Raw genomic sequence first — 72,089 nt, forward strand, 5'->3', positions numbered from 1 at the left:
CCCTTTAACCATTATATAGTGTCCTTCCTTATTCTTTATGATGGATTTAACTTTAAAGTCTATTTTGTCAGAAATTAATATTGTCACTCCTGCTCGTTTTTGGTTGTTTGCATGATATATTTTTTCCATCCTTTGAGTTTTAGTTTGTTTGTATCTCTAAGCCTAAGGTGTGTCTCTTGTAGGCAGCATACAGCTGGATTAGATTTTTTATCCATTCTGCCACTCTCTATCTCTTTATTGTTGCATTTAGTCCATTTACATTCAGCATAATTATAAAAAGGTTTGAGTTTAGTGCTCTCATTTTGATCCCTTTTTTGTGTGTTCCTGACAGTTTCATTTTTCCACTCACTTGTTTGTGCTGAGAATTTTTTCTTGTAAATTGTGTGCTCCTCTTTTTAATAGTAGTTGATTTTGTTTTTCCTGAGTCTTTATGTTTATCTTGATTTTTATTTTGAAGTATGGGATTGTTAATCTTCTTTGTGGTTACCTTAATATTCACCTCTATTTTTCTAAGTCTAAATCTAACTCATATCTCCCTATATCACCTTGATTTCCTCTCCATATGGAAGATCTATGCCTACTCTATTTAGTCCCTCTTTATTGATTATCGCCATCTTTAAATAATGACATCAGTGATTCCCTGTTTTGAGCATTTTTTTAATCTTCTTTTATTTTTGTGACTTCCCTATCTGGGTTGATATCAGGATAATCTGTTCTGTGCCCTTGTGTTGTGTCGATATCTGATATTACTGATTTTCTAACCAGAGAGTTCCCTTTAGTATTTCTTGCAGTTTTGGTTTGGTTTTTGTAAATTCTCTAAGCTTGTGTTTATCTGTAAGTGACTTAATTTTGCCTTCATATTTGAGAAAGAGTTTTGCTGGATATATGATTCTTGGCTGGCAATTTTTCTCCTGCAATGCTCTGAATATGTCATCCCATTGCCTTCTTGCCTGCATGGTTTCTGTCGAGCAGTCCAAACATTTTCTTATTGATTCTCCTTTGTAGGTGGCTTTTCTTTTATCCTTGGCTGCTCTTCAAATTTTCTCTTTATCTTTCATTTTAGCAAGTTTGATGATAATATGTCTTGGTGACTTTCTTTCAGGATCCTCCTTTATGGGCTTCGATGAACATCTTGGATAGATATCGTTTCATCTTTCATGATGCCAGGGAAGTTTTCTGCCAACAGATCTTCAACAATTCTCTCTGCGTTTTAATTTATCACTCCCCGTTCTGGAATTCAAATCACATACAAGTTATTCTTCTTGATAGATTCCCACATGATTCTTAGAGTTTCTTCATTTTTTTTTAATTCTTTTATCTGATTTTTCTTCAAATATATTGGGGCCAAGTGCCTTATCCTCCATCTCCCCAATTCTGCGTTCCAACTCCTCAATTCTGCTCCTCTGACTTGTGTTATGGACCTCCTAATGAGTTGTCTAATTCTGTAATTTTGTTAAGTCTTTTGAGTTTCTGAATGCTGTCTATGGATTCTTGCAACTTATTAAATTTTTCATTATGTTCTTGAATAATCTTTTTAATTTCTTCAACTGCTTTATCTGTGTGTTCCTTGGCTTTTTCTGTACATTGCCTGATTTCATTCCTGATGTCGTCCCTGATGTCTTGAAGCATTCTGTATATAAATCTTTTGTATTCTACATCTGGCAATTCCAGGAATACTTATTCATCTGGGAGAGACCTTGATTCTCTGTTTTAGGAGTTTGTAGAAGCAGTCGTCTGCTTCTTTATGTGATTTGATATTGACTACTGTCTCTGAGCCATCTATAAGATATTGTAATAAATTATTTTATGTTTGTTCACTGTGTCCTATTTTCTTGTTTGGTTTTGTTTCAGTATAACCCAGATAGGCTACTAGAATGTGCTAACTTGATTATTGGAGCCTTTGAAGCACTAATGTCCTGTTACCAGATGGTTAGAGCTGTTATCAGGTATATGAGATTAAGAGTCCATTCACTATTCTTGAATAGAATCAGCTCCGTTGTCCTGATATTCGGTCACTTAGTGTGTGGTTTAGGCTCTCACCTACTATCGAGAGTAGTCATGATGGTTATATGCACTGGTTCCTGGTAGCAGCACAAGGTCATACTCTGAGGAAAGCAGGGTGCTGACAGCCTTCCCCCAAGTGTCAGTGAGGGAGGAGTGTCTCTGTTCTCAGAGCACTCTGGTGAGTGGGCTCTGCAGCTATGCCTTAGACACCCAATGCTTGTACCTGTAAAGACTGGTAGGCACCATTATCCTCAGACCCTTTTTGCAAGTGGTTGGGGGGGTGGGTGGAGCCTCAGCCCTCAGGTCCCTGCTGTGGATAGCTGAGGTCTCCGTTTAATAGGTAGAGTGGTATCAGACCTCCAAAACCTGCCGCTCCACCGCACAGCTGGAACAATTACAGTCAGTCCTCTAACAGATTTTTGCCTTTGCATTATAATAGCCACCTGGTTCCATGTAGGAGTGAAAGCCAGTCTGTGGATGTTTATGTCTGTGCTGAATTCTCTCTGTATTTTCTGTTCTCCCTCCCTGTTCTTGTACTCCAATCACTCATAGGTTATTTCTCTTGATAGACTCCCACATGATTCTTAGGGTTGCTTCATTTTTTTTTAATTCTTTTATCTGATTTTTTGTCAAATATATTGGTGCAAATGTTTTAGCTTCAGTCTCACTAATTCTGGCTTCCACTTCCACAATTCTGCTCCTCTGACTTTCTATTGAGTTGTCTAATTCTGTAATTATTATTGTTAATGTTCTGAATTTCTGATTGTTGCCTCTCTATGGATTCTTGCACATTATTAAATTTTCCATTATGTTCTTGAATAACATTTTTAATTTCCTCGACTACTTTATCTGTGTGTTTCTTGGCTTGTTCTGTGTATTGCCTGATCTCCTTTCTGATCTTTTTCTGATGTCTTGAAGAGGTTTGTATATTAATCTTTTTTATTCTGCATCTGGTAATTCCAGGAAGGCACCTTAATCCAGAAGATCCCTTGATTCTTTGTTTTGAGAGTTTGTTGAAGCAATCGTGGTCTGCTTCTTTATGTGATTTGATATTGACTGTTGTCTCCAAGCCATCTATAAGTTATTGTATTAGTTTTTTTGTTTTGTTTTGTTTTCTTACTCTATCCTAGCTTCTTGCTTTGTTTAGTTTTGATATGCCCAGACAGGTTGCTTGAGTGAGCTACCTTGATTATTTTCAAATTTGAAGCTCTAACATCCTGTCACCAGGTGGCTAGAGCTGTTATCATGTATATGAGCCTAGGAGTCCACTCACTTTTCTTGTATGGGTTCAGCTCTGGTGTCCAGGTAGTTGGTCATCAAGTGCGTGGTACTGGCTCTGTCTTACAGTCTTAGAGGGGCAGAGGTGATTGCTGTGTGTACAATTATTTGGTTGCAACAGGGAGCCATGCTTCAACAAGGCAGCGTGCTAACAACCTTCCCCTGGGTGTCTGTAAGGAAAGCACGTCCCTGTTCCCTAGAGCACACAGGTGGGTGTGCTCTGTAGATGGACCATGGGCACCCAATACTTTTGGTTGTAAAGTCTGGGAGGTACCAGTTGTCCTTGCACCCCTGTCATGGGTGGCTGGGTGACCTGAGTGGAGCCACCAGTCCTTAGGCCCCTGATGTGGGTAGGTGAGGACCCTGTTTAATAGGCAAAATGGTATCAAACATCAAACACCCACCTCTTCACTGCAGAGGTGAAACAGTTGCAGTCTGCCAACAAGGGCCTAGTCCCCTGAAATAGGCCCACATAGGTCCATGCAGGGCGGTAAGACATTCAAAGCACATGGACTGCCTATGCCTGGACAAGGGCCGCTTCTGTCCTGAGCTCCCCAGGTTAGTGGAGTTGGCACATTATCTTTTCCCCCTATTGTGAATTTATTCCTTCTCCAAGGCTGGGAGAATCACTCAGGGCACTAAGTAGAACCAATCTCAGTCCCAGGGAAATCAACCACCATTGAAGCCAGCTTGGAGGTGAGGAGCATAGTAAAATGTACATAAGTACTTTGCTTTTGCTGAGAGCGCCGTTCCTCTTTGGTTACAGAGGTGTGAGTAGCCTGTGTGGCTGGCTGTTTTTCCCTGTGGAAACTGTGGCCGAACGCTACCACCAGCCCGCTGCAGTCGCTCCCAGGAATGGTACCTGAGGGTTACTGGAGATTCAGGTGTGGTAACTCCCCTCCACTTCTGAACCGTCATTCCCTCCCCCTGCAGCTCAGTCCATTTTCTAACTTTTCCTTTGATGTTCAGGGCTCCTAAGTTGTCATAAATGTAATTGTTTCACTCATTTTCTCAGTTCTTTTTCATAAGAGGGATCACCAGAAATGTCTGGCTACTCCGCCATCTTGGCCTCGCCTCCTCATGAGTGATTTTGATAGCAATATCTTCAAGATGTTCTTTAGTAACCCAAGGAGTTATGAGGAATACCTGTTCAGACATCACATGAATGAGAAATAAATTTTCATTTTGTTAAGCCACCAAGTTTTGGTAACTTATCTGTTAGAGCAGTTGTACTACCTTAATTAATACAGTCTTTTTTAAAAATCCAGAAGAACAGTAAATCTAGGAGCATGCTTTAACACATAAGAATAAAGTTGATTAAAATATAAAAAAAGAGTCAGGACAAAACATACCTATTGCAAGATATATCTAAATTCTAATGATACCAGCATGATCGTGGATTTCAGGAATACCTAAGACCATCCCCATGTTTGGTGATTCACTGGGAGAACTCACAAGACTCAGCATGTAGTCATACTCAAGACTAAGATTTACTACAGAGAAAGGACACAAAACAAAATCAGCAAAGAGTAAAGAGGCACAAGGAAACCAGGCACAAGCTTCCAAGAGTCCCATCCCAATGAAATCATGCAGGACTTGCTTAATTTCTCCAACATCATATCATGACAACACATGTGAAATGTCATGTACCAAGGAAACTCGTTGGAGACTCCAAGGTTTTTATTGGAGGCTGTTCACATAAGCATTTTTTGCCTAGCATGTACCAAAATTCCAAACTCCCTGAAGAAAAAAAGCAAGGTGTTCAGCAAAAACTGCATAGATTACACCAACAATTTAAGCACAGTGGGCCACACGTATCTGTTATGGAATGGTAGGAGCTATCCCAAAATACCATGCCAGATGCCAGGCAAGGGCCAAGCTTACAAGCAGGTCTTTATAAGGATAGTGGTCTCAATCTTGCTATGTTAAATTTTTCTTCACAAGAGGGTACTGTTTAAAAAAAGACTAGAGGAAGGTGAGAATATGCTAAAATATTTGTCTTTTTTGAAAGAAAATTAATAAACTTAAGAGATAGGGAAAACAAACATATATATGGTTTTAATAAAGCTGAAGCAGAAAACAATAACTGTAAAATTTTCAAAACCAACAGAAAATAATTCGATTTATTTAGAAAAAAATAGTTGACAGATTAAAAAGAAAGTTCTGTAAATAGAAAACATAAAAGCTGGAGTAGACATTAATTTCAGAGAAAGCAGATTCAGAGCAATGAAAATTATCAGGCATAAAAAGGAGAATTACATAATATTAAAGGGGTCAGTTCTAGAAGATATAATAATTCTTAATGTGTATGTGTATAACAAGGGAGCATCCAAACACGTAAGGCAAAACCTGACAAAACTTTTAGAAGAAATAGATAAATCCACTATTATAGTTGAAGATTTCAACACTCCCGTAACAGTAATTGACAGATCCAGCAGCCAGAAAATTAGTAAGAATATAGTTGAACAGAATAGCAACATCAATTTTCTGGATCTAATTGACATTTATAGAACACTTCATCTAATAACAGCAGAACACATGATCATCTGAAACTCACATGAGACATTCACCAAGATAGACCACATTTTGGGCTGTAAAAAACACCTTAGCCAATTTAAAAGAATAGAAATCATACAAAGTATGATCCCAAGCCTTAATGGAATTAAACTAGAAATCAATAACAGGAAAATCTCAAAATATTTGGAGATTAAACAATACCCCACTAAATAACACATGAATCAAAAAAGTCTCAACAATATTTTTTAAATATTTTTAACTAAATGAAAATTCAACTTATCACACCTGTGGGATGCAACAAAAGCAATGCTTACCTTAGGAAACTCGAAAAAGAAGAAATTAAATCCAAAGTAAGCAGAACCATAAAAAAAAGAAAACTAAACCTAGAGAAGACATCAGTGATGTTGAAAAGGGAAATTAAGAGAGAAAGTCAATGAAACCAAAAGCTGGTTCTTTGAAAAGATTAATAAAATTGTTAAACGTTTAACCATGCTAGCCAAAAAAAGAGAGAGACACAAATTACTAATATTAGAATTGAAAGAGGAACGATGACAGCTGATCCCATGGACATTAAGAGGATAGTAAAAGAATGCTGTGAACAACTTTATGACCACTAATTCGATAACTTAGATGAAAAGGACCAATTCCTTGAAAGACACAACCTACCAAAACTCCCACAAGAAAAAATAGATCATGTGAATAGGCCCATGTCTATTAAAGAAATTGAATCAATAATTAATAACCTTACAAATCAGAAGGCACCAAGCCCAGATACACATTTGAAGAATTAACATCAATCTTTTTCAAACTCACCCAAAAAAAAACAGAATAGGAGGAAACAATTTCCAACTCATTTTATGAGGCCAGCATAAGCCTGATACTAAAACCAGCCAAAGACATTACTAGAAAGGAAACCAACAGACCAATATCACTTAAGAACATAGATACAATAATCCTTAAAAAACTACTAACAAATCTAATGCAAGAATGTATAAAAAGAATTATACACCATAACACAGAACAATGGAAAACTGCCTGGTTAAATGTCAGGAAAGGTGTGCATCAGGGTTGTATCCTTTTACCATACCTATTCAATCTGTATGCTGAGCAAATAACCCAAGAAGCTGGACTTCATGAAGACTGGGGCATCAGGATTGGAGGAAGACTCATTAACAACCTACGTTATGCAGATGATGCAAGCTTGCTTGGTAAAGGTGAAAAGGACTTGAAGCACTTACTGATGAAGATCAAAGATCACAGCCTTCAGTATGGATCGCACCTCAACATAAAGAAAACAAAAAACCTCACAAGTGAACCAATAAGCAACATCATGATAAATGGAGAAAAGACTGATTTTGTCAAGGATTTCAATTTACTTGGATTCACAATCAACACCCATGGAAGCAGCCATCAAGAAATCAAAAGATGCATTGCACGGTGCAAATCTGCTATAAAGGACCTCTTTAAACCATTGAAAAGCTAAGATGTCACCTTGAAGACTAAGGTGCGCCTGACCCACGGTATTTTCAATTGCATCATATGCATGCAAAAGCTGGACAGTGAATAAGGAAGACTGAAGAAGACTTGACACCTTTGAATTGTGTTGGTGAAGAATATTGGCTGCCAAAAGAACGAACAAATCTGTCTTGGAAGATATACAACTAGAACATTGCTTAGAAGTGAGGATCGTGAGACTGCGTTTTACATACTTTGGATATGTTGTCAGGAGGGATCAGTCCCTGGAGAAGTATATCAAGTTTGGTAAAGTACAAGGTCAGTGGAAAAGAGGATGACCCTCAATGAGATGGAATGACACAGTGACTGCAACAATGAGCTCAAGCATAACAAGGATATTAAGGATGGCGCAGGACTGGGCGGTGTTTCATTCTCTGGTACATAGGGTCGCTATGAGTCACAACCAACTCGATGGCACCTAACAACAACAACAACAAGAGATTTATCCCAGGTATGCAACGCTGGTTCAGCATTGATGAATCAATTAACGTAATTCATTATATTGACAGGTTAAAAAAGAAAAAATCATAAGATTATATCAATAGATGTGTAAAAAGCATTTGACAAAACCCAGCACCCATTCATGACTAAAAGAAAAAACTCTCAGCAAACTAGGAATAGAGAGGAATTTCTTTAACTTGACAATACTTAATGGTGAGAAACCAGATGCTCCCCCCCAAGACTGGAAATAAGACAAGGATACCCGATCTCCATTTGTATTTAACATCTTACTGGGCATCCTAACTAATACAATTAGACAGAAAAGGGAATAAAAGTTATGCAGATTGGGAAAGAGGAAATAAAACTGTCTTTGTTCACAATTACGTGATGGTCTTTGTAGAACATTCCAGAGAATTGACAAAAATAAATGAAGTCCTGATACAAGCTAAAACATGGATGAACCTTGAAATTAATATGCTAACTAAAATAAGTCCGACACAAAAGGACAAATATTGTGTGATCCGACTCACATGAAATATCTAGAATTGGGAAATATACAGAGACCAATATTTATTAGTGGTTACCAGGGGTCAGAGGGACAAGGAAAAAGAGAGTCACTGCCTAAGGGACACTGAGTTCCATTGAAGGGTGATGGAAAAATTTGGAAATTGATAGTGGTTATGGTCACACAATATAATGAATGTAATTAATATCCCCAATATCTGCATGTAAAAAATGTTGAAATGGTATAAGTTTTGTTATATATATTTGTACCACAATTAAAAAAAAACCTTCTGGAACTAACAAGCAATTACAGTAAGGCAGCAGGATATAAGGTTAATATACAAAAGTCAATTGCTTTCCTATATACCACAATGAACAACTGTAATTTAAAATTAAAAACACAACACCATTCACATTAACCCTCCAAATATGAATATTTAGGTATAAATCTAAAAAAAACATGCACAATATTGATACAAAGAAAACTACAAAACACCAAAGGAGGAAATAAAAAATCTAAATAAATGAAGAGATATTCCATGATGATAGATAAATCTTACTATAATTAAGATGTCACTTCTTCCCAATTTAATCTATAGATTCAACACACTTCCATTCAAAATCACAGCAAGTTATTTTGTAGATACTCACAAACTGATTCTAAAGTCTATATGGAGAGACTAAAGACCTTAGAATAGCCAACGTAATACTGAAGCAAAACAGACTTGGAGGACTGACACTACCTGACATTAAAACTTACTATAAAGCTACACTGATCAAGACAGCCTGGTATTGCAAAGCAAAAGACAGATAGATGATTGGAAAAGGATAGAGAGCCCAGAAGTACACCTATAACAAATATAGTCAACTGATCTTTGAAAAACTATCAAAGGCAATTTAATGGAGAAAGGATAGTTTTCCAATAAATGGTGCCGGAACAAATGGATATTCATGTGCAAAAAAACTGAATCTAGACACAGAGTTTACCTCTTTCACAAAAATTAACTCAAAATGGATTATAGACCTAAATGTAAGTCACAAAACTGTACAAGTTCTAGAAGATAACATAGGAGAAAATCTAGGTGACCTTGGGTTTGACGTTTACTTTTTAGATGTTAGGAGAAACGATGTGCAGGAGCAAGAACACATATTGAAACTCTGTACCTGCTGCACGATTTATCTCTAAGCCTAATAAACCCACTAAACCAAACCAAACCCACTGCCATTGAGTCGATTCCAACTCATACAGGCCCTATAGGACAAAGTAGAACTGCCCCATAGTTTCCAAGGAGAGCCTGGCAAAATCAAACTGCCAACCTCTTGGTTAGTAATCATAGCACTTACCCACTATGCCACCATAAGCCTAATACTGCTCTAAAATATAAAATCTATTGAAAATATCCCTAAAATGAGGTGGCAGTGGAGGCGGGGCCAACATGCTGGAGTAGTCAGACACTTCTGGTGATCCCTCTTACAAAAAAGACCCCAAAAAATAAGTGAAATGATTATGACAAGCTAGGAGCCCTGAACATCAAAGGCAAAGTTAGAAAATGGACTGAGCAGCAGGGGGAGAGAGAAATGGTTCATAAGCGGAGAGGAGGTGCCAGACCTGAACCTCCAGGAACCCTCAGGCACCATTCCAAGGACAGCCTGCAGTGGGCTGGCGGCAGCATTCAGGGCGCGTTTACTCAGGGAGAGGTAGCCACCTGCACAGCCTACTGACAACTTTTGAGCCAGAGAATGGCACTCTCGGCAAAAGCTAAGCACGTGCATATATTTTAACGCGCCCCCACCCCCCAAGTCGGCATCAGAGGCTGTCGATTTCCCTGGGCCTGAGATAGGGTCTGCTGAGCACTCTGAGCCATTCTCCTGGTCTTGGAGAAGGAATAAATTCATAACTGGTGGAAAAGATAATCTGCCAGCTCCACTAACATGGGGAGCTTAGGATAGAAGTGGCTCCTGTCCAGGAATAAACGACCCATGGACTCAGAATACCTTTCCACCCTGTATGGACCTGTGTGGGCCCATTTCACCAAGAGAATAGGCCCTTGTTGGCAGACAGTAACAGTTTCAGATGTGTGGAGGAAAGGTGGGCATTTGATGTTTCACACTGCTTTGCTATAAAACAGGGTCCTCACCTACACACATTAGGGGTCTAAGGACTGGTGGCTCCACCCACATCACCAAGCCATCCATGACAGGGGTCCAAGGAAAACTGGTACTCCAAGTCCTTACAACCAAAAGCATTGGGTGCCCATGGCCGGTCTGCAGAACCCACCCACCTCTGCCCTCTAGGAAACAGGAACATGCTATCCTCACAGACACTCAGGGGACGGCTGTCAGGCCCCTGCCTTGTGGACAGCATGACCCCCTGCTGCAACCAGATACCTGTACCTATAGCAATCACCTCTGTACCTCTAAGACTGTAGGACAGAGCCTGTACCACACACTTGATGACCAACTACCTGGACACCAGAGCTGAATCCATACAAGAAAAGTGAATGGACTCCTAGGTTCGTATACCTGAAAAGAGCTCTAGCCATTTGGTTAAAGGATGTTAGAGCTTCAAATTTGAAAATAATCAAGGTAGCTCACTCAAGCAACCTAACTGGGCATATCAAAACAAAACAAAGCAAGAAGCTAAGATACAGTAACCAAACACAAAATTAACTAATACAATAACTTATAGATGGCTTGGAGACAATAGTCAGTATCAAATCACATAAAGAAGCAGACCATAATAGCTTCAACAAGCTCTCAAAACAAAGAATCAAGGATCTTCTGGATGAAGGTGCCTTCCAGTAATTACCAGATACACAATACAAAAGATTAATATACAGAACTCTTCAAGACATCAGGAACAAGATCAAGAAAAACAGGCAATACGCAGAATAAGCTGAGGAAAAAGCAGTTGAAGAAATTTAAAAAGGTATTCAAGAACATAATGAAAAATTTAATAAGCTTAAGAATCCACAGAGAGACATCAGTCAGGAATTCAGAAGATTAACAATAAAATTACAGAATTAGACAACTCATTAGAAAGTCAGAGGAGCAGAATTGTGGAAGTGGAAGCCAGAATTAGTGAGACTGAAGATAAAACATTGGCACCAATATATCTGACAAAAAATCAGTTAAAAGAATTTTAAAAAATGATGAAATATTGCATGATCTCACTTATATAAAAAGACAAGAAAGGCAAATGTATAGAGACCAAAGTTTATTAGTGGTTACCAAGGTGGGAGGGAGAAGGAAAAGCTGGTGTTATTGCTTATGGAGTACTGAGTTTCAGCTTAAGGTGATGGAAAAATTGCATTGTTTTTCTGGAAATGCCCTAATTGCACCTTCATATTTGAGAGACAGTTTTACTAGATATATAATTCTTGGTTGGCAATTTTTTTTCCTTCAATTTTTTACATAAGTCATCCCATTGCCTTCTTGCCTTCATGGTTTCTGCGGAGTAGTCCGAGCTTATTCTTATTGGGTCTCCTTTGTGGGTGACTTTTCGTTTATCCCTAGCTGCTCTTAAAATTCTCTCTTTATCTTTGGTTTTGGCACATTTGATTATAACATGTTTTGGTATGAGTTGGAATCGACTCGACGGCACTGGGTTATGGGTTGGTGACTTTCTTTTAAAATGTACCTTATGTGTAGTTTGATGAGCATCTTGGATAGATATCTTCTCATCTTTCATATCAGGGAAATTTTTTGCCAACAAATCTTCAACAATTCTCTCTGTATTTTCTGTTATCCCTCCCTGTTCTGGTACTCCAATCACTCGTAGGTTATTTCTCTTGATAGAGTCCCACATGATTCTTAAGGTTTCTTCATTCTTTTTAATTCTTTTATCTGATTTTTCTTCGACTATATTAGTGCCTAGTGCTTTATCTTCAAGTGCAGAAATTCTGCCTTCCACTTGCTCAATTCTGCTCCTCTGACTTACTATTGAGTTGTCTACTTCTGTAATTTTATTGTTAATCTTCTGAATTTCTGATTGCTGTCTATGGCTTTTTCCAGCTTATTAAATTTTTCATTATGTTCCTGAATAATCTTTCTAATTTCTTCAATTGTTTTATCTGTGTGTTCCTTGGCTTGTTCTGCATATTGCCTCATTTCCTTCCTGATGTCTGGACAGGTTCCATATATTGATCTTTTGTATTCTCCCTCTGGTAATCCCAGGAATGCACTTTAACCTAGAAGATCCCTTGATTCTTTGTTTTGAGAGCTTGTAGAGGTAATCATGGTCTGTTTCTTTATGTGACTTGATATTGACTATTATCTCTGAGCCATCTATAAGTTATTGCATTAATTTATGCCTGCTTACTTCTTGTCATACCTTCTTGCTTTGTTTTGTTTTGATATACCCAGATGGGTTGCTTGAGTGAGCTAGGTTGATTATTTTCACCTTTGGAGCTCTGATGTCCTGTCCCCAGATGGCTAGAGCTGTTATCAGGTATATCTCAGTCTAGGAGTCCATTCCGTTTTCTTGTATGAATTCAGCTTAGGTATCCAGGTAGCTGATCATCAAGTGTGTGCTACAGGCTCTGTCTTACAGTCTGATAGGGGCAGGGGTGATTGGTGTAGGTACCAGTATCTGGTTGCAGCAGGGGTTCACACTCTGGACAAGGCAAGGGGCTGAGAACTGTCCCCACATGTCTCTGAGGAAAGCATGTCCCTGTTCCCTTATGTGTGTAGGCGGGTGGGTTCTGCAGATGGATCATGAGCACCCAATGTTTTTGGTTGTAAGGACTTAGAGGTACCAGTTATCCTCGGACTCCTGTTGCAGATGGCTAGGTGACCTGAGTAGAGCCTCCAGTCCTTACGCCCTGGATGTGGGTAGGTGAGGACCCTGTTTAATAGACAAAGCAATGTCAAACATCAAACACCCACTTCGCCGCCGCACAGCTGAAACGGTTGAAGTCTGCCAACAAGGGCCTATTCTCCTGAAATAGGCCCACACAGGTCCATGCTGAGGTAAAACGTACTCAAAGTCCATGGACCGTTTATGCCTGGACAGGAGCCTCTTCTGTCCTGAGCTCCCCCAGTTAGTGGAGCTGGCAAATTATCTTCTCCCCTAATTGCAAAATTTATTCCTTCTCCAAGGCTGGGAAGATGGCTCTAGGCGCTCGACAGGACCTAGCTCAGGCCCAGGGAAGTCAGCCACTGAAACCAGCTTGGGAGCGGGGGGCGGGGGGAGGATGTGGTAAAATATATGCAAGCCCTTAGCTTTTGCCAAGAGTGCAGTTCTTCTCTGGTTCTGGAGGTGTGAGTAGCCTGTGTGGCTGCCTGCTTCTCCCTGTGGAAACTGTGGTACCAGCCCACCGCCGCCACTCCCAGGAATGGTGCCTGAGGGCTCCCTGCGATTCAGGTCCAGTAATTCCTTTCTGCTTCTGAACCCTCTCCTCCTCCGCCTGCCCATCAGTTCATTTTCTAAGCTTGCCTTTGATGCTCAGGGCTCCTAGCTTGTCATAAATATATTTGTTTCGCTTGTTTTTTCGGATCTTTGTTGTAAAGAGGGCTCGTCAGAAGTGTCTGTGTACTACACCATCTTGGCTCCACCTGTTATTTGTCTTTTTGTTGTTAAGTTGTAGAGGTTTTATAATTTGGTTACGAGATTTTTATTGAATGTATGGTTTATTAAGATATCCTCTCAGTCGGTAGCCTGTCTTTTAGCTTTTTTTGAAGTCTTTTGAAGAACAAAAAAAATTTTAATTTCTTGCTTTCCCATTTATTTGCTTTATCTTTTGTTGTTTGTGTTTTTGTTATTATAATAACTAATCCATTGGAAAAAGCCCAAAAGTATTGCCCCTGCATTTACTTCTAAGAATTTTATGGTTATAGTTTGCACTTTTAGGTCCTTAATCCATTTTTAATTTTTTTTTGTTTGTGGTGTAAGGATGGATCCTGTTTCATTTTTCTACATATAGAAATCCGATTTTCACAACACCATTTATTGTGGAAACTCTTCTTATCTCATTAAATGGACTTAACACCCATGTGATAAATCAGTTGGCCATAGATGTGTTTCTTTCTGGACTTTTAATTCTATTCCATTTTTCTACGTGTTGATTGTTATACCAGTACTAGGCTATTTTCATTACTGAAGCTATATAATATGTTTTAAATCAGGAGGTTAACATTGGTGAAGGGTAAGATGGTACACTGTACTGGGGAAGCCAGCACAACTTGTCCAAGGCAAGATCATGGAAGCTCCAAAGACTCATCTAAACTCCCTGAGGGACCAAATTACTGGGCTAGGGGCTGTGGGGACCATGCTCTTGGGGAACATCTAGATCAGTTGGCATAACATAGTTTATAAAGAAAATGTTCTACATTCTACTTTGGTGAGTAGTGTCTGGAATCTGAAAAACTTGTGAGTGGCCATCTAAGATACTCCACTGGCCTCACCCCTTCTGGAGCAAGGGAGAATGAAGAAAACCAAAGACACAGGGAAAGATTAGTCCAAAGGACTAATGTACCACAACTACCTCAGCCTCCACTATACTGAGTCCAGCACAACTAGATGGTGCCAGGCTTCACTACTGACTGCTCTGACAGGGATCACAATACAGGGTCCTGGACAGAGCTAGAAAAACTATAGAACAAAATTCTAACTCACACACACAAAAAAGGGCCAGACTTACTGGTGTGACACAGACTAGAGAAACCCCAAGAGAACAGCCCCTGGAAACCCTTTTATCTCAGTTATGAAGTCACTCCTGAGGTTCACCCTTCGGCCAAAGTTTAGGTGGGCCCATGAAACAAAATGAGAGTAAAGAGGCACATCAGCCCAAGGTCAAAGACTAGAAGGCAGGAGGGGACAAGAAAGCTGGTAATGGGGAACCCAGGTTCGAGAAGGGGAGATTGTTCACATGTCGTGGGGTTGGTAACCAGTGTCAGAAAACAATATGTATACTAATTGTTTAATAAGAACCTAGTTTGGTCTGTAAATCATCTGAAGCACAATAAATAAATAAATAAAATTAGGAAGTGTGAGCCCTCCTACTTTGGTCTCTTTCAACATTTCTTTAGGTAGTATTCTGGGCCTTTTTTAATATATATTTATTGTGATTTAAGTGAAAGTTTACAAATCAAGTCAGTCTCTCATGCAGACTTATACACAACTTGCTGCATACTCCCAGCTGCTCTCCGCCTAATGAGACAGCCCGCTTCCTCCCTCCACTCTTTTCGTGTCCATTTCGCCAGCTTCTATCCCCATCTACCCTCTCATCTCCCCTCCAGGCAGGAGATGCCAACAGTCTCAAGTGTCCACCTGATCCAAGAAGCTCACTCCTCACCAGCATCCCTCTCCATCCCATTGTGCAGTCCAATCCCTGTCTGAAGAGTTGGCTTCGGGAATGGTTCCTGTCCTGGGGCAACAGAAGGCCTGGGGGCCATGACCACTGGGGTCCTTCTAGTCTCAGTCAGACCATTAAGTCTGGTCTTTCTACAAGAATTTGGTATCTGCATCCCACTGCTCTCCTCCTCCCTCAGGGGTAGTATTCGGGGCCTCTTGCCATTGTGTATATAATTGAGGATTATTACGCTGGTGCTGTAGTGGTTAAGTGCTACGGCTGCTAACCAAAGGGTCAGCAGTTCACATCTGCCAGGCGCTCCTTGGAAACTCTATAGGGCGGTTCTACTCTGTCCTATAGGGTCGCTATGAGTCGGAATTGACTTGATGGCACTGGGTTTGGTTTTTTTTTTTCCTTTGGTTTTGTAAAGAAGGCTGTTGGAATTTTCACTGGGGTTGCATTAAATCTATAGATTGCTTTGGGTACTATTTACATCTTTTTTTTAAAGAATTTTTTTTGTGCTTTAAGTGAAAGTTTACAAATCAAGTCAGTCTCTCACACAAAAACCCATATACACCTTGCTACACACTCCCAATTACTTTCCCCCTAATGAGACAGTCTGCTCTCTCCCTCCACTCTCTCTTTTCGTGTCCATTTCGCCAGCTTCTAACCCCCTCCACCCTCTCATCTCCCCTCCAGGCAGGAGATGCCAACATAGTCTCAAGTGTCCACCTGATGCAAGAAGCTCACTCCTCACCAGCATCCCTCTCCAACCCATTGTCCAGTCCAATCCATGTCTGAAGAGTTGGCTTTGGGAATGGTTCCTGTCCTGGGCAAACAGAAGGTCTGGGGGCCATGACCACTGGGGTCCTTCCGATCTCAGTCAGACCATTAAGTCTGGTCTTATGAAAATTTGGGGTTTGCATCCCACTGCTCTCCTGCTCCCTCAGGGGATCTCTGTTGTGTTCCCTGTCAGGGCTGTCATCGGTTGTAGCAGGGCACCATCTAGTTCTTCTGGTCTCAAGATGATGTAGTCGCTGGTTCATGTGGCCCTTTCTGTCTCTTGGGCTCGTAATCACTTTGTGTCCTTGGTGTTCTTCATTCTCCTTTGATCCAGGTGGGTTGAGACCAATTAATGCATCTTAGATGGTTGCTTGCTAGCGTTTAAGGCCCCAGACGTCACTCTTCAAAGTGGGATGCAGAATGTTTTCTTAATAGGTTTTATTATGCTAATTGACTTAGATGTCCCCTGAAACCATGGTCCCCAGACCCCTGCCCCTGCTACGCTGGCTTTCGAAGCATTCAGTTTATTCAGGAAACTTCTTTGCTTTTGGATTAGTCCAATTGTGTTGACCTTCCCTGTATTGTGTGCTGTCTTTCCCTTCACCTAAAGTAATTTTTATCTACTACCTAATTAGTGAAAGCCCTTCTCCCACCCTCCCTTCCTCCCTCCCCGCTCTCGTAACCACAAAAAAATGTTTTCTTCTCAGTTTAAACTATTTCTGAAGTTCTTATAATAGTGGTCTTATACAATATTTGTCCTTTTGCAACTGACTAATTTCACTCAGCATAATGCCTTCCAGGTTCCTCCACGTTATGAAATCTTACACAGATTCCTCACTGTTCTTTATCAATGCGTAGTATTCCATTGTGTGAATATGCCTTAATTTATTTATCCATTCATCTATTGATGGGCACTTTGGTTGCTTCCATCTTTTTGCTGTTGTAAACAGTGCTGCAATAAATATGGGAGTGCATATATCTCTTCGTGTAAATGCTCTTATTTCTCTAGGATATATTCCAAGGAGTGGGATTCCTGGATAGTATGGTAGTTCTATTTCTAGCTTTTTAAGGAAGCGCCACATCGATTTCTAAAGTCGTCGTACGATTTGACATTCCCATCAGCAGTGTATAAGTGTTCCAATCTCTCCACAGCCTCTCCAACATTTATTCTTTTGTGTTTTTTGGAATAATGCCAGCCTTGTTGGAGATGAAATCTCATTGTAGTTTTGATCTGCATTTCTCCAATGGCTAATGATCGTGAACATTTCCTCATATATCTGTTAGCTACCGGAATGTCTTCTTTAGTGAAGTGTCTATTCATATCTTTTGCCCATTTTTTAATTGGGTTATTTGTCTTTTTGCAGTTGAGTTTTTGCCATATCATGTAGATTTTAGAGATCAGGTGCTGATCAGAAATGTCATAGCTAAAAACTTTTTCCCAGTCTGTAGGTAGTCTTTTTACTGTTTTGGTGAAGTCTTTGGATGAGCATAGGTGTTTGATTTTTAGGAGCTCCCAGCTTTTTTTTTTTTCCCCCAGTTATCTAGTTTTTCTTATACATTGTTAATAATGTTTTGTATACTGTTTATGCCATGTATTAGGGCTCCTAACATCCCAATTTTTTCTACCATGATCTTTATCGTTTTAGATTTTATATTTATTCTTTGATCCATTTTGAGTTAGTTTTTGTGCATGGAGTGAGGTATGCATCTTGTTTCATTTTTTTGCAGGTGGATATCCTGTTATGTCAGTATCATTTGTTGAAAAGACTCTTTTCCACATTTAACTGTTTTGGGACCTTTGTCAAATACCAACTGTTTATATGTGGATGGATTTATGTCTGGATTCTCAATTCTGTTCCATTGGTCCATGTATCTGTTGTTGTACCAGTACCAAGCTGTTTTGACTACTGTGGCAGTATAATAGGTTCTAAAATCAGGTAGAGTAAGGCCTCCCACTTTGTTCTTCTTTTTCAGTAACGCCTTATTTATCCGGGGCCTCTTTCCCTTCTGTATGAAATTGGTGATTTGTTTCTCCATCTCATTAAAGAATGTCGTTGGGGTTTGGATTGGAATTGCATTAAATGTATAGATTGCTTTTGGTAGAATAGACATTTTTATACTGTTAAGTCTTCCTATCCACGATCAAGGTATGTTCTTCCACTTATGTAAGTCTCTTTTAGTTTCTTGCAGAAGAGTACTGTAGTTTTCTTTGTATAATTCCTTTACATCTCTGGTAATATTTATTCCTAAGTATTTTATCTTCTTGGGGGCTACTGTAAATGGCGTTGATTTGGTTATTTCCTCTTCGATGTTCTTTTTGTTGCTGTAGAGGACTTCAACTGATTTTTTGTGTGTTTATCTTGTATCCGATACTCTGCTGAACTCTTCTATTAGTTTCAGTAGTTTTCTGGAGGATTCCTTAGGGTTTTCTGTGTATAAGATCATGTCATCTGCAAATAGAGATACTTTTGCTTCTTCTTTGCCAATCTGGATGCCCTTTATTTCTTTATCTAGCCTAATTGCTCTGGCTAGGACTTCCAGCACAATGTTGAATAAGAGTGGTGATAAAGGGCATCCTTGTCTGGTTCCCAATGTCAATGGGAATGTTTTCAGACTCTCTCCATTCAGGGTGATGTTGGCTTTGTAAAAATGCCCTTTATTATGTTGAGGAATTTTCCCTTTATTCCTATTTTGCTGAGAGTTTTTATCATGAATGGGTTTTGAACTTTGTCAAATGCTTTTTCTGCATCAATTGATAAAATCATGTGATTCTTGTCTTTTGTTTTATTTATGTGGTGGATTACATTAATTGTTTTTCTAAGGTTGAACCATCCCTGCATACCTGGTTTGAATCCCACTTGGTCATGGTGAATTATTTTTTTGACATGTTGTTGAGTTCTATGGGCTAGAATTTTGTTGAGGATTTTTGCATCTACATTCATAAGGGATATAGGTCTATAATTTTCTCTTCTTGTGGTTTCTTTACCTGTTTTTGGTATCAGGGATATGGTGGCTTCAAAGAGTATTTACATCTTAACAGTATTGTCTCCCAATCTAATAACATGAACTACCTTTATTTATGTCTTTTTTAATCACTTCTGGTAGTGTTTTATAATTTTCATTGCATAAGTCCTTCACGTCCCTGGTTAAATTTTTTCTAGGTATTTTATTCTCTTGGGTTTTTTTTATTTTATTCTCTTACTTGGTATTGTAAATGGAATCATTTCCCTGGTTTTCCTTTTGGAATTCTCATTGCTGGTGTATAGAAACACCTGTGATTTTTGTTTGTTGACCTTATACCTTGAATATTTGTTAAATTCCTCTATTAACTCCAGAGTTTTCTTGCAGATTTATTGCAATTATATATGTATGTGTGTATATATATATTTATAGGATTATGTCATCTGGGAGTAGAGATAATTTTACTTCTTTTCTGATCTGGATAATTTTATTTCTTATTCTGGTCTGATTGCTCTGGCTAGGACTTCTAATACATATTGAATAGAAGCGGTAAAACCAGGCACCATTTTCTTGTTCCTGATTTCAAGGGAAAAACTCTCAGGTTTTTTCCACTAAGTATAATGTTGGCTGTTGGCTTTTCATATATCCCCTTAATTATATTAAGGAATTTCTCTCCTATTCCAAACTTCTTTAGGGTTTTCATGGAAAAGGGTGTTGGATTTAATGAAATGCTTTTTCTTCATCCTTGGAGATGCTCATGTGGTTCTTTTCCTTTGTTCTATTGATATGGTGTATTACATTGATTGATTTTCTAATGTTGGACCACCTTACATTTCTGGAATAAATCCCACTTACTCATGGTGTATGATTCTTTGAATATGCTGTTGAATTCTGTTCCCTAGTATCCGGTTGAGGATTTTGTCATCTATATTCCTAAGAGATATTGGCCTGTAGTTATTGTTTGTTTGTTTTTTATTGTGGTGTCTTTGTCTCCTTTTGATATCAGGATTATGTTTCATTCTTAGAATGAATTAGGGGGTATTTCTTCCTTCTCTCTCTTTTGGAATCATTTCAACAATACTGGTGTCAATTCTTCTCTAAACTTTTGGTAGCATTCCCCAGTGAAGCCATCTGTTGGAGCATTTTTTAATTGTATTTTAGATGAAGGTTTACAGAGCAAACTAGCTCCTCATTAAACAATTGATGTACATGTTGTTTGTTGACATTGGTTGCCAATCCCAAGACATATCAACACTCTCCTCATCTTGGTCTTAGGCTCCTCATTACCAGCTTTCCTGTCCCCTCCTGCCTTCTCGTCCTTTCCCCTGGGCTGTTGTCTCCACTTAGTCTCATCTTGTTTTATGGGCCTACTAATCTTTGGCTGAAGGGTGAACCTCAGGAGTGACTTCATTACTAAGCTAAAAGAGTGTTTGGGGGCCATATCCTCAGGGTTTCTCCAGTCTCTTTCAGACCAATGTGTGTGTGAGAGTTAGAATTTTGTGCTACATTTTTCTCCAACTCTGACTGGGACCCTTTATTGTCAGAGTAGTCAGTGGTGGTAGCCTGGCACCATCTAGTTGTGCTGGACTCAGTCTGGTAGAGGCTGTGGTAGTTGTGATACATAAGTCCTTTGGACTCATCTTTCCCTTGTGTCTTTGGTTTTCTTCATTCTCCCTTGCTCCAGAAGGGGTGAGACCAGTGGAGTATGGCTGCTCACAAGCTTTTAAGACCCCAGACGCTACTCACCAAAGTAGAATGCAGAATATTTTCTTTATAAACTATGTTATGCCAACTGATCTAGATGTTCCCCAAGACCATGGTCCCCACAACCCTCAGGCCAGTAGTTTGGTTCCTCAGGGAATTTGGATGTGTCTATGGAGTTTCCATAACCTTGCCTTGGACAAGTTACGTTGGCTTCTCCAGTATTGTGCACTGTCTTTCCCTTAACCAAAGTTGCCACTTATCTATGGTCTATTCAGTGTTTTTCCCTCCCCACCCCTTCTTTCCATTGTAATCATCAAAGATTGTTTCTTTTTGTGTGTAAATCTTTTCATGAGTTTTTATAGTAATGGTTTCATACAATATTTGTCCTTTTATGATTGACTTATTTTACTCAAAATAATGCCTTCCAGATTCATCTATGTTGTGAGATATTTCACAGATTCGTCATTGTTCTTTATCAGTGTGTAGTATTCCACTGTGTCTATGCACTCTAGTTTGTTTATCCATTCACCTGTTTATGGGCATCTAGTTGGTTTCCATCTTTTTGCTATTGTGAAGAATGCTGCAATGAACATGGGTGTGCATATGTCTATTCTTGCGGTGGCTCTTATCCTCTAGGACATATTCCTAGGAGTGGGATTGCTGGATCATATGATATTTCTATTTCTAGCTTTTTAAGGAAGTGCCATATCGTTTTCCAAAATGGTTGTACCATTCTTCATTTACACCAGCAGTGCATAAGATTTCCAGTTTCCCCACTGTTTCCCCAACATTTGTTATTTTCTGTTGTTTTTTTTTTAATTCACGCCAGCAACGTTGGGGTGAGATGGTATCGCATTGTGTTTTTGATTTGCATTTCTCAAATGGCTAGTGGTCAGGAGCATTTCTTCATGTGTCTCTTAGCTGCTTGAATGTTTTCTTTGGTGAAGAGTTTGTTCACATCCTTTGCCCATTTTTTAGTTGCATTGTCTTTTTGTTGTAGAGGTCTCAGATTTTCCCGTAGATTTTAGAGATTAGATCTTTGTTGGGCTTGTCATAGCCAAATTTTTTTTCCCAGTCTGTAGGTTCTCATTTTTCTCTTTTGGTGAAGTCTTTTGATGAACATAAGTGTTTGATTTTTAGATAGCCTATCTTCTGGTGTTTGTATATTGTTAGTTATGGTTTGTATCCTGTTAACGCAATGTATTAAGGCCCCTAGCATTGACCCTATTTTTCTCCTATGATCTTTATATTTTTTGGTTTTATATTTAGGTATTTGATCCATTTTGAATTAGTTTTTGTGTATGATGCGAGGTATGGTTCCTGTTTCATTCTTTTGCAGATGGACATATAGCTTTGCCAGCACAATTTGTTGAAAAGACTGTCTTTTCCCCATTTGATGGACTTTGGGTCTTTGTTGAAGATCAGATGACCATAGGTGGATGGATTTACATCTGGGTTCTCAATTCTCTTCCATTGGTCAATGTTATCTGTCACTGTACCAGTACCACGCTGTTTTGACTACTGTAGCAATATTGTTGGCTCTGAGATCAGGTAGTGTGAGTCCTCCTGCTTAATTCTTCTTCAGTACTGCTTTATTTATCAGGGGCCTCTTCTGTTCCATATAGAGTTAATAATTAGCTTTTTCATCTCTTTAAAGAATGTTGTTGATATTTGGATCAGGATTGTATTGCATTTGTAGATTGTTTTGGGTAGAAGTGACATTTCCAAAACTTTACGTTTACCTATCCATGAGTGTGGTATGTTTTTCCATTTATGTAGATCTCTTTTGGTTTCTTGCAGTAGTGTTTCGTAGTTTCTTTGTATAGGTCTTTTACATCCCTGGTTAGATTTATTCCTGAGTATTTTATTTTTTAGGGTTTTTTTTTTATTATAAATGGTATTGTTTTCCTGATTTCCTTTTTGTCGTTCTCTTTATTGGTGAATAGGAATCCAACTGATTTTTTATGTTTATCTTATATCCTAATACTCTGCTGAATCTTGCTCTTAGTTCCAGTAGTTTTCTTGTAGAGTCTTTTGGGTTTTCCTAGTATCATATCATCTGCAAATAGGGACAGTTTTACTTCTTCTGTACCAATTTGGGTGCTCTTTATTTCTTTTCCTTGCCTTATTGCTCTAGCGAGAAATTCCAACACAATGCTAAACAGAAGTAGTGATAAAGGACATCCTTGTCTTGTTCCTGTTCTCAAGGGGAATGTTTTCAGCCTCTCTCCATTAAGAATGATGTTGGCTGTTGGTTTTGAATAGAAACCCTTTATTATTTTGAGGAATTTCCATTCTATACGTATTTTATTGAGAGTTTTTATCAGGAATGGGTATTGGACTTTGTCAAATGCCTTTTCCGTGTTGATTGAGATAATCATGTGATTCATTTCTTTTGTTTTATTTATGTGATGGATTACATTGATTGATTTTCTAACTTTGAACCATCTTTACATAACTAGTGTGAATTCCACTTGGTTATGGTGTATTTCTTTTTTGACATGATGCTGAATCCTATTGGCTTGAATTTTGCTGAGAATGTTTGCATCTATATTCATGAGAGGTATTGGTCTGTAATTTCCTTTTCTTGTGGTGTCTTTTCTGGTTTTGGTATCACGCTTATACTGGGTTCAGAGAATGAATTCAGAAGTATCTCTTCCTTTTCTATGTTCTGAAATAGTTGAGTAGTACTGGTGAAAGCTCTTCTCTGAATGCTTGTAGAATTCTCCAGTGAAGCCATCTGGGCCAGGGCTTTTTTTGTTGTTGTTATTGGGATTTTTTTTTTCATTACTTTTCAATCTCTTCTCTTGTTATGAGTCTGTTCAGATTTTCAACTTCAGTGTGTGTTAGTTTGGGTAGGTAGCGTGTTTCTAGAAATGTGTCCATTTCCTCTAGGTTTTCAAATTTGTTGGGGTATAGTTTTCATAGCACTCTCTTATGGTCCTTTTTATTTCAGTTGGGTCTGTTGTAATGTTCCCCATTTCATTTCTTATTTTGGTTATTTGCCTCTTCTCTTGTTTTTCATTTGTCAGTTTGGCAAATAGTTGGTTTGTTTTGTCGATCCTTTCAAAGAACCTTCTTTTGGTTTTGCTGATTCTATTGTTTTTCTATTCTCTATTTCATCTTTTTCTACTCTGATCTTTATTAATTTCTTTCTTCTGGTGGCTGTGGGCTTCTTTTGCTGTTCTCTATTTATTTGTTCTAGTTGTGCAGCTAATTTTTTTGTCCTTTTCTTCTTTTTTGATGTGTGTGTCTATTGCTATAAATTGACCTCTGAGCACTGCTCTGTCCCAAAAGTTTTGGTAGGATGCATTTTCATTCTTATTTGATTCTAGGAATTTTTTGATTCCATTTTGATTTCTTCTGTTACCCAGTGGTTTTTAAGCAGGGTGTTATTCAGTTCCCATGTATTTGATTTTTTTTTCCTTGCTCTGCCTGTTACTAATTTCTTCTTTTATGGTGTTGTGATCAGATAAGATACTTTGTATTATCTCAGTGTTTTGGATGTTGTTTAGGGTTGCTTTGTGGCCTAAGATGTGGTCTATTCAGGAGAACATTACATGTGCATTGGAAAAGAATGTGTACTTTGCTGCTGTTGGGTGGAGTGTTCTATATATGTCTATGAGATCAAGTTGGTTGTTCGTGGGTCTTAAATCTTCTGTACCTTTGTTGAGTTTCTTTCTAGATGTTCTGTCCTGTATCGAGAGTGGCGAGTTGAAGACTCCTACTATTATTGTGGAACTGTCAGTTTCTCTTTTCAGTGCTGTTAGAGTTTGTTTTATGTATTTTGGAGCACTTTCATTGGATTTGTTTGTTCTTCTTACTTTCCTATGCTGATTTCCTTTTGCTTGTGGACTTTTTGTTGATTTCATTTTTGTACATTTTGTGTTTACTGAGACTTTGTGTTTCTGTTCTTTATTTTGATGAGTATGTTTGTTAACTCTCTTTGTGGTTACCGTGAAATTTACCCCTATCTTCCTAACTCTGAACCAGTTTTTTAGCACTTGGTATCACCTTGATTTCCTCTCCATTTGAAAGTTCTATACCTACACCGTTTATTCCCTCTTTTATTGTTCTGATGTTGTCGTTAAATACAGGTTAACCTCTGTGGTTCCCTGTTGTAAATCTTTTAGTTTTGCTTTATCCTTGGGAGTTCATTACCTAGGTTGGTATCTGTCAGATGCATTTTTGCATCCTAGGTTCAGGTTGTTGTCTGATGTTGTTGGTTCTCTAACTGAAGGACTCTGTTTAATAGTTCTTTTAAGTTTGGTTTGGTTTTTACATATTCCGTTAATTTCCGTTTATCTGGAAATGCCCCAATTTTGCCATCATATTTGAGTGAGTTCTGCAGGATATACTATTCTTCTTGCCTGCATGGTTTCTGCGGAGTAATCAGTTTAGTCTTATTGTTTCCCCTCTATTTGTGACTTCTGGTTTTTCTCGAGCTGCTCTCAGGATTCTTTCTTTGTCTTTGGTTTTAGCGAGTGTGATTGTGATATGGCTTGGTGATTTTCTTTTGGGGTCTACCCTACAGGGGGTTCATTGAGCTTCTTGGATGGTCAGATTTTCACCTTTCATGATGTTAGGGAAGTTGTCTGTCAGCAATAATTCACTGATCATCTCTGTTTTTTCCATTTTATCCCCCTGTTCTGGAACTCTGATCACTTGCGAATTTTTGCTTTTGATTGTATCCCACATTCTTCTGAGGGTTTCTTCATTTTTTCTTCATTCTTTTCTCTGATTTTTCCTCAAACAGTATGGTATCCAAGGATTTGTCTTCAATTTCACCGATCCTGTCTTCCATTGTTTCAAACTTGTTCCCCAAACCTTCTATGACACTAACCCTTTCGCAAATCTTTTTGTTTATCTTTTATGTTTCTAATTGCTGTTTTCGTATGATTTCTAGTTCTGTGTTTATTTTGGCATTTTGTTCCTTATTATTTTCCTGAATTCTTCCATTTTTTGTCTGTCTTTTCCATAATTTAGTCTACGTTTTCCTTATTTTTGTCTGCTTTTCCCGTCATCTCTTGCATAGCCCTGAATATTAGAGTTTTGAATTCCTTATCAGGTAGTTCCAGTGCCTTTTCTTTCACCAAAAGGTCATCTGGTGTTTTATTTTGGACTCCTACTGGAACCATCCTGTCCTGTTTTCTTATATGTTTTTAATATTGTCTGCTGTCTTCAGGACATTCACTAATTATTTTCTTTATTTGTTGGTTGTAGATTTGTTTGTTTTGTCCTGCTTTTTTATTTGGTTATGTCTGAGCAAGTGGGCTGGAGATTCTTTGTTGTTTCCTCATCTGTGGGCATGACACTTCTCACCACCTTGTCCAATGGGCAGGGCCAGTCACTCAGCTATGGTGCAGCATGGCAAGTCCAGTGGAGGGAGAGGTGGGAATGTTTCTTTTGTGGTACATACTGGGGTTGAAAGGAGGGGCCGGGGGCAGGGCAGGGCAGGGTCCAGTGGTTCACACCTGTGCCCCTCAGGTGTGCAGTGCTCTAAGCAGGAGGGAATGGGAGAATGTGATGTGTGGAGCTAAATGGGTTTGAGAAAGAAGAAAGAGAGAGAGAAGCCAAACAAAACAAAACAAACAAAAATGTGTTGTGGGAGCCTGCCTTTGGAGTTGCACAGATCTGGGGAATCTGTATACCAATGGCTTTCCAGCCATGCAGTGTGGCACAGCCCATCAAGAAGGGGCAGAGTTGGCACAAGTGGTTAGGTGGGCAGGAGAAATGAAAGGAAGGAAGGGAGAGAGATAAGAAAAATGGAAAAAATTGGGAGGGTTTTGGTCACTGATTCAATCTCTTCACTTGTTATGGGTCTGTTGAGACTTTCCTATTTCTTCTTGAGTGAGCTTAGGCAGGTTGTGTGCTTCCAAGAATTTGTCCACTTTCTTTGGGTTGTCCAGCTTGTTACCATACAGTTGTTCATAATATTCTGTCATAATTCTCTTTAGTTCTGTTAGTTCAGTTGAGAAGTCCCCTCTTTGATTCCTTACTTTGGTTATTTGCACCTTTTCTCTTTTTTTCTTTGTCATTCTACCTGAAGGTTTGTCAGTTTTGTTGATCTTTTCAAAGAACCAACTTCTGGTTTTATTGATTCTCTCTATTGTTTTTCTGTTTTTGATTTTATTTCTTTCTGCTCTGATCTTTGGTGTTTCCTTTCATCTGGTAGGTTTAGTCTTAGTTTGCTTTTTTTCCTAGCTCCTGGAGTTGTAGAGTGAGGCTGATGATTTGATGTCTTTCCTCTTTTTTTCATATAAACATTTATTACTCTAAGTTTTCTTCTGTGTACTGCCTTCGCTGCATCCCATGAGTCTTGGTATGTTGTGCTTTCACTTTCATTTGACTGCAAGAAATTTTGATTTCCCTTTTGATTTCTTCCTTGAACCATTTGTAGTTTAATAGCGTGTTGTTTAATTTCCATATGTTTATGCATTTTCCAGGTTTTTTAAAATTGATTTCTAGCTTCACTTGTTGTGGTCACAGAACATACTTGTTTGATTTTAATCTTTTAAATTTATCAAGAGTTGCTTTGTGACCGAACACATGGTCTATCCCAGAGAGCGAGACATGAGCACTGTTGTAGGATGTATATTGTGCTGTTGTTGATGTGGTGTTCTATACAAGTCTTTTAAGTCTAGTTGGTTTATCATGTCATTCAGATCCTCCGATTCCTTGTTGATCCTCTTTCTAGATGTTCTGTACAATATTGAAAGCATTTTATTGAAGTCTCCAACTATTATCGTAGCACTGTCTATTTTTCCCTTCAATATTATCAGTGTTTGCTTTATGTATTTAGGTGCTCCAAAGTTGGGTGCATATATAGTTATGACTGTAAATTTTCTTGATGAATTGACCCTTCTGTCTCTATATAATGTCCATCTTTATCTCTTCTAATAGATTTTGTCTGAAAGTCTATTTTGCCTCATATATTAAGATTGCTACACCAGCAATCTTTGGTTATTATTGCAGGGAATATTTTTTCTTCCTTTTACTTTCACCCTCTTTGTGTCCTTGGAGTTAAGGTGTGTGTCTTGTGAACAGCATATGTTTGGATCATTTTTTAAAATCCATTCTGCCACTCTCTGCCTTTGGATTGAAGCATTTAGTCCATTTACATTCACTGTGATTACCATTAAGAAATAACTTACTTCTGCCATTTTTTTATTTTTTTGTGTGTCTTAAGTGCTTTTGTGTTTTGTTGGTTTATTTTAATCAGCCACTTTGGTTCTCTTCTCTTTTGCTTTTGTGTATGTTTTTAGATATTTTCTTGTGGTTACCATGAATATTACGTTTAACAGCTTGTATTTATAACATCCTAGTGTAAGTCGGTACAAACTTAAGTAATATACAAGAAACTCTATGACTATACCATTCCTCCCTGTTTTTGTTGTTGTGTTACTTAATTATGTCTTTATATTTCATATGCCTGATAACATAATTTCATGCTTGCTTTTTATATGTTATTAAAAAACATGAAGCACAAAACAATTAGAATTATCAAGCATGAGGACCTTATTACCAGCCCTTATACTTGTTCATGCAGTTCCTTTTTTTGTGATCTTTTTATGTATAGCTTTGAATTATTTTCTAATGTCTTTTGACTTACATCTACAGAACTTCCATTAGCATTTTTTGTAGGGCTAGTGTGGTGGATATGAATTCTCTTACCTTCTGTTTGTCTGGCAATGTTTTAATTTCACTCTATTCCTGAAGGACAGTTTAGTTGGGTATAGTATTGTGGTTGACATTTTTTTCAGAACTTTAATTATATCATTCCATTGCCTTCTGGTGTATTTAAAGTGATGATATCAGATGAATCTTGGGTGAAAGAGACAATACTAGAAAGATGTTTACCTGTGTTTTGTTGACAACTCAAATGCCTTCATCAGTGTGGATTATAACAAATTATGGATAACATTGTGAAGAATGGAAATTTCAGAATATTTAATTGTGCTCATGTGGAAACTGTACATAGAACAAGAGACAGTCATTTGAACAGAACAAGTAGATGCAGCATGGTTTAAAATTAGAAAAGGTGTGTGTGTCAGGGTTGTATCTTTTCACAATACTTATTCCATCTCTATGCTGAGTGTATTAGTTATGTAGTGTTGCTGTAATAGAAATAACACAAATGGATGGCTTTAACATAGAGAAATTTATTCTCTCCTAGTCTAGGAGGCTAGAAGTCTATATTCACTGTGCTAACTCCAGGGGATGGCTCTCTCTCTTTGTCGTCTCTGAGGGAAGGTCCTTGTCATCAGTCTTCCCCGATCTAGGGGCTTCTCAGCACAGGAACCCCAGGTCCAAAGGATGCACTCTGCTCCCAGCTCTATTTTCTTGGTGGTATGAGGTCCCCCTGTCTCTCTACTTGATTATTTCTTCCATATCTCAAAAGAGATTGACTTAAGACACTACCTACTTGTCTTAGTTATCTAGCACTGCTATAACAGAAATGCTACAAGTGGATGCCTTTAGCAAACGGAAATTTATTTCTTCAGAGTAAAGTAGGCTAAAAGTCCAAATTCAGGACATCAGCTCTGGGGGAAAGCTTTCTCTCTATGCCGGCCTTCTCATCAATCCTCCTCTGGACTAGGAGCTTGTCCATGCAGGGATCCTAGGTCCAAAAGATATGCTCTGCTCCTGGCACTGCTTTCTTGGTGGTATGAGGTCCCCCACCTTTCTGCTTGCTTCTCTCTTTTATATCTCAAGAGATTGCCTCAAGACACAACCCAATCTTGTAGATTGAGTCCTGCCTCACTAACACAACTACTGCCCATCCTCCTGCATTAACATCATAGAGGTAGGATTTACAACATAAAGGAAAATCGCACAACACTGGGAATCATAGCTCAGTCAAATTTATAAACACACTTTTTGGGGGACATAATCCAATCCATGACACTACCTTTGTAGATTGTGTCCTGACTCATTAACGTAACTGCTGCTAATTGCACCTCATTAACATCACGGAGGTAGAATTTACAATACATAGGAAAATCACATCAGCTGAGAAAATGGTGGAAAATCACACAATACTGGGGAATCATGGCCTAGCCAAGTTGACACACATTTTTTTGAGGACACAATTCAATCCATAACACTGAGCAAGTAATCCAAGAAGTTGAACTCTATGCAGAAGAACATGTCATCAAGGTTGGAGGAGACTTATTAACAACCTGCAATATGCTGAAAGTGAAGACGACCTGAAGCACTTATTGATGAAAGGTCAAAGACTACAGCCTTCAGTATAAATTGCACCTCAACATAAAATAACCAAAATCCTCGTAACAGAACCAATAAGCAACATCATGGTAAAGGTAGAAAATAATTAAGTTGTCAAGGATTTCAGTTTTTCTTGGATTCACAATTAATACCCATGGATGCAGAAGTAAAGAAATGAAATGATGTATTGCTTTGGGCAAATCTGTGGCAAAAGACTTCTTTGTAGTGTTGAAAAGCAAAAATGTCATGCTGAGGACTAAGGTGAGCCTGATCCAAGCCACGTATTTTCAGTTTCTTCGTATGCATGTGAAATGTGAATAATGAATAAGGAAGACTAAAGAAGAATGGATGCATTTGAATTACTGCGTTGGTGAAGAATATCGAATATACCCTGGGCTGCCGGAAGAATGAACAAATCCGTCTTGAAAGAAGTACAGCCAAAATGCTCCTTTATCTCCCATACTTTGGACATGTTATCAGGAGGGACTAGTCCCTGTAGAAGGACATCATGCTTGGTAAAGAAGAAGGTCAACAAAAATGAGAAGACCCTCAATCAGATAGATTGACACAGTGGCTACAACAATGGGCTCAAACATAGCAACAATTGTGAGAATGGCACATAGGGTCTCTATGAATCAGAAGAGACTCAGTGGCATCTAACAACAACAACGTTGTCTTCTAGCCTCCCATGCTTCTGAAGAGAAATTAGCACGTTTCCTTATTTAGGATCCTTTGTATGTGATTGCTTTTCGCTCACTGCTTTTGGGAATTTCTCTTTGTATTTACTTTTTGAGAGTCTAACTATGATGTCTTGGTGTAGATCTCTTTGAGTTTATCTTGCTTGGGGTTCTTTGAGGGTCTTGGATTTGTACGTTCATGCCCTTTTTCATATTGGGGAACGATTCTGTCATTATTTCTTCAAATATTCTTTCTGTCCTTTTCTCTCTCATCTTTTTCTGGATTTCCCATGATACATATATTAGACTCCTTGCTGTGCCATAAAACCAAAAAAAGAAAAAATAAACCCATTGCTTTTGAGCCAATTCAGACTCATAGCAACCCTACAGGACAGAGTAGAACAGCCCTATAGAGTTTCCAAGAAGCTCCTGGTGGATATGAACTGTCAACCTTTTGGTTAGCAGCCATAGCTCTTAACCACTACACCTTCAGGGTTTCCTGTGCCATAGTTCTATTAAACTGTGCTCAGCTTTCTTAAACCTCCGTTCTTGATGCTCTTCAGTCTCTGTAATTTTGACTATCTTATCCTACAGGGTCGCTATGAGTCGGAATCGACTTGACGGCAGTGGGTTTTATCCTCAGATTTGCTGATTCTTTCTTCTCCCTGATTTTAAATCTGTTGGTAAGTCTTTCTATTGTGTTTCTCATCTCAGTTTTTGTCCCTTTCAGTTGCAATGTCTCTTTTTGTAGATCCTCATTTTGTCCTTGTATGGTTTTCTTTATTTCTTTTAGCTGTCTGTGTTTCCTTTAAGTCTTCAAACGTTGTTGTATTTGGTCTTCACTAGATGTACTTTCACTCCCTTCTGTCATGTTCATTTGGGTGGGCCATTATTTCTCTACTCTTTGTGTGTATTTTGAATATTATTTTTTTGGAGGTTGATATTTTTGAGTGTGTTAACTTTTTCAATTCTCCCCAGCATTGTTGATTCCATACTACTTTCTGCAAAAAACTCTTAGGCAGGCAGAGTCTTCGGCCTTTGCTTACCATTTCCTCTCCCTCTTGTGATAGCTCCTTCTCCCTCCCTGGCTTTATTAGGATTCTCCATTTTCAACTTTCCATTTCTCCCAGACACACCAGCGATCACACTGTGGTCAATCTGTCCACCAACTGGGACTGCCAATCAGGCGAGATATTGTGCACTAATCAATCTATCCACCAGGTGGTGCAGTCCTCTCTCTCTCTCTCTCTCTCTCTCTCTCTCTCTCTCTCTTTCTGGTTTAACTACCTTCCCTTCTCTATTTCTGCAACCAGATTTTCCGTCAGAAAACCCACAGTCAAAGACGCCACTTCAGGGCTGGGTGTTGCCCTTTGGTTTTGCCCAAGGCTTCCTTTGCTGCTCTATGGGGGCTGTTATATCTGAGTTGGCATCAGGGGAATCACAGGCAGACTTTCATCTGTCTGTTTCATGTGCTGGGGGTCTGGTGATCCCCTGAAGGACCTCTGAAAGACCTGTCTTGATGGTTTTAGAGCCCCAGTGGCCCTTGGTGGTTGGGGGAGCAGTCTCCACTTGTGACCTACCTCCTGGCTCCACTGTAGGAAATCTTCCATAGGAGTTCATATCAGCACATCAGCTGACAGTTACTGGGTGTGGAAGGCATTATCACCCTTGAACAACCTCCCAGGGAGGTCTGCCTCCTGGCTATCAGAGCCCCCCAAATAGTATGTTGGCTGTGGTTGTAGACTCTGCTCAGGATGCCTGCTTGCTAGCACACAGCAGCCTCAGTAAACAGTCCTCAGTGACAACTAGAAGGGGGAACACACAGACCCAAACTAACCCCCAGGGAGATCTGTCCTGTTGGTTTCAGAGACCTGACCAGGGAAGCAGGTAGAGTACTGACTATGGCAGCAGTCTCCACTACCTTTTATTCACAGCAGGCTTGTGGATGACAGTGTCTGGGTGAAAAGGGGTTGTCATGTTCCTGATGGAGCCCCAGGGGGGTCTGCTTTGTTGCTATCAGAGCTCCCCCATTGTATATTGGCTGTGGGTGTAGCCTCCACTCAAGATACCAGCTTCCTAGCATGTAGCAGTCTCAGTGAACAGTTCTCAGCATTGACCAGAAGGATAAGCAGAATGACCCAAACTAACTCCCTGGGAGGTCTGTTCTGTTGATTTCAGAGACCTGAGGTATGGGATACACAGGGAGGCAGGTAGAGTGATGAATCTGGTAGCAGGCTCCAGTGTAGGGACCTTCTATATCAAGGCATAGTAAGCTTGCAGCTGACAGTGTCTGGGTAAGGCAAGTGCTGGCACACTTCAAACAGACCCACAGGTAGGTCTTTCAGTTTGTTGTACTGTGGGAGCTTGTGTGTTGCTGTGATGCTGGAAGCTATGCCACTGGTATTCAGATACCAGCAGGGTCACCCATGGCTTATAGGTTTCAGCTGAGCTTCCAGACTAAGGCAGACTAGGAAGAAGGACCTGGAGGTCTACTTCTGAAATGATTAGCCAGTGAAAATATTATGACTAGCAGTGGAACATTGTCTGATATAGTGCCAGAAGATGAGCCCCTCAGGTTGGAAAAAAAAAATTTTTTTTTGTTGGAAGGCACTCAAAAGATGACTGGGGAAGAGCTGCCCCCTCAAATTAGAGTCGACCTTAAGACGTGGATAGAGTCAAGCTTTCGGGGCCTTTATTTCCTGATGTGGCATGACTCAAAATGAGAAGAAACAGCTGCAAATATCCATTAATAATTGGAACATGGAATGTACAAATTATGAATCTAGGAAAACTGAAAATCATCAAAAATGAAAGGGAACACATAAAGATTGATATCCTAGGCATTAGTAAGCTGAAATGGACTGGTGTTGGTCATTTTGAATCAGAGAGTCATATGGTCTACTATCCCAGGAATGATAACTTGAAGAGGAATGTCATTGCATTCATTGTCAAAAAGAAAATTTCAAGATCTATCCTGAAGTACAAAGCTGTCAGTGATAGGATAATATCCATATGCCTAGAAGGAAGACCAGTTAATATGACTATTATTCAAATTTACACACCAACCACTAAGGCCAAAGATGAAGAAATTGAAGTTTTTAACAACTTCTGCAGTCTGAAATTGATCAAACATGCAATCAGGTCGCACTGATAATTACTGGTGATTGGAATGGGAAAGTTGGAAACAAAAAAGAAAGATCAGTAGTTGGAAAATGTGTCCTTGGTGACAGAAATGATGCCAGAGATTGCATGATTGAATTTTGCAAGACCAATGACTTCTTCATTGCAAATATCTTTTTCAGCAACATACACAGTGACTAAGCACGTGGACTTCACCAGATGGAATTTACAGGAATCAAGTCAACTACACATGTGGAAAGAGAAATTGGGAAAGCTCAATACCATCAGTCAGAACAAGGCCAGGGCCAACTGCAGATCAGACCATCAATTGCTTATATGCAAGTTCAAGTTGAAACTGAAAACAGAAAAAGTCGGCAACAGCCAAAGTATGAACTTGAGTATATCCCACCTGAATTTAGAGACTATCTCAAGAATAGATTTGACATGTTGAACACTAATGACCAAAGACCGGATGAGTTGTAGAATGACATGAAGGACATCATGCATGAAGAAAGCAAGAGGTCATTAAAAAAAAAAGGAGAAAAACAAAATAGCTAAATGTATGTCAGAAGAGACTCTGAAACTCGTGCTTGAAAATTGAGCCACTAAAGTGAAAGGAAAAAAATGATGAAGTAAAAGAGCAGAACAGAAGATTTCAAAGGGCAGCTGCAGAAGACAAAGTAAAATATTATGATCACATGTGCAAAGACCTGGAGATAGAAAACCAAAAGGGAAGAAACACGCTCGGCATTTCTCAAGTTGAAAGAACTGAAGAAAAAATTTCAAGCCTTGGGTTGCAATACTGAAGGATTCTACAGGGAAAATATTAAACGATGCAGGAAGCATCAAAAGAAGATGGAAGGAATACAGAGAGTCACTATACCAAAAAGAATTGGTCGACGTTCAACCATTTCAGGAGGTAACACTTGATTAAGAACCACTAGTATTGAAGGAAGAAGTCCAAGCTGCATTGAAGGCATTGGCAAAAAACAAGTCTCCAAGAATTGACAGAATACCAGTTGAGATGTTTCAACAAATGGATGCAAAGCTGGAACTGCCCACCCATCTATGCCAAGAAATTTGGAAGAGAGCTAGCTGGCCAACTGACCGGAAGAGATCCATGTTTATGCCTATTCCCAAGAACGGTGATCCAACCAAAGGCGGAAATTATCAAACAGTATCCTTAATACCACATGCAAGCAAAATTTTGCTGAAGATCATTCAAAAGCAACTGCAGCAGTGTATTGACAGGGAACTGCAAGAATGTTAAGCCAGATTTAGAAGGGGTTGTGGAACCCGGGATATTATTGCTGATGTCAGATGGATCCCAGCTGAAAGCAGAGAACAACAGAAGGATGTTTACCTGTGTTTTACTGACTATGCTAAGGCATTCGATTGTGTGGATCATAACAAGTTATGGATAACATTGCAAAGAATGGGAATTTCAGAACACTTAATTGTGCTCATGAGGAATCTGTACACAGACCAAAAGGCAGTCGTTTGAACAGAATAAGGGGATACTGCATGGTTTAAAGTCAGGAAAGGTATTTGTCAGGGTTGTATCCTTCCACCATATCTATTCAATCTGTATGCTGAACAAATAACCCAAGAAGCTGGAAACTGTATGAAGAAGAACGGGGCGTCAAGATTAGAGGAAGACTCATTAATAACCTGCATTATGCAGAAGACACAACCTTGCTTGCTGAAAGTGAAGAGGACTTCAAACACTTACTGATGAAGGTCAAAGACCACAGCTTTCAGTATGGGTTACACAAAAATCCTCACGACTGGACCAATAAGGAACATCATGATAAACAGAGAAAAGGCTGAGGTTGTTAAGAATTTCATTTTACTTGAATCCACAATCAACACTCATGGAAGGAGCAGTCAAGAAATCAAAAGACACATTGCATTGGACAAATGTGCTGCAAAAGACCTCTTTAAAGTGCTGAGCAGCAAAAATGTCACCTTGAAGACTGAGATACTCCTGACCCAAGCTATGGTGTTTTCAATCTTGTCATATGCATGTGACACCTTTGAATTGTGGTGTTGGAGAAGAATATTGAATATACCATGGACTGCCAAAAGAACGAACAAATCTGTCTTGGAAGAAGTACAGCCAGAATGCTCATTAGAAGAAAGGATGGCGAGACTACTTCTCACATACTTTGGACATGTTGCTGGAACGGATCAGTCCCTGTAGAAGGACGTTATGCTTGGTAAAGTAAAGGATCAGCGAAAAAGAGGAAAACCCTCAACGAGATGGATTAACACAGTGGCTACAACAATGGGCTCAAGCATAGTAACAATTGTGATGGCACAGGACCGGGCTGTATTTCGTTCTATTGTACATAGGGTTGCTATGAGTCGGAACCAACTCAACGGCACCTAACAACAAAATAACAGGAAGGTCTGCCTTATTGATTTTAGATCAGAAGCTTGGGGTTCTGTCTCTTTTAACTGGCAGAGGTTGTGGTGGTTAGGAAAGCAAGTCCTTTTGTTGGGTCTGTTTTTCCTGTTCTGGGTGGCTGGGGGGGGGCAAGGATTTTCCTACTGTATGTGACTCATTGATTCATTAATTCTTGCTTGTCTGCAGTTCTCTGCTTTTGTCCTTTGCTTTCTGATTTAGGGTACCTCAAAGCTGAGCACCATTTCCTTGTATTTCTTGTTATATTTGTGGGGAAGGGTCAGAAAGATGGTCTGTCTATAAAGGCTTTTTCCCAGAATCCTCTACACTTCATTTTATGAAGTCAGTATTAACCTGATACCAAAATCTGACAATGAGAGAACACACACACACACACAGAAAAACACACAAAGGGAATTACAAACTGATCTTTTATGACACTTGATGAAAAAATTCTCTATGATTATTAGCACATTACTTTCGTCACAATTCATAAAGGATAGTACACCATGACGAATGGGGATTTATTCCATGTATAAAAATTCAGTCAGTATTTGAAAATCATCAAAATAACCCATCATATCAAAAGCTAAAAGGAAAAAATGTGATTACATCACTTGACAAAACACATTTGACAAACTCCAACACCAATTCATGATTTAAAAAAAGAGTACATTAGTAATAGAGAATATCCAAACCTCATAAAATACATCTACAAAAAACAAACATAAAATCCACAGCTAACATCACAGTTAATGATGAACGATTTAATTCCTTCACTCTAAGCTCAGAGATAAGCCATGATGTTCACCTTCAGCACTCTTACTCAACATTCTACTGGAATTTCTAACCACTGCAGTTAGGCAAGTAAAAGAAATAAAAGGAAAACAGATTACAAAAGAAGACATAAAACTGTGGCTATCTGCATATGACATGATTGTCTACATAGAAATGCCAAATGAATAATAGTAAAAAAAAAAAAAACCCTCAATAATTGATATGTGAGTTCAGTACAGTCACAGAATGCAAGATAAACACACAAAAATCAATTGAATTCGTACGTACTGAAAAAATACAGTCTAAAGCAAACTAAAAAGTGCAACATTTACAATTTTTCCAAAGAAAATTACTTTCATATAGATCTAACAAAACGTGTACATATATGATGAAAATTACAAAATGGTGATGAAAAAATCAAAGAAGACCTAAATACATGCAAAAATATACCATGTTCATGGATTGGAAATCTCAACAGAAATATGTCCATTCTCTTTAATCTATAAGTTTAATGTAATTTCTATCAGAATCCTTGCAACCTTTTCTGTTTTTTGTAAACACGTTCAAGTTTTTCTAAAATTTATATGGAAAGGAAAATGCCATTTAATAACCAAACAATTTTGAAAAGAATACAGTGAGGGAAATTACCCTTCCTGATACTAAGGTTTACTATATCACAACAGTGTGGTACTGGCAGAGAGACAGACATACAGATCAATTGAAAAGAATAAAAACTTCAGGAATAGGTCCACACAAATAATGTCAAATTAATTTTTTTTCCAGATTTTTTTTATTGAGCTTCAAGTGAACATTTCCAAATCAAGTCAGTCTGTCACTTATAAGTTTATATACACCTTACTCCATACTCCCACTTGCTTTCCCCCTAATGAGTCAGCCCTTCCAGTCTCTTTCGTGACAATTTTGCCAGCTTCCAACCCTCTCTACCCTCCCATCCCCCCTCCAGACAGGAGATGCCAACACTGTCTCAAGTGTCCACCTGATACAAATAGCTCACTCTTCATCAGCATCTCTCTCCTACCCATTGTTCAGTCCGTTCCATGTCTGATGAGTTGTCTTTGGGAATGGTTCCCGTCCTGGACCAACAGAAGGTTTGGGGACCATAACCACCGGGATTCCTCTAGTCTCAGTCAGACCATTAAGTCTGGTCTTTTTATGAGAATTTGGGGTCTGCATCCCACTGATCTGCTCTCTCAGGGGTTCTCTGTTGTGTATGTCAAATTAATTTTTGACAACAGATGAAAAGTAATTCAATACAGTCATGTCAACCTTTTCAACAAGTGATGTGTATTCGTAGACAGAAAAATGAAATTTGATCTATCCTTCACACCTTATAGAAAACATAGCTCAAAACAGATCATGAACTTAATGTAAAACTTCTAGAGAAAAATCTAAGAGAACATCTTTGAGATCTAGGGCTAGATAAAGAGTTCTTAGAATTACACCAAAAACATGATGCATCAAAGAAAAAGATGACAAAGTGGACATCACCAAAATTAAAGACTTTTGCTCTGTGAAAGGCCCAGTTAAGAAGATGAAAGGCAAATAACAGGCTTGGAAAATTGCAAATTGCATACTTAAAAAGGAATTGTATCTAGAATATATAATATACTCTCAAAACTCATCATTAAAAAATCAAAGAATCTGATTATAAAATGGGCAAACGATATACACATTTCACTGAAGACAATAAAACGGATGGCAAATAAGCACATTAAAAAGATGTTCAACATCATTAGCCACTAGAGAAATGTGTATTAAAACCATGATAAGATATCACTGTACACCTATATAATGGCTAAGATAAAAAAAATAGTGACAATACCATATATTGATGAGGATGCAGATGAACTGGATCACTCATATATTGCTGGTGGTAATGTAAACTGGCACTACCATATGGAAAAAATTTGCTGATTACTTTTAAAATTAAAAATGGAATTATCTGATGACTCATCAGTTGAGTTCTTGGGCATTTATCCTAGGGAAATGAAAACTTATTTTCATGTAGGGACCTGTACATAAAAGTTCGTATAAGCTTTAGTCATAATAGCTCCAAAATGGAAATTACCAAAGCATCCTTCAATGGGTAAATCATTAAACAAACTTGGTACATCCATACAATGCAAGAAAAGGGAATGAACTGTTCATAAATGCAACAACTTGGATTGACCTCAGAGAAATCATGCTGAATATATAAATACAAAAATCTCATAAGAATGCATGATTCCTTTTATATAATATTTGTTAAATAATGTAATTATAAAGATGGAGATCCGATTAGTGGATACTAGAGATTAGAGATGAGGGAGAGGTACTGGGTGTGGCTATAAAGAGGTGGTATGAGGAAATTTTGTGGTGATGGTACAGCTAGATATCTTTTTTTTTTTATTGTGCTTCAAGTGAACATTTACAAATCAAGTCAGTCTCTCATACAAAAATTTATATACGCCTTGCTATATACTCCTAATTGCTCTCCCCCTAATGAGACACCCCGCTCCTTCCCTCCACTCTCTCTTTTCATGTCTATTACGCCAGCTTCTAACCCCTCTGCCCTCTCATCTCCCCTCCAGATAGAAGATGCCAACACAGTCTCAAGTGTGTACTTGATCCAAGAAGCTCATTCTTCACCAGAATCTTTTTCTATCCCATTGTGTACAGCTAAATATCTTGATTGTGTTGGTGGTTACAAAAAACTACATGCCATGGATTTAATTGTGTCCCCTCAAAATATGTGTCAACTTGGTTAGGTCATGATTCCCAGTATTATGTGGTTGTCCTCTATTTTGTGATTGTAATTTTATCATAAAGAGGATTAGGGTGGGATTGTAACATCCTTACTAAGGTAATGGGAGTTTCCCTGGAGTGTGGCCTGCACCACCTTTTATCTTACAAAAGATAAAAGGAAAGGGAAGCAAGTAGAGAGTGGGGACCTCGTGCCAACCAGAAACAGGAGAATAGCGAGTTCTTTAAACCCGGGGTTCCTGTGCTGAGAAGTTCCTCAGCCAGGGGAAGATTGATGACAAGGACCTTCCTCCAGAGCCAACAGAGAGAGAGAGCCTTCCCCTGGAGCTGACGCCCTGAATATGGACTTGTAGCCTACTATACTGTGAGAGAATAAATTTCTCTTTGTTAAAGCCATTCACTTGTGGTATTTCTGTTACAGCAGCACTAGATAACTAAGACACTACACATGTAATAAAATCACACGCATAAATGAATGCATGTGTAATTGATGAAATATGATTAAGCTCTATGGATTGTACCAAAGTCGATTTTATGGTTTTTATACTAAACCAGTGCCACAGAGTCGATTCCGACTCATAGCGACCCTATATGGTTTTTATACTATACTGTATATATTCAATACTTTAACATTGGTGGAGGTGGAATGAAGAGTACACAGAACCTCCCTGTATATTTCCTGTGAATCTATAATTATTTCAAAATAAAACATTAAAGTTTTTTTTTAAAAATCACATGAATTGAAAGTGGGATGGAAACCCAGGTCTTTCTGACTCCAGCATCTGTTCTAAACCAATCCTACTCTAAATGTGGTCCATGAGTTGCTGCAGGTCCACACACTGTTAGTAAGGACAGAAATTTAGAGTACATGTTCAGAAGCATTTATAGAAATTTGACAAAATATTGTGTCCAATAAATCTAACAAAACATTTCAGCTTGAATTAAATGCCGCAAAAGAAATAGTGTCTTCAGGTTATAGCCAGTTAAGGTACATAAGATATAAGGTAGAAGAAATGGTCCCAGATTTTGTTGATTATAGATTTCCAAAAGGAACAAAAGGAAGGTTTGAGATGCAGTGGAGTGACATAAATTGGTTTATCGAAATGAAGCACGGAGTAGTATAGGAATGAAATTACTGCTGGGATAAAGGGTGTATAAATAGACCGTGACAAGGATAACAGGGATTTGGAAGGTGGTTGTTAGTTACCAATTTTGACTCATGGTGACCCCATGTGTGCAGAGTAGAACTGCTTCTTAGGGTTTTCAAGTCTTTTGGAAGCCTTTGGGAGTACCTTTTGGAAGTAGATCATCAGGACTGTCTTTCAAGGTGCCTCTGGGTGGGTTTGAGCCACCAACCTTTTGACTAGTAGTAGAGTGCTTAACCATTTGCACCACCCAGGGACTCCTGGATAACAGGAATTTGAGACAAAGTGGGCTTAGCTATGATGAGAATTCTCAGAGAATTTTCACAGATATTTCTTGATAATTGTGTTTGTTCTCAGGTCTCTCAAGAGTAAAACAGCCTGGATTGATAAAACAGTAAAGGCTTACTTAAATGACCTTCCCTTATTGCTTGGTGCCCGTAGCTCAAGGGTTACCACTTGTGTGTTGTTTGCGCCCGTGTTTGTGTCAGCTTCACTTGTTGTTGTATTTAATTAAATATTACATAAGTACAATAAAATATCAATACAAAAATAGAGTGTTTTTTAATGAAAACTAATATGAATACTTTGGAAATGTTCAATAAAGGTGATTACCTTAAAAATTGCTGTTAAATAACCCAATTAAATAATAGGCACAAGATTTAAAGAGACATTTTGTCAAAAAAAGATACAAATGGCTGATGAATACATGAAAAGGTGTTCAATATCATTAGCTATCAAGGAAAGGCAAGTTAAAACCACAATGGGATACCATTTCACACTGCTAAATCTGTGCTTTGCCCATCAGACTTGCTGGAGTCGGGAAGTCTGGGAAGCTGGATGATTCCAACAGGATACCCCTATCTGAAATTCCTATTTCCTTTGATCTCATTGGTATGCACAAACATTTTTGCTGGCACACACATTTTGATTAACCTATTCACTTATATATTTTAGTTTACACGTTAAACAGGCACTTTTGAATAGATAAGATGCACTTTGCACATGCTGCACTCTGCATGACCTAATGGTACGTCTAAATATATCAAAAAATGCTTTGTTTTGCTTTTTTTTTTTCCTTCTCTGTCTTTTGTTTTTGCTATAACCTTTGAACTTGCCTTTGGGGGAGCACTTCCTGGTTTCACTGGGACCATGCTGCCCGATTCATGAATCTTTCTGAAACTAAATAAACATTTTAAATTTAATTTTACCTTTGTCAGAAATTTTTTAAACGTTAATTTGGTGATAAAGATGGGGTCCAAAGGAGACCCCTGTGGGCTCCAAGATGAAAACTAGCCCAGGCGTAGTACCCACAGAGCTGTTTGGGCTTTCTGGCTCTGTCACCACTACCAAAGGCTAAAAGGTGCATGCCACTTGGATATTGAGGTCCATGCTGGGTTTTTTTTTGGTGTTGAAACTCTCCAGTTTCATTGTGTTTCACTCTTGTGTTTGTTTTACTTCATGTGTCTTTTTTGTGTAAGGGGATTCCCATCTTGGTTAAAGTCCAGGACCAAAAAAGGGAGACTAGTTTGGTGTATGAAGCCCCAAAAAGAGGATTTAGGGGATTAGTTTGGTGAGCAAACTAAGGAATGGGTTTCTTGTTGTCTAAAGAACAGGAGTCAGGAGCACCTCTGGTAGGGACACAATATATGAGAATGAGTGGGGCTCATTCTCTTTAAAAAAAAAATTTAGATAAGATTATTTATGAGGGGCAAATTAGAAAACAAAAACAAAAATGCTGTCCTAAAACTAAACAACCTCAACGGAAAGTTTATTTTAATTGGTATTCAGAAGCAACAAACAAATTTAATGATTCTAAGAAAACCACCTTAGAAAACTCTGCAGAAAGCAAATATAAAAAAAATAATTAAAACATTAACAGTTAAGGATTCAACATCACTTGCCGAGCCACACCCTCCCAACCTCTTATCTGAAGCATCTGTTGTTCATGAGCTTCTTCATTACGTTAAAAATGAGGAGGGGGGAAAGCTTAACAAGAAATCTGTTGGAACACGTATTTGGTGTTAAAAGTACTTGTCTGTTTTTTTGGCTTTTTTTCTTTTAATTTCAAAGGAAACCATTCATGTAAATTAAAAGTCACAGGAAGCAAGGAACAATGAGAAATTTTGTTAAGATTTTGTAGGAGTTTGACAAGAAAAATAAATAAATAAAAAGAGCAGTGTAGAAAAAGGCATGAGAAAAGGGGAAAAACTGAGGGCTGGGGAAGATGGTTTAGATAAGTTGTGGTCAAGGAGAAAAGTGTATTTGTTTACAAACTAGTTAAAAATTATGTCATTTTGAGACATTAAGCACAGTTAAGACTGATTTTCTAGTGGATAAAATATTAAAACATAGTCAAAATAAGGGTAAAAATAAATTTAAAAAGTGGTCAGTGAACTCTAGAGCTGGCAGTAATATTAATTAAAATCCAGCCTAATTACAAATTCTCTGTTTAAAAGACTACTTAACTGTAAATAAGAGGCAACCAGAAAAAAAGAAAGTATACAAATAAGTGAACATGTAACAGTTTTTTAAGTAGAAATATTTACTTTAACAAAAGTACATGTTCCTACTAACCCAAAAGTAGGAGCATGTACTTTTGTTGTTCCTACTAACTGCCCTAAAATAATGCCTGTGCAATAAAAGCTTTCCTTAAATCAAGTTAGATAACCTCATTTTACGTAGTTCGATTATGTGAAAAAAATGAAAAAGTTACGGTGTTGCAACAGACAAGCAGCTGAGAAGCCAGATGGTCCATAGAATAAACTAGGACAGGTGTTATGGGGGCAGAGAAAAATGTCCAGTTGAACCTGCAGGGATAGGAGAAGTGGAGGAGAAGGTCATTTTTAAAGTTCAGAAAGAGCTGGAGATAGAAAAGGCAAAGTGAGGTTTGAGATATAAAGGGGGTTATTAGAAATGGGGAGAAGCTGGCAAGAGACACTTGTACAGATAAACATAACAAAACAAACAAAACAGAACAGAACCCCAAGAGAATCAGGGAGAAAATAAAAAGGGGGGGGAGGGTGTCTGTGTATGTAGCTGAAGTATTGAGTGGCCAGAGAAACGCTCAATGTAAGTGAGGGAAGGAGGAGGTGCAGCTAAATCAAAGGTCAAAAAAGAGAGTCAATGTAAGAAGATATGAGAATCAAGGAAAGAGCCATGAAAGTGGCTGGAGGAATTTTGGACGAGGTTGGAAAAAGCAGAGTGGAATGCAAATCTGAGGGTGTTCTGAAATTGTAAGATTTTGTGGCATATGAGGATCTGGACCTAGATTCTGCCTCAGAAAATGAAAGAGATGACTGAGATGTGATATCAGAGGCTGGTGAGGTTAGCCTTACTGTAGCAGCTTCAGAAATTCTATTCCATTAAAGTCAATGGTGGCCATGGGTAATGGAATCATAGGAAACATAAAACAGCAGTCACAAAAATAGGATGTAAAATATTTAAAATATCTTTTAATGAATTGCCCCATTCTGTTGTGCCAAAATATGGACACATTCTAAGCTTTCTTGTTGATGCTTGTATATTTTTAAGAGTATGTTCACCTAAAAGGGCTTCTTAGAAAATCAAGATCTGTTATTTACCTAAAAGCACTAAAAAACTAAATCGTAATAAAAGTTGTACCTTTTTTGCACTGCCTTATAATATTGTGAGACTTCTTAAAATAGTGTTTTGGAGGAGTTGTCAAAGCTCATTCTCCCAGTTAATTGACATAAAGCACTTTTCGAAGCTCAACATTTAGAAACACGGGTCTACCTAACAGTTCCCCTGTAAGTTTGTTTTAATTCAATATGTAGATGTTTAGTCATTGTGCTTTTTTTGTTTGTTTTGTTTTGTTTTGTGATCAGGTCAGGATTGACATCATCCACTTCTTACAACAACTAGCCTTCCAGGGTCATAAGGCCTGCAAAGAGAAATTACAATTCTGTCTTCCTCAGGTACATTACTTAAGGCATGATCTCAGTGCCCAGGGAATTTTTAACTACTGTTCAGCTGAAAGTAATTCCCAAAACCAAACACTGAAAGGCAATTAAGGTGATTTTTAGGAATTACAAAATATTTCAGACTATGGGTGCTAACATTCTTTTTTAACTATCACTTTATGTGAGTTTCTTGAGACCTAAGCACCTGAACCTTTAGTTTGGCAACAGGAACAAAACAAAACACCCTTTTTCAATTTAAAGCATGTTTAACAAAACCCACCAGTTTTAGGGTTTCCAGATTCTGACAGACCTTTGACATTGTCTTGCAGTAAGCGGGGGAGACAAGTACTGGGAGTTTTGAAGCAGGAGCAAGAAGATAGACAAGGGCCAATTGCTTGTTGTGGCTTGCATTGGACCTGGTGGCTTGAGCTTTGCACTTGTTTGAGGGCTGGCTGAAGCTTCAGCAGAACTGCATGTTTTGACTTGGGCTTGTCAGATAGTCACCGGGAAAAGTGTCAATATATGTACAGTCTCTATTGCTCTGAAGTAATACACAATTTTGAGATACGAAAACAAAGAGTATTTTTTACTTCAAATGATGAAACTATTAAAAATAGATCATAGACTTCCAGCCAACACAGCGCCATAGACAGAAACACCATGCCATCCCTCCACAGCAAAGACCCGAGAAACTAGGTAAAACAGAGACAAACGTCATTCCTGGAACCCGAAGTGTCAAATGAAGAGATAAAGAACTCAGCCATACACCGAATGGAATAAGGAACTGACAGAGGACAAAAAGCAAAGAGAGATACGTGTGGAGGTCCCTTATTAGCTAAGGCAGCATGGATTCGCCATCTCAGGCTCCTGTCGGGGATCGGTGGACAGGGAGCATGGGAAAGCAGCTTCATGGAGCTCTCAGCAGGAGACAGCACCCAATAGCCAGATATACATGCTTTCCCACCCCCCATCCACTCCCTGCTGCTCTACCTCTGAGCTTGCTGGCTGGTTGTGGTGGCTCAACTGGCCAAGAAGTGCAGTGTCTGTGCCTTTTGGATTCACCCCACCCACATTCCAGATAAGCGAATAGGGAGTACAGGAAAGCAGCTTCATGAAGTTCCCAGCAGGAGACAAAGCACCCAGTAACGAGCAATAAACACTTTCCTGACCTCCCCTCCCCACTCCACTTCCATCTCCTGTGCTTCCCACCAGCCAGAGCCTCTTGGCCAGGAGGCAACTGCTTCCGCCCCAGGCCACTTGGATTCACCCCGCCCACAGTGGCAGGGGTCCCTGAGCTGTTATTGCTTATTTCCATTTCTTTTGATTTCTTCTGTGCCTCTAACACCTCCCCCTCCTTTCTCTTGAACACCTGGCTCCGTGAGCCATCTTTGCTTCTTCTTGAAAGGCTGTGAATCCCTGCTCGATGGGGAAACCAGTCCACTGCCTGGGGCTTCTTTTTTTTTCTGCTTGTTTTGTTTTGCTTTGCTTTTTTCTGTTTTGTTTGTTTTCTTTCTCTTTTTGCACTTGGGAGCCCGTTCTAGCCAGGCTGCACTGCACCACCTAGGAGAAACTCTCGCAATCTGCACAGCCATTTAGGTGGGATCCCTGGGAACATTTCTTTTTTCTCTTTCTCTTTTTACCTTTCTGTCTTTCATCATTCCTCAGTTATCGTCTGTCTGTACTTACCTTCTTTTCCTGTCTCCTGAATACCTGGTGCTGTGTGAACAACTATACCCCCTCTAGCCAGGCTATACTGTGCAGCCTGGGAGCCACTTACCCAGTCTTCGTGGCTGTGCTAGTGGGAACACTGGAGGCTTTTCTTTTTTTCCTTTCTTTTCCAAATTTTTATCTGGTTATTTTTTTCAATTTCCTTTTTCTCTTCTGTTATGCTTTTCTCCATTTCTTGATTTCTCATCTCTCTACTCCAACAGTAAGCTCCCTTAGCACTCTTTTTTTCCCTTTGTTTGTTTGTTTTTGGCTCCTGTCTCTCTCTCCATTTTCTCATACCCATATTAGCCCCACACATCACAACCTCACACCTCTTTCCTGACTACCTGCACAGTGTGCTTAGCATCACACACCCGAACAGCACAGGCACGGCCTACTGGAACCTACCTGGCACTGATTCCTGGCCTTTCCTGTTGGCCCCAGTATGTGCCACAAACAACACATCCCAGCCCCTCCCCTTAAGCTGGACCAGCCCTGCTGCACCATAGCTGAATGATTGGCCTTGACCATTGGACAAGGTATTGAAAAGCATCACTACTACAGACGAGTAAACAACAAACAGCGCACAGCCTGCATGCTCAGACATAACCAAATAAACCAAAAAAGCAGGATGAAACAAATTATAATAAAGAAATGAAGAAACCAGCTACTGAATGTCCTGAAGAAAGCAGACACTATCAAAACATTATATATACATAAAAGGACAGGATGGATCCAGAAGGGATCCAAAATAAAACACCAGATGAATTTCCCGTAGAAGAAAAGGCACAAAAACTATCTGCACGGGATTCAAGTCTCTAATATTAAGAGCTATCCAACAGGTGGACCAAAAACCAGACAAAAATGGGGAAGAAATAGACAAGTTTATGGAAAAGGTAGACAAATTCATGGAAAATAGAGATTAAAAAATGGAAAAATTCAGAAAAATAACACAGGAACAAAGTGCCAAAATAAATTCACAACTAGAAATCTTACAGAAACAATTAGAAATCCAAAAGATAAACAACAAGATTTCAGAAATGAACAGTATCATAGAAGGGCTGAGGAGCAGGTTTGAAATGATGGAAGACAGGATCAGTGATATCAAACACAAACACTTGGATACAACTCTGTTTGAGAAAAAATCAGAAAAAAGGAACAAAGGAAAATGAGGAAACCCTGAGAATTATGAGGGATAAAATCAAAAGCAAAAATTTGCCAGTGATCAGAGTTCCAGAACAGGGAAAGAAAACAAAAAGACAAAGAGGAACACTGAAGAATTGCTGAAAGACTACTTCCCTAATACCATTAATGATGAAAAGCTAACCACCAAGAAGCTCAATGAACCCTATATAAGATCGATCCCAAAAGAAAATCACCAAGGCATATCATAATCACACTCGCTAAAACCAAAGACAAAGTCCTGAGAGCAGCTCAAGAAAAACAAAAGTCATTATACACAGGAGAAAAAACAAGACTAAGCTCTGATTATTCAGCAGAAACCATGCAGGCAAGAAGGCAATGGGATGACATATACAGAGCACTGAACGAGAAAAACTGCCAGCCAAGGATCATATATCCAGCAAAACTCTCTCTCAAATATGAAGGCGAAACTAAGATATTTACAGATAAACACAAGCTTAGAGAATTTGCAAAAACCAAACCAAAGCTACAAGAAATACTAAAGGAAATTGTTTGGTCAGAAAACCAATAATATCAGATACCAGCACAACACAAGGTCACAGAACAGAACATCCTGATATCAACTCAAATAGGGAAATCACAAAAACAAATTAAGATTAATTAAAAAAAAAAAAAGCTCAAAACAGGGAATCATTGAAGTCAATGTGTAAAAGATCACATTAATCAAAAAGAGGGATTAAATACAGGTGGCATAGAACTGCCATAAGGAGAGGGATACAAGGCGATATAGGACAATACAAGTTAGGTTTTTACTTAGAAAAATAGGGGTAAATATTAAGGTAACCACAAAGAGGTATAACAACTCCATAACTCAAAATAAAAACCAAGAAAAACATAATGACTCAGCAAACATAAAGTCAAATACTATGAAAATGAGGAACACACAATTTACAAAGAAAAAATTCTCAGCACAAAAAAGTAAGTGGAAAAATGAAATTGTCAACAACACACATAAAAAGGCATCAAAATGACAGTACTAAACACATACTTATCTATAACTACGCTGAATGGAAATGGACTAAACGCATCAATATAGAGACAGAGAGTCTCAGACTGGATAAAAAAAACACGATCCATCTATATGCTGCCTACAAGAGACACATCTTAGACTTAAAGACACAAACAAACTAAAACTCAAAGGATGGAAAAATATATATCAAACAAACAACAAGAAAAAAAGAAGAGGAGTAGCAATATTAATTTCTGACAAAAGAGACTTTAAAGTTAAATCTACCACAAAGGATAAAGAAGGACACTACATAATGATAAAAGGGACAATAGTCCAAGAAGATATAACCATATTAAATATTTATGCACCCAATGACAGGCCTGCAAGATACATAAAACAAATTTCAACAGAACTGAAAAGTCAGATAGACACCTCCACAATTATAGTAGGAGACTTCAATGCACCACTTTCGGAGAAGGACAGGACATCCAGTAAGAAGCTCAATAGAGACACGGAAGACCTAATTGCTACAATCAACCAACTTGACCTCATTGACTTGTACAGAACTCTCCATCCAACTGCTGCAAAGTATACTTTTTTTTTCTACCGCACATGGAACATTCTCTAGAATAGACCACATATTCGGTCACAAAACAAATCTTTGCAGAATCCGAAACATCGCAATATTACAAAGCATCTTCTCAGACCACAAGGCCATAAAAGTGGAAATCAATAACAGAAAAATTAGGGAAAAGAAATCCAATACTTGGAAACTGAACAATAACCTGCTGAAAAAAGACTGGATTATAGAAGACATTAAGGAGGGAATAAAGAAATTCATAGAATGCAACAAGAATGAAAATACTTCCTATCAAAACCTCTGGGACACAGCATAAACAGTGCTCAGAGGCCAATTTATATCAATAAATGCACACATACAAAAAGAAGAAAGAGCCAAAATCACAGAACTGTCCCTACAACTTGAACAAATAGAAAGTGAGCAACAAAAGAATCCATCAGGCACCAGAAGAAAACAAATAATAAAAATTAGGGCTGAACTAAATGAATTAGAGAACAGAAAAACAATTGAAAGAATTAACAAAGCCAAAAGCTGGTTCTTTGAAAAAATTAACAAAATTGATAAACCATTGGCTAGACTGACTAAAAAAATACAGGAAAGGAAACAAATTACCCGAATAAGAAACGAGAAGGACCACATCACAACAGAACCAAATGAAATTAAAAGAATCATTTCAGATTACTACGAAAAATTGTACTCTAACAAATTTGAAAACCTAGAAGAAATGGATGAATTCTTGGAAAAACACTACCTACCTAAACTAACACATTCAGAAGTAGAAGAATTAAATAGACCCATAACAAAAAAAGAGATTGAAATGGTAATCAAAAAACTTCCAACAAAAAAAAAGCCCTGGCCCGGACGGCTTCACTGCAGAGTTCTACCAAACTTTCAGAGAAGAGTTAACACCACTACTACTGAAGGTATTTCAAAGCATAGAAAATGACGGAATACTACCCAACTCATTCTATGAGGCCACTATCTCCCTGATACCAAAACCAGGTAAACACATTACAAAAAAAGAAAATTATAGGCCTATATCCCTCATGAACATAGATGCAAAAATCCTCAACCAAATTCTAGACAATAGAATTCAACAACACATCAAAAAAATAATTCACCATGATCAAGTGGGATTTATACCAGGTATGCAAGGCTGGTTTAATATCAGAAAAACCATTAATGTAATCCATCACATAAATAAAACAAAAGATAAAAACCACATGATCTTATCAATTGATGCAGAAAAGGCATTTGACAAAGTCCAACACCCATTTATGATAAAAACTCTTACCAAAATAGGAATTGAAGGAAAATTCCTCAACATAATAAAGGGCATCTACGCAAAGCCAACAGCCAATATCACTCTAAATGGAGAGAACCTGAAAGCATTTCCCTTGAGAACGGGAACCAGACAAGGATGCCCTTTATCACCACTCTTATTCCACATTGTACTTGAAGTCCTAGCCAGGGCAATTAGGCTAGACAAAGAAATAAAGAGTATCCAGATTGGCAAGGAGGAAGTAAAGCTATCACTATTTGCAGATGACATGATCGTATACATGGAAAACCCTAAGGAATCCTCCAGAAAACTACTGAAACTAATAGAAGAGTTTGGCAGAGTCTCAGGTTATAAAATAAACATACAAAAATCACTTGGATTCCTCTACATCAACAAAAAGAACACCGAAGAGGAAATAACCAAATCAATACCATTCACAGTAGCCCCCCAGAAGATAAAATACTTAGGAATAAGTCTTACCAAAGATGTAAAAGACCTATACAAAGAAAACTATAAAACTCTGCTACAAGAAATTCAAAAGGACATACTTAAGTGGAAAAACATACCCTGCTCATGGACAGGAAGACTTAACATAGTAAAAATGTCTATTCTACCAAAAGCCATCTATGCATATAACGCACTTCCAATCCAAATACCAATGTCATATTTTAAGGGAATAGAGAAACAAATCACTAATTTCATATGGAAGGGAAAGAACCCCCGGATAAGCAAAGCATTACTGAAAAAGAAGAAGAAAGTGGGAGGCCTCACTCTACCTGATTTCAGAGCCTATTAAAGAGCTACAGTAGTCAAAACAGCCTGGTACTGGTACAACAACAGGCACATAGACTAATGGAACGGAATTGAGAACCCAGATATAAATCCATCCATGTATGAGCAGCTGATATTTGACAAAGGCCCAGTGTCAGTAAATTGGGGAAAAGATATTCTTTTTAACAAATGGTGCTAGCATAACTGGATATCCATTTGCAAAAGAATGAAACAGGACCCATACCTCACACCATGCACAAAAACTAGCTCCAAGTGGATCAAAGACCTAAACATAAAGACTAAAACGATAAAGATCATGGAAGAAAAAATAGGGACAACCCTAGGAGCCCTAATACAGGGCATAAACAGAATACAAAACATTACCAAAAATGATGAAGAGAAACCGGATAACTGGGAGCTCCTAAAAATCAAACACCTATGCTCATCTAAAGACTTCACCAAAAGAGTAAAAAGACCACCTACAGACTGGGAAAGAATATTCACCTATGACATCTCAGACCAGCGCCTGATCTCTAAAATCTACATGATTCTGTCAAAACTCAACCACAAAAAGACAAACAACCCAATGAAGAAGTGGGCAAAGGATAGGAACACACATTTCACTAAAGAAGATATTCAGGCAGCCAACAGATACATGAGAAAATGCTCCCGATCATTAGCCATTAGAGAAATGCAAATTAAAACTACGATGAGATTCCATCTCACACCAACTAGACTGGCATTAATCCAAAAAACACAAAATAATAAATGTTGGAGAGGTTGCGGAGAGATTGGAACTCTCATACACTGCTGGTGGGATTGTAAAATGGTACAACCACTTTGGAAATCCATCTGGCGTTATCTTACACAGTTAGAAATAGAACTACCATACAACTCAGAAATCCCACTCCTCGGAATATACCCTAGAGATACAAGAGCCTTCACACAAACAGGTATATGCACACCCATGTTTATTGCAGCTCTGTTTACAATAGCAAAAAGCTGGAAGCAACCAAGATGTCCGTCAACGGATGAATGGGTAAATAAATTGTGGTATATTCACACAATGGAATACTACGCATCGATAAAGAACAGTGACGAATCTCTGAAACATTTCATAACATGGAGGAATCTGGAAGGCATTATGCTGAGCGAAATGAGTCAGAGGCAAAAGGACAAATATTGTATAAGACCACTATTATAAGATCTTGAGAAAAAGAAAAAACGGAGAAGAACACATACTTTTGTGGTTACAAAGGGGGGAGGGAAGGAGGGTGGGAGAGGGCTTTTTATTGATCAATCAGTAGATAAGAACTGCTTTGGGTGAAGGGAAAGACAACACTCAATACAAGGAAGGTCAGCCTAATTGGACTGGACTAAAAGCAAAGAGGTTTCTGGGATAAAATGAAAGCTACAAAGGTCAGCGGAGCAGGGGCCGGGGTCTGGGGAACATGGTTTGAGGGGACTTCTAAGTCAATGGGCAAAATAATTCTATTATGAAAACATTCTGCATCCCACTTTGAATTGTGGCGCCTGCGGTCCTAAATGCCAACAAGCAGCCATCTAAGATGCATCAATTGGTCTCAACCCACCTGGAGCAAAGGCAAAGGAAGAACACCAAGGTCACACGATAACTAAGAACCCAAGAGACAGAAAGGGCCACATGAACCAGAGACCTACATTATCCTGAGACCAGAAGAACTAGTTGGTGCCCGGCCACAGTCGATGTCTGCCGTGTTAGGGAGCACAACAGACAACTCCTAAGGGAGCAGGAGACCAATGGGATACAGACCCCAAATGCTCATAAAAAGACCATACCTAATGGTATGACTGCGACTAGAGGAATCCCAGAGACAATGCTCCCCAGAACTTCTGATGGCACAGGACAGGAACCATCCCTGAAGACAACTCATCAGGCATGAAAAGGGACTGGTCAGCAGTGGGGAGAGAGATGCTGACGAAGAGTGAGCTAATTAAATTAGGTGGACACTGGACAGTGGGTTGGCAACTCCTGTCTGGAGGGGGGATGGGAAGATAGAGAGAGAGGGAAGATGGCAAAATTGGCACGAAACGAGAGACTGAAAGGGCTGACTCAATAGGCGGAGAGCAAGAGGGAGAAGGGAGTACGATGTATGTAAACCTACATGTGACAGACTGATTGGAATGGTAAATGTTCACTTGAAGCTTAATAAAAATCAATTAAAAAAAAAAAAGCTGTTGCTGTGTTTGCACAGAGGTCATGCTTCCTGCAGGCTGCCCCTCATAGAGTGAGGTAGGGAGACACAGAACTCTGATGGCAGACTTGCTCACACACTGTGGACAGCTTTGTCAAACCTTCCTTTGGCTACATGGCAGTCCAGGACACTTCCATCCAACTTTCTATCTTTGTTTGGGCACAGATTTACATTGAGGTCTGATGACTCTCCCATTCCTCCCTAGCTCCCTGTCTACTTCCTTTCCCACAGGCATTTCCCCTAATAAAATTCTTACACATTTAATAAAAAAAAAAAAAACTCCCAACAAAAAAAAGCCCTGCCCGCATGGCTTTACTGCAGAGTGCTACAAAACGTTCAGAGAAGAGTTAACACCACTACTACTAAAGGTATTTTAAAGCATAGAAAATGACAGAATACTGCCCAACTCATTCTATGAGGAAAACCATATCCCTGATACCAAAACGAGGTAAAGACATCAAAAAAAAAAAAAGAAAATTACAGACCTATACCCCTCATGAACATAGATGCAAAAATCCTCAACAAAACTCTAGCCAATGGAATTCAACAACATATCAAAAGAATAATCCACCACGAACAAGAGGGATTTATACCAGGAATGCAAGGCTGGTTTAATATTAGAAAAACCATTAGTGTAATCCACCATATAAATAAAACAAAAGACAAAAACCACATGAGCTTATCAATTGATGCAGAAAAGGCATTTGACAAAGTCCAAAACCCATTTATGATAAAAACTCTCACCAAAATAGGAATTGAAGGAAAATTCCTCAACATAATAAAGGGCATCTATCCAAAAAAAAAAAAAAAAAAGCCAACAACCAACATCACTCCAAATGGAGAGAGCCTGAAAGCATTTCGATTTCGCTTGAGAACAGAACCAGACATGGATGCCCTTTATCACCGCTCTTATTCAACATTGTGCTAGAGGTCCTAGCCAGAGCAATTAGGCTAGACAAAGAAATAAAGGGCATCTGGATTGGCAAGGAGGAAGTAAAATTATCTCTATTTGCAGATGACATGATCTTATACACAGAAAACCCTAAGGAATCCTCAAGAAAACTACTGAAACTAATAGAAGAGTTTGACAGAGTCTCAGGTTATAAGATAAACATACAAAAATCACTTGGATTCCTCTACATCACCAAAAAGAACATCGAAAAGGAAATAACCAAATCAATACCATTCACAGTAGTCCCCAAGAAGATAAAATACTTAGGAATAAATCTTACCAAAGATGTAAAAGACCTATACAAAGAAAACTACAAAGTACTACTACAAGAAACTAAAGAGGACCTACTTAAGTGGGAAAACATACCTTGCTTATGGATAGGAAGAGTTAACATAGTAAAAATGTCTATTCTACCAAAAGCCATCTATACATACAATGCACTTCCAATCCAAACTCCAATTACATTTTTTAATGTGCTGGAGAAAAAATCACCAAGTTCATATGGAAGGGAAAGAAGCCTTAGATAAGTAAAGCCTTACCGAAAAAGAAGAAGAAAGTGGGAGGCCTCACTCTACCTGATTTCAGAACCTATTATACAGCCACAGTAGTCAAAACAGCCTGGTACTGGTACAACAACAAGCACATAGACTAATGGAACAGAATTGAGAACCCAGATATAAATCCATCCACATATGAGCAGCTGATATTTGACAAAGGACCAGTGTCAGTTAATTGGGGAAAAGATATTCTTTTTAACAAATGGTGCTAGCATAACTGGATATCCATTTGCAAAAGAATGAAACAGGACCCATACCTCACACCATGCACAAAAACTAGCTCCAAGTGGATCAAAGACCTAAACATAAAGACTAAAACGATAAAGATCATGGAAGAAAAAATAGGGACAACCCTAGGAGCCCTAACACAGGGCATAAACAGAATACAAAACATTACCAAAAATGATGAAGAGAAACCAGATAACTGGGAGCTCCTAAAAATCAAACACCTATGCTCATCTAAAGACTTCACCAAAAAAGTAAAAAGACCACCTACTGCTTGGGAAAGAATTTTCACCTATGACATCTCCGACCAGTGCCTGATCTCTAAAATCTATATGATTCTGCTAAAACTCAACCACAAAAAGACAAACAACCCAATGAAGAAGTGGGCAAAGGATAGGAACACACATTTCACTAAAGAAGATATTCAGGCAGCTCACAGATACATCAGAAAATGCTCCCGATCATTAGCCATTAGAGAAATGCAAATGAAAACTACGATGAGATTCCATCTCACTCCAACAAGGCTGGCATTAATCCAAAAAACACGAAATTATAGATGTTGGAGAGGCTGCGGAGAGATTGGAACTCTTATACACTGCTGGTGGGAATGTTAAATGGTACAACCACTTTGGAAATCTATCTGGCATTTTCTTAAACAGTTAGAAATAGAACTGCCATACAACCCAGAAATCCCACTCCTCGGAATATACCCTAGGGAAATAAGAGCCTTCACACGAACAGATATATGCACACCCATGTTTATTGCAGCTCTGTTTACAATCGCAAAAAGCTGGAAGCAACCAAGGTGTCCATCAACGGATGAATGGTTAAATAAATTGTGGTATATTTACACAATGGAATACTACGCATCGATAAAGAACAGTGAGGAATCTGTGAAACATTTCATAACATGGAGAAACCTGGAAGGCATTATGGTGAGTGAAATTAGTCAGAGGCAAAAGGACAAATATTGTATAAGACAACTATTATAAGATCTTGAGAAATAGTAAAAACTGAGAAGAACACATACTTTTGTGGTTACGAGGGGGGGAGAGAGGGAGGGTGGGAGAGGGTTCTTTACTGATTAGTTAGTAGATAAGAATTACTTTAGGTGAAGGGAAGGACAATACTCAATACAGGGAAGGTCAGCTCAACTGGACTGGACCAATAGCAAAGATGATTCCGGGATAAACTGAATGCTTCAAAGGTCAGCGGAGCGAGGGCGGGGGTCTGGGGACTATGGCTTAAGGTGACTTCTAAGTCAATTGGCACAATAATTCTATTATGAAAACATTCTGCATCCCACTTTGAAATGTGGCATCTGGGGTCTTAAATGCTAACAAGCAGCCATCTAAGATGCATCAATTGGTCTCAACCTACCTGGATCAAAGGAGAATGAAGAACACCAAGGTCACACGATAACGATGAGCCGAAGAGACAGAAAGGGACACATGAACCAGAGTCTTACATCATCCTGAGACCAGAAGAACTAGAAGGTGCCCGGCCACAATCGATGACTGCCCTGACAGGGAGCACAACAGAGAACCCCTGAGGGAGCAGGAGATCAGTGGGATGCAGACCCCAAATTCTCATAAAAAGGCCAGACTTAATGGTCTGACTGAGACTAGAGGAATCCCGGCAGTCATGGTCCCCAAACCTTCTGTTGGCCCAGGACAGGAACCATTCCCGAAGACAACTCATCAGGCATGGAAGGGACTGGACAATGGGTAGGAGAGAGATGCTGATGAAGAGTGAGCTACTTGTATCAGGTGGACACTTGAGACTGTGTTGACATCTCCTGTCTGGAGGGGAGACAGGAGGGTAGAGAGGGTTAGAAACTGGCAAAATTGTCACAAAAGGAGAGACTGGAAGGGCTGACTCATCAGGGGGAGAGTAAGTGGGAGTATGTAGTAAGGTGTATATAAGCTTATATGTGACAGACTGACTTGATTTGTAAACGTTCACTTAAAGCTCAATAAAAATTATTTTAAAAAATAGTCACAGAAGGGAAATTTCTCAACATAATATAGATTATATATGGAAAACCAATGGCCAACATCATTCTTATGGGAGAAAGGCTGAAAACATTCCCCTCGAGAACAGGAACAAGACAAGTGTCCTTTATTTTCATCCCTATTTTGCATTGTGTCCAAAGTCCCAGCTAGAGCAATAAGGCAAGAAACAGAAATAAAGGCATATAAATTGGTAACAAAGAAGTTAAATTCTCCCTATTTGTGGATTATATGATACTATACGTAGAAAACCCAAAAGACTCCACGAGAAAACTGCTGGAACTAAAAGAAGATTCAGCAGAGTAGCAGGATACAAGATGAACATACAAAAATCAGTTGGATTCCTATACACCAATAAAGGGAATGATGAAAAGGAAATCAGGAAACCAATGCCATTTATAATAGGCCCTAAAAAAATAAAATACTTAGGAATAAATCTAACCAGGGATGTAAAAGACCTATATAAAGAAAACTACAAAACACTACTGCAAGAAACCAAAAGAGATCTACATAAATGGAAAAACATACCATGCTCATGGATAGGTAGACTCAATATTGAGAAAATGACAATTCTACCCAAAGGGATTTAAAAATACAATGCAATACCGATCCAAATACCAACAGCATTCTTTTTTAAAAAAAATAATTTTATTGTGCTTTAAGTGAAAGTTTACAAATCAAGTCAGTCTCTCACATATAAACTTATATACACCTTACTTCATACTCCCATTTACTCTCCCCCTAATGAGTCAGCCTGCTCCCTCCTTCCAGTCTCTCCTTTTGTGACCATTTTGCCAGTTTCTAACCCTCTCTACCCTCCCATCTCCCCTCCAGACAGGAGATGCCAACACAGTCTCAAATGTCCACCTGATACAAGTAGCTCACTCCTTATCAGCATCTCTCTCCAACCCATTGTCCAGTCCATTCCATGCCTGATGACTTGTCTTCAGGAATGGTTCCTATCCCTGGCCAACAGAAGGTTTGAGGACAATGACCGCCGGGATTCTTCTAGTCTCAGTCAGACCGTTAATTAAGTCTGGTCTTTTTATGAGAATTTGGGGTCTGCATCCCACTGTTCTGCTGCTCCCTCAGGGGTTCTCTGTTGTGCTCCCTGTCAGGGCAGTCATCGGTTGTGGCCAGGCACCATCTAGCTCTTCTGGTCTCAGGATGATGTTAGTCTCTAGTTCATGTGGCCCTTTCTGTCTCTTGGGCTCATAATTATCTTGTGACCTTGGTGTTCTTCATTCTCCATTGATCCAGGTGGATTGAGACCAATTGATGCATTAGATGGTCAATTGTTAGCATTTAAGACACCAGACGCCACACTTCAAAGTGGGATGCAGAATGTTTTCTTAATAGAATTTATTTTGCCAATTGACTTAGATGTCCCCTGAAGCCACAGTCCCGAAACCCCCGCCCTCGCTCCGCTGACCTTCGAAGCATTCAGTTTATCCAGGAATCTTCTTTGCTTTTGGTCCATTCCAGTTGAGCTGACCTTCCCTGTATTGAGTGTTGTCCTTCCCTTCACCTGAAGTAGTTCTTATCTACTACCTAATCGGTAAATAGCCCTCTCCCACCCTCCATCCCTCCCCCCTCTCGTAACCACAAAAGAATGTGTTCTTCTCAGTTTAAACTATTTCTCAAGATCTTATGATGGTGGTCTTATACAATATTTGTCCTTTTGCATCTGACTAATTTCACTCAGCATAATGGCTTCCAGGTTCCTCCATATTATGAAATGTTTCACAGATTCATCACTGTTCTTTATCGATGCGTAGTATTCCATTGTGTAAATATACCACAATTTATTTAACCATTCATCCGTTGATGGACACCTTGGTTGCTTCCAGCTTTTTGCTATTGTAAACAGTGCTGCAGTAAACATGGGTGTGCATATATCTGTTCATGTAAAGTCTCTTATTTCTCTAGGATGTATTCCGAGGAGTGGGATTTCTGCGTTGTATGGTAGTTCTATTTCTAACTTTTTAATGAAATGCCAGATAGATTTCCAAAGTGGTTGTACCATTTTACATTCCCACCAGCAATGTATAAGAGTTCCAATCTCTCTGCAGCCTCTCCAACATTTATTATTTTGTGTTTTTTGGATTAATGCCAGCCTTGTTGGAGTGAGATGGAATCTCAACGTAGTTTTCATTTGCATTTCTCTAATGGCTAATGACCGAGAGCATTTTCTGATGTATCTGTTAGCCACCTGAATATCTTTTTTAGTGAAGTGCGTGTTCATATCCTTTGCCCAATTTTTAATTGGGTTGTTTGTCTTTTTGTGGTTCAGTTTTAACAGAATCATATAGATTTTAGAGATCAGGTGCCGGTCGTAGATGTCATAGCTGAAAATTTTTTCCCAATCTGTAGGTGGTCTTCTTACTCTTTTGGTGAAGGCTTTAGATGAGCACAGGTGTTTGATTTTTAGGAGCTCCCAGTTGCCTGGTTTCTCTTCGTAATGTTTTGTATTCTGTTTATGCCTTGTATTAGGGCTCCTAACGTCCCTATTTTTTTTTTCCATGATCTTTATTGTTATAGTCTTTATGTTTAGGTCTTTGATCCACTTGGAGCTAGTTTTTGTGGATGGTGTGAGGTATGGGTCCTGTTTCAGTTTTTTGCAAATGGGTATCCAGTTATGCCAGCACCATTTGTTAAAAAGACTATCTTTTCCCCAATTAACTGACACTGGGCCTTTGTCAAATATCAGCTGCTCCTATGTGGATGGATTTATATCTGGGTTCTCAATTCTGTTCCATTAGTCTATGTGCCTGTTGTTGTACCAGTACCAGGCTGTTTTGACTACTGTGGCTGTATAATAGGTTCTGAAATCAGGTAGAGTGAGGCCTCCCACTTTCTTCTTCTTTTTCAGTAATGCTTTACTTATCCGGGGCTTCCTTCCCTTCCATATGAAGTTGGTGGTTTTTTTCTCCATCACATTAAAAAATGTAATTGGAATTTGGATTGGAAGTGCATTGTATGTATAGATGGCTTTTGGTAGAATAGACATTTTTACTATGTTAAGTCTTCCTATCCATGAGCAAGGTATTTTTTCCCACTTAAGTAGGTCCTTTTTAGTTTGTTGTAGTAGTAGTTTGTAGTTTTCTTTGTATAGGTCTTTTACATCTTTGGTAAGATTTATTCCTAAGTATTTTATCTTCTTGGAGGCTATTGTGAATGGTATAGATTTGGTGTTTTCCGTTTCGATGTTGTTTTTGTTGACGTAGAGGAATCCAACTGATTTTTGTATGTTTATCTTGTAACCTGAAACTCTGCTGAACTCTTCCATTAGTTTCAGTAGTTTTCTGGAGGATTCCTTAGGGTTTTCTGAGTAGAAGATCAAGTCTTCTGCAAATAGAGATAATTTTACTTCCTCCTTGCCAATCCAGATGCCCTTTTTTTTCTTTGTCTAGCCTAATTGCTCTGGCTAGGACCTCTAGCACAATGTTGACTAAGAAGGGTGATAAAGGGCATCCTTGCCTGGTTCCCGTTCTCCAGTGAAATGCTTTCAGGCTCTCTCCATTCAGAATGATGTTGGCTGTTGGTTTTGTATAAAAAAAAATTTTTTTTTTTTGTATAGATGCACTTTATTATGTTGAGGAATTTTCCTTCAATTCCTATTTTGCTGAGTTTTTGTCATGAATGGGTGTTGGACTTTGTCAAATGCCTTTTCTGCATCAATTGATATGATCATGTGGTCTTTGTCTTTTGTTTTATTTATATGGTGGATTACGTTAATGGTTTTTCTGATATTGAACCAACCTTGCATACCTGATATAAATCCCACTTGGTCATGGTGGATTATTTTTTTGATATGTTGTTGAATTCTATTGGCTAGAATTTTGTTGAGGATTTTTGCATCTATATTCATGAGGGATATAGGTCTGTAATTTTCTTTCTTTTTTTTTTTTTTTTTTTTTGATGTCTTTACCTGATTTTGGTATCAGGGATAGGCTGGCTTCATAGAATGAGTTAGGTAGTGTTCCATCATTTTCTATGCTTTGAAATACCTTTAGTGGTAGTGGTGTTAACTCTTCTCTGAAAGTTTGGTAGAACTCTGCAGTGAAGCCGTCTGGGCCAGGGTTTTTTTTTTTTTGTTGGGAGTTTTTTGATTACCTTTTCAATCTCTTTTTTTGTTATGGGTCTATTTAGTTGTTCTACTTCTGATTGTGTTAGTTTAGGTAGGTAGTGTTTTTCTAGGAATTCATCCATTTCGTCTGGGTTTGCAAATTTGTTAATGTACAATTTTTTGTAATAATCTGATATGATTATTTTAATTTCAGTTGGGTCTGTCGTGATATGGCCCATCTCATTTCTTATTCAGGTTATTTGTTTCCTTTTCTATATTTCTTTAGTCAGCCGGGCCAATGGTTTACCAATTTTGTTAATTTTTTCAAAGAACCAGCTTTGGCTTTGTTAATTCTTTCAATTGTTTTTCTGTTCTCTAATTCATTTAGTTCAGCTCTAATTTTTATTATTTGTTTTCTTCTGGTGCCTGATGGATTGTTTTGTTGCTCGCTTTCCATTTGCTCAAGTTGTAGGAACTGTTCTCTGATTTTAGCTCTTTCTTCTTAATGTATGTTTGCATTTATTGATATAAATTGACCTCTAAGCACTGCTTTTGCTGTATCCCAGAGGTTGACAGTATTCTTTAAAGGCATGGAAAACCTTATCATTAACTTTATATGGAAAGGGAAGAAGCCCTGGACAAGTAAAGCACTATTGAAGAAGAAGGGTAAAGTAGGAGGATTCGCACCACTTGACCTCAGAATCTACTACATAGCTACAGTAGTCCAAACAGCCTGGTACTGGTACAATGATAGATACATTGACCAAGGTAACAGAATTGAGAGCCCAGATGTAAATCCATCTTATGGTCCCCTGATCTTCAGCTAGAGTACAACGTCCATTCAATGGGGAAAAGACAGTCTTTTTAACAAATGGTGCTGGCAAAACTGGATGTCCATCTGCAGAAAAATGAAACAGAAACCATACTCATGCCATATACAAAAACTCTTTCAAAATGGGTCAACAACCTGAATATAAAGCCAAAAGCCATGAAGTTCATAGAAAGAAAAATAGGACCAATGCTAGAGACCTTAAAATATGGCTTAAACAGGATCGAAACCACAATCAACAACACCCAGCTCCAGAGAATAAGCTATATAACTAGGATCTTCTAAAAATTAAGCACTTATACTCATGAAATAACTTCACCAAAGACTAAAAAGAGAACCTACAGACTGGGAAAAAATTTTGGCTGTTACAAATCAGACAAAGGTCTAATCTCTAAAATTTACAAGAAAATCCAACACCTCTACAACAAAAAGACAAATAATTCAATTACAAAATGGGCAAAGGAAATGAACAGAAACTTCACCAAAGAAGACATTCAAGCGGCCAACAGACACATGTGGAAATACTCACGATCTCTAGCCATTAGAGAAATATAAATCAAAACCACAATGAGATACCATCTCACCGAGGAATTACTGGCACGAATCAATAAAACAGCAAATAAGAAATGTTGGAGAGGCTGCAGGGAGATTGGAACTCTTATGCACTGCTGGTGAGAATGTAAAATGATACAACCATTTTGGAAAACAATATGGAGCTTCCTTAGAAAGCTAGAAATAGAAATACCATATGATACAGCAATCCCACTCCTAGGAATATATCCTAGAGAAATAAGATTCGTCACGTGAATAGACACATATGCACACTCATGTTGATTGCAGCATGCCTTGCAATAGCAAAAAAATGGAACCAATCTAGATGTGCATCAACAGATAAATGGATAAACAAACTGCGGTACATACATGCAATGGAGCATTATGCAATGGTAAAGAATAATGATGAATCTGTGAAGCATCTCATAAGATGGATGAATCTGGAGGGCATTAGGCTGAGTGAAATAAGTCAATTACGAAAGGATAAATATTGCATGAGGCCACTACTGTAAAAACTCATGAAATATTTACATATGAAAGGGACTATCTTTCATGGCTAGGAGGGAGGGGAAGGGTGGTGATGGAAAAACACTTAATAAGCAATAGATAAGGGGAAACTTTGGTGAAGGTTAAGACAGTATACAATACTGGGGAAACCAGCACAGCTTGTACGAGACAAGGTCATTGTAGCTCTGTAGACACATCCAAGCTCCCTGAGGGACTGAATTGCTGGGGTGAGGGCTGTGGGGACCATGGTCTCAAGGAACATCTAGCTCAACTGGAATAACATTTTATAAAGAATATGTTCCATATTCTACTTTAGTCTGGGTTCTTAGAAGCCTGTGAGTGGCCATCTAGGATTCTCCACTGGTTTCATCCCTTTGGGAGCAAGGAAGTATGGGGAAAACTAAAGATACAAGGGAAAGATTAGTCCAAAGGACTAATTGACCACATCTACCAGGGCCTCCACCAGACTGAGCCCAGTATAACTAGATGGTGCCCAGCTACCACCACTGACTACTCTGACAGAGATCACAATAGAGGGTCCTGGAGAGAGCTGGAGAAAAATTTAGAACAAAATTCTAACTGAAAAAGAAAGACTAGACTCGCTGGCCTGACAGAGACTAGAGAAACCCTGAGAGTATGGCCCCCAGGCACCCTTTCAGCTCAGTAATGAGGTCACTCCTGAGGTTCACGCTTCAGCCACATATTGTACAGGCCCATGGAACAAAATAAGACTAAAAGGGTACACCAGCCCTGGGCCAGGGACTAGAAGGCAGGAGGGAACAAGAAAACTGGTAATAGGGGACCCAGTATTAGGAGGGAGAGTGTTGACTTGTCATGGGGTTGTTAACCAATGTCATACAACAATGTGTGTACTAACTGTTTGATGAGAAACTAGTTTGTTTTGTAAACCATCTAAAGTACAATCAAAAAGAAAAAAATCATAGAATCAAATGAGAATGAAAATACATCTTACCAAAACCTTTGAGACACAGCAAAAGCCGTGCTTAGAGGTCAATTTATAGTAATAAATGCACACATCCAAGAAGAAGAAAGGGCCAAAATTAAAAAGTCAACTTTACAACTTGAACAAATAGAAAGAAAGCAGCAATGGTAACCCTCAGGCACCATAAGAAATGAAAAAAATAAAGATCTGTGGGGAAATTAAGAAAATAGACGACAGAAAAACAATCAAAAGAATAAAAAGGACCAAAAGTTTGTTCTCTGAAAAGATAAAAAAAATTGACAAACCACTGGGCAAAGTGATAAAAGAAAAACAGGAGAGGAAACAAGTAACCCAAATAAGAAACAAGACAAGTGATATCACAACTGACCCAACTGAAATAAAATGGATCACATTTCAATACTATGAAAAACTGTACTTCAAAAAATTTGAAAACCTAGAGGAAATGGACACATTTCTAGAAACACACTACCTACCTAAACTAACACAAACCGAGGTAGAAAAACTAAACAGATCAATAACAAAGGAAGAGATAGAAGAGGTAATAAAAAAAAAAAAAAGAGCTCCCAATAAAAAAAAGCCCTGGCCAGGATGTCTTCGTTGGAGAATTCTACCAAACTTTCAGAGAAGAGCTAACACAAATATTACTCAAGCTATTTCAGAGCATAGAAAAGGGAGGAATACTCCCAAACTCATTCTATGAAGCCAGCATAACAGTGACACCGAAGCCAGGCAAAGACACTACAAAATAAGAAATCTACAGACCAATATCCCTCATGAACATAGATGCAAAAATCCTCAACAAAATTCTAGCCAATAAAACTCAACATCATATCAAAAAAATAATACATCCTGACCAAGTGGGATTCATACCGGCTGTGCATGGCTGGTTCAACAATAGAAAATCAATCAACGTAATCCACCACATAAATAAAGGAAAGAAAAAAAACCACATGATCTTATCAGTCTATGCAGAAAAGGCATTTGACAAAGTCCAACACCCATTCCTGATAAAAACTCTCAGCAAACAGGAATAGAAGGGAAATCCCCAGACATAATAAAGGGCATTTACACAAAGCCAAACGGTGAACATCATTCTAAACAGAGAGAAACTGAAAGCATTCCCCTTGAATATGGGAACCAGACAAGAATGCCCTTTATCACCACTCTTCCTCAATATAGTGCTTTAAGTCTTAGCTAGAGCAATAAAGCTAGAAAAAGAAATAAAGTGCGTTTGAATGGTAAAGAAGAAGTGAAATTATCCTTCTTCACAGATGGTATGATCATATACACAGAAAACCCCAAAGAATCCACAAGAAAGCTACCGGAACTAAAAGAAGATTTCTGTAAGATAGCAGGATACAAGATTAAAGTACAAAAATCGGTAGGATTCCTCTACACTGACAAAGAGAACTTTGAAAGGAAATCACCAAATCAATACCATTTACAATAACCCCCAAGAAGATAAAGTACTTAGGAATAAATCTAGCCAGGGACATAAAAGACTTATACAAAGAAAACTACTTAACACTACTGCAAGAAACAAACTGAAACCTACGTAAGTGGAGAAACATACCGTACTCAAGGACAGGAAGACTCAACCATTGTAAAAAAGTCAATTCTACCCAAAGCGATCTACAAATACAATGCAATCCCCATCCAAGTTCCAACAGCACTCTTTAACAAGATGGAGAAAGAAATCACCAACTTTATATGGAAAAGGATGAGTTTGGGGGTAAGTAAAGCCTTATGGAAACAGAAGAACAAAGTGGGAGACCACACAGTACCTGATTTTAGGACCTATTATACAGCCATGATAGTCAAAACAGCCTAGTACTGTCGCAACAACAGACACATAGACCAATGGAACAGAACTGAGAGCCCAGACCTAAATCCATCCATCTATGAGCAGCTGATATTTGACAAAGGGCCAAAGTTCATTCAATGGGGAAAAAAGACAGTTTTTTTTTTTTTTAACAAAGCATGCTGAAATAACTGGATGTCCACTTGTAAAAAAGTGAAACGGGACCCATACTTCACACTATACACAAAAACTAACTCAAAATGGATCAAAGACCTAAATATAAAATCTGAAATGATAAAGATCGTGGAAGCAAAAATGGGGGCAATGCTAGGCACCCTAATACATGGCATAAACTCAATATAAACAACAATAATGCAAAAGCACCAGAAGATAAAATAGATAACTGCATGCTCCTAAGAATTAAAAACTTATGCTCATCAAAAGACTTTGTCAAAAGCATAAAAGGATTAGACAGGCCTATAATACAAAAATTAACATACATGAGGAATGTGCTTCTTTGATCAATCAAATTTACCAGACCAAATGGTGACTCCCGTACAAAAGCAAGACAAGAAGGCAGGAAAGGACAGGAGCTGGACAAATGGACACAGGGAACCTGGGGTGGAAGGGGGAGCAAGGGGTCACATTGTGGCGATTGCAAACAATTTCACAAAAAAAAAGATAAATTTTTGAATCAGAAATTAACTTGAGCTGTAAACTTTCACCTAAAGCACACACACACACACACACACACACACACACACACAAAGAACCTCAAATACCTAAATAATAAGAATAATAAAACCAGAACTTCTGGACTGGTTGAGACTGGCGGATTCCCTGAGATACTCTTCAAACCTTCAACCAAAACTAACCCCTGAGGTCACCTTGTAGCTAAATAACCGACTGGCTCAAAAAATAATGAATGTCACCTGTAAGCACTGTGCTCCATTAAAATATCACCTCTATACAACCAAATGGTCAACAATTACTTTAAAACAAAAATGAGAATATTAGGGGGCAGGGAAATTAGATTAATGGAAATGGAACAACCCGAATGGAAATAATGAGAATGGTCGTGCATTGTGAAGAATGTAACTGATGTCACTGTGTAGAAATTGTCGAATGGGAACCTAAATGTCTGTGTAAACCTTCACTGAAAAACATAAAAATTTTTAAATAATAACTTACCATATAACCGAATAAGGAAAAAATCTATGACAACACCCCCCCCCCAAAAAAGAAGGGAATCAAAAGGATTCACTACAAAAAAAAAATGAGCAAACAAAAAAGAATTCAGTACTGGAGAAAATAGGGGAGAAAAAAAGATATAAGACACAAAAAACAAATAATAAAATGGCAAAATTATGTCCTTCCTTATTCAGTAATCACTTTAAATGTAAATGAATTAAACACTCAAAAAAATAAGTCAGAGACTAAAAGAATGGACAAATCTAAGAGACGAGGACATAAGTAGACTGAATGTGGAAAGGGTTGAAAAAATATCCCATCCAAATAGTTTCAAAAAGAGAGTTGGGGTGGCTACAGTAATATCATACACAATAGACTTTAAGTCAAAACCTGTTACAAGAGGGTGGGGTCAAGATGGTGGAGTAGTCAGACACTTTCAGTGATCCCTTTTACAAGAAAGACTGGAAAAAACAAGTGAATCGATTTATATATATGACAGGCTAGGAGCCCTGAACATCAAAGGCAAAGTTAGGAAACTGGAGTGGGTGGCAGGGGGAGATAGAGATGGTTCAGAAGTGGTGAGGTGTTGCCGGGTCTGACTCAGTGCGAACAAGCACCACTCAGAAGTGATCCCCTGGCACGACCATGGTGGGCCTGGTGATAGCATTCGGGATGCAGCTTCTTCAGAGAGAGCAAGTGGCACAGAGTCTCCTCACGCCTCTGGAATCAGTGAAGAACAGTACTCTCGGCAAAGGATAAGTGCTTGCATCTAAATTACCATGTGGATCAAACAGCACCCCTTGTGAAAGAACTCTCTCCCATTTATCTGAACCCTCCTCCCTCTGCGCTAGCCCCCAAGTCAGCCTCAGTGGCTGTCGATTTCCCTGGGCCTGAGATAGGTCCTACTGCACAGGCTGAGCCATTCTCCTGGCCTTGGAGAAGGAAAAATTTAACAAATGGGGGAAAAAATCATCTGCCGACTCCTCTAAGCTGGAAACTCAGGGCAGAAGTGGCTCCTGCCCAGGCACAAATGGTCCATGGATTTGAATGCCTTTCACCCCTGCATGGACCTGTGTAGGCCCATTTCAGCAGGTTAGGCCCTTGTTGGCGGACTGCAATGGTTTCTGTGCCTGAGACCTGACTTCAGCTGTTTCAGCTGTGTGGTGGAGAGGTGGGTGTTTGACTTCTGTCACTGCTCTGCCTATTAAGCAGTGTCATCACCTACCCACATCAGGGGCCTGAAAACTGGTGGCTCCACCAACACGACCTAGCCATCCATGAGAGGTGTTCAGGAATTGGTGGTGCCTCCCAGTCCTTACAGCCAAAAGCATTGGGTGCCCATGGTCCAGCTGTAGAACCCACTTACCTGTGCACTCTAGGGAACAGGGACGCGCTTTCCTCACAGACACTTGGGGGATGGTTGTCAGCTCCTCCCTTGCTCAGAGCATGACCCCCTGCTGCAACCGGAAACCTGTGCCTACACCAATCGTCCCTGCTCCTCTAAGACTTTGGAGAGAGTCTGCACCACACACTTGGTGACTGTCTACTTGGACAACTGAGCTGAACCCATACAAGAAAAGTGGATGGGCTCCTAGGCTCATACACCTAGTAACAGCTCTTGTGATCTGATGACAGGACATTAGAGCTTCAAAGGCACAAATAAGCTAGCACACAAAAGCAGCTTATTTAGGTATATCAAAACAAAACAAAGCAAGAAGCTAGGACACAGTAAGCAAATATAAAATAAATTAATACAATAAATTATAGATGGCACGGACAACAGTCAATATCAAATCACATAAAGAAGCAGGCTATGATTTTTCAACAAGCTCCCAAGATAAAGAATCAAGTAATCTTCTGGATGAAGATATGTTCCTGAAATTACCAGAGGTAGAATACAAAATATTAATATACAGAACTCTTCAAAGGAAGGAGACCAGGCAAAACTCAGAACAAGCCAAGGAACACACAGGTAAAGCACCAAGGAAATTAAGAAGGTTATTCAGGAGCATAATGACAAATTAAATAGGCTGCAAGAAGCCACAGACAGCAATCAGAAATGCAGATTAACAATAAAATTTCAGAATGAGACAACTTAATAAAAAGTCAGAGGAGCAGAATTGAGGAAATGGAATTCAGAATTATTGAGATTGAAGATAAAACATTTGGAACCAGTATATTAGAAGAAAAATCAGATAAAACAATTTAAAAAATGAAGAAACCCTAAGAATCATGTGGGACTCTGTCAAGAGAAATAACCTACGAGTGCTTGAAGTACAAGAACAGGGAAGGATAACAGAAAATACAGAGAGAATTGTTGAAGATTTGTTGGCAGGAAACGTCCCTGTATCATGAATGATGAGAAGATATCTATCCAAGATGCTCATCAAACCCCACATAAAGTAGGTCCTAAAAGAAAGTCACCACCGTATATTATAATCAAACTTGCAAAACCAAAGAAAGAGAATTTTAAAAGCAGCTAAGGATAAAAGAAAAGTCACCTACAAAGGAAAGTCAATAAGAATAAGGTCAGATTACTAAGCAGAAACCATGTTGGCAAGAAGGCAACTTCATTGAGGAAGATATTGAGGCAGCTAACAGATGCATGAGGAAATGCTCAAGATCATTAGTCATTAGAGAAATGCAACACAAAACTACAATGAGATTTCATTTCTCTCCAACGAGGCTGGCATTAATCCAAAAAACACAAAATAATAAGTGTTGGAGAGCTTGTGGAGAGACTGGAACACTTATACACTGCCAGTAGGAATGTAAAATGGCACAACCGCCTTGGAAATCAATTTGTCACTTCCTTAAAAAGTTAGAACTACCATACTATCCAGCAATTCCACTGCTTGAAATATATCCTAGAGAAATAACAGCCTTCACCCAAACAGATATATGCACACCCATGTTCATTGTACCATTGTTTACAATAGCAAAAAGATGGAAGAAACCAAGGTGCCCATCAATGGATGAATGGATAAATTATGATGTATTCACACAATGGAATTCTATGCAACAATTAAGAACAATGATGAATTTGTGAAACATCTCATAACGTGAAGGAATCTGGAAGACATTATGCTGAGTGAAATGAGTCAGTTGCAAAAGGAGAAATATTGTATGAGACCATTATCATAAGAACTCAAGAAATAGTTTAAACAGAGAAGAAAATATTCTTTGATGGTTACGATGGTGGCAGGGGGAGAGGAGTATTCACTAATTAGATAGCAGACAGAGCTATTTTAGGTGAATGGGAAGACAGTACACAAGAGAGGTCAGCACAACTGGACTAAAACAAAAGCCGTTTCCTGAATAAAATCAAATGCTTTGGAGGCCAGAGTAGCAGGGATGGGGGTCTGGGCACCATGGTTTCAGGGGACATCTAGGTCAATTGGCATGGCAAAATGTATTAAGAAAAAGTTCTGCATCCCACTTTCTTGAGTGGTGTCTGGGGTTTTAAACACTAGCAAACAGCCATCTAAGATGCATCAATTGACCTCAACCCCCCTGGAGCAAAGGAGAATGAAGAACACCAAAGACACAAAGTCAGTATGAGCCCAAGAGACAGAAAGGGCCACATAAACCATAGACTACATCAGCCTGAGACTAGAAGAGCTAGATGGTGCCCGGCTACAACTGATGACTGCCCTGACAGGGAACACAATGAGAGAATCACTGATGGAACAGGAGAACAGTGGGATGCAGACCTCAAATTCTTGTAAAAAGACCAGACTTAATGGTCTGACTGAGACTAGAGGGACTCTGGAGGTCATGTCCTTGGACTCTTTGTTAGCCCAAGACTGGAACCATTCCCAAAGCCAACTCTTCAGACAGGGATTGGACTGGAATATAAGAGAGAAAATGATACTGACGAGGAGTGAGCTTCTTTGCTCAAATAGACACATGAGACTACATGAGCAGCTACTGTCTGGAGGAGAGATGAGAAGGTGGAGGCAGACAGAAGCTGGTTGAATGGACACGGGCAATACAGGGTAGAGAGAAGGAGTGTGCTGTCTCATTACGGGGAAAGCAGCTAGGAGTACATAGCAACTTTTTGTACGAGAGACTGACATGATTTGTAAGTTTTCACTTTAAGCACAATAAATAAATAAATAAAATCTGTTACAAGTGGCAAATAAGAACATTATATAATAATAAAAGGCCTATTTATGAAGAATATATAACAATAACTCGTATTTATGCATGTAACGTAAAAGCCTTAAAATAAATGAGGCAAACAATAACAGAATTGAAGGGAGAAATATTCCACAATATTTCTACAATAATAGAGACTTCAATACACCACTTTCAAGAATGATTAAAGCATCTAAAAAGAACAATAAGAAAATAGTAGATTTTTACAATACTTTAGCTACAAGTGGCTCTTCAGGAGGAAAGATCTGTCGATTTGCTCCGCTGAAGATTACAGCCTAAGAAACCCTATGGGACATTTCTACTCTGTCTTATAGTGTCACTATGAGTAGGAATTGACACAACAACAACAGCAACATAAGTCATCTAGACCTAACAGACATATCTAAAACACTCCATGCAACAACAGTACAACACACTTTCATCTCCAGTGTACAAAGTTCACTCTCTAGGGTATGCCGTATACTAGGTTACAAAACAAGCTTTAGTTAATTTTTAAAAGATTGAAAT

Source organism: Elephas maximus, chromosome X, assembly GCF_024166365.1.
Source record: "Elephas maximus indicus isolate mEleMax1 chromosome X, mEleMax1 primary haplotype, whole genome shotgun sequence".
Classification (NCBI taxonomy): domain Eukaryota; kingdom Metazoa; phylum Chordata; class Mammalia; order Proboscidea; family Elephantidae; genus Elephas; species Elephas maximus.